We start from the raw sequence: 70885 nt of genomic DNA, 5'->3' as shown, positions 1-70885 counted from the left end.
TGGAGCCTGCTAGCACACATTGGGACAGAGCAGAGCTCCTGACCATTCTCCCAGAGCCTAGACTCTGGACAGCATCTTCAGGATGCAGAAAGTCGGGAAGGAGTGTGGCTGGCCAACAACTTGGAGGCTACTTGGCATAGCAGTGAATATGGCATACATCACTGGGTCCCAGGACAGACCCTATCCAGACCAGACCCATCCTATTTCCTTCTGCAGGAACGCAAGTCTAGGGCAAGGTCAATGACCTTTGGGATCCAGGCCTCCCCCACACCCAGGACAGAAGGTCTGCTGCCCCTGGGACTTGATGAGGGCAGCTCTCCCCCAGCTGGAACGCCTGCAATCCTTTTCCACCAAGGCTCACTGCCTCAGGCTCCAGCCAGACCTCTGGCTGCTGCTCCTCTCTGCTGGTGTGAGTCGGATACCCGCCCCTGGGCCCAGAGCCCACAGCTCAAGCCCTCTGTGCAGTGCTCCACTCTGGTGGCTGCTCTGGCCCACACACCTCTCCACCCTCCCCACCTTGACTCTCACCCCACCTTGGCACCAGCCCAAGTCATCTGAAGGCCTGGGCCTTGGCCTCACAGCTCCTGCCATGTGCCCTCCTCCCAGCGAATGTGGGAAGGAGAAGGTCAATAGGATCCCACCTTAGCCTGAGTAGTGGGGCTCCCCAGCACAGCAGGCAGGGAGGAGAGACACAGGCACAGCTATACCAATAGACAGAGATGCATATTGGGGTTCTCCTTGACCTTTTGTAGAAGTCCTGTTGTGGAATACTAATTTAAGATTTGTTTATGGTGTGGGATATTTGTTTAATAATTCAAGGGTGTGTTGCATTCTTTTATGTTGTATTTGTTTAACTCTGTAAAGCTGTGTTACTTTGCCTGCCTAAAACCCCTGATTAGTCTAATAAAGAGCTAAATGGTCAATAGCCAGGCAGGTGAGAAATAGGCAGGGCTCCCAGGCAAAGAGATTAGATAGGAGGAGAAATCTAGGGTCAAGAGAGAAGGTGGGGGGGACACCAGGGCCCAGCCACTAGCCACACAGCCACACAGCCACAAAGCTGCCCAGCCAGCCACAGAGTAAGAAGGAAAGAAAGATATAAAAATAAAGAAAGGTAAAAAGCCCAGAGGCAAACATAGTTAAAGAGAAAAAGGATAACAAGTTATAAAAGCTGCCTGAAAACCAGCCAAGCTCAGGCTGAGCATTCATAAGTAAGTGGGAACTGTGTGGCAGGCCCCCAAAGAGTAAAAAAACAAAACAAACAAGCAAAACAAAGCATCTCTTCTTAGTATTCCTGGGGAACACCCCATTCTCTTTTCTGATTGATCACCTGATCAGGAAGAACCTTTAAGTTCAAACCTCCCTGACCCTTTCCTAACTCTCAGGGAATGACCTTAAGGGGCTGGCTCAGCTCACACTTGTCTTCACACCAGGCTGGTATGAAGACAAGTGTGAGCTCAGTGCACATCACTCCTTCAGGGTGCAGTCTTAGTCTAGGCCTTCCTTGAGGTTCATCAGCAAGCAGGTGATTTTCATCTCTCTCCCTTCAGGGAGCCCTTGACATGGGCATCTACTACATGTAAAGTCTGTTTGCTTGGGGATGAAGTTGTCCAAGGAGTTCTGAGTGCCTCCACAGCCATGTGACCTCTCTGCAAATTGCCCTTCTCACTCTGGGTCCTGTCTGTAGAGTGGGCATAACAGAACCCCCCCAGGCTAAGAACACTCACTGGTGGGGTTATTCTTCTATTCCCAGGCACTCTCTTTTATGGGCTCATGGGCCACAGTAACAGCTGACTGGTCCTTACTTCTCATTCCTGTTTTGGAGCTAAGTAGGCTTTGGTGCCCTTTAGCCAAAAGAGAGAGGATACAAGGAGGCTTCAATGAAGTGGCAAGTGGCAGGGCACAGGGACCCTGGTTTATCACATCTCCTCAGGCCCCAGACCTCAATCTCCTTTCTAGGCCCTTGACTCTGGGTGAGGACAGCCGAAGCTGATGAGGGAGATGAAGAGCAGGGGAAGTGTGGGAGCTGCAATCCACACAGAACACCTTCCTGGGCCTCTTCTCTGATGGCCGCAACCAACAACCCAGGGTATCTAATTACTCACTTGCTTTACAACTAATTATAGGGGAAAGGTAGCTGCAGGCATACATAGGTGCATATGTATACTTTTGCATTCTCTCTGTGTCTCATACACACATGCATGCCACTTTGGACATAATGCTTCTCCCTGGAATTTGTGCATTCTCTTTGAAGTTCCTCTTATTTGGCCCAAGGGGGTTTATGAGATGGCTCAGAGGGTAAAGGTACTTGCCACCAAGCATGATGACACAAGTTCGATCCCCCACCTTACATGATGGAAGGAGAGACTGACACAGAGATGTGTCCTCTGACCTCCACAAGCATGTTGTGCCCAGATGTATACACACAGGCAATTAGTTAATTAAAAAACCTGTCTACTTCCTGTCCCTGGCCAGCCCCTCCTACTCTTCCTGTCCCCACTTCCACTTGTATGAGTATTTTTTCTTTGAATAAATAAGCAAGGAAAGTTCTCAAAGTTCAAAGCCCCTCTCCAAACTCCGTGATGTCTAAGCTATGGAAATAATATGAAGATAGAAAGTGACCTTTACTTTTACTCTATAGACCTTGATGACTACTGTCTTTTGTTTTCTCAAGAAAAATAAGGCTTTCTTCTTGGTTATTAAAAATCATATGTGTTTATGTAGAAGTATCCAGACAATGCAGAAGGCCTAGAGGTGACTTGGAACCTCTGAATTTTCACTATTGTGGTAACCAGTGTTCACATCCCAGGGAAGGGTCTTAAGACACACGCATGCACTCACACACACATACACACATGCAGGCAAGCATGCATGCACCCACGCACGAACACCACACCACCACAGATTTTTTTAAAAATAAAAATGAAAGAGTAGCTGAGGAAATGTCTGAGTACTTGTTCTGCAACCATGAGGATGAGTTTGCACCCCAGCCTAGTGGCCTAGTGTAGTGACATGGAAGCAGAAACAGGAGAATTTCTTGAGCTCTCTGGCCATCCGGCCAGCCTGGGCAGCCTCCAGGCCAGCGAGCGATCGAGAGAACCTATCTTTAAAAAACAACAGCAGCAAAAAGGTGGACAGTGCATGAGGAATGACATCTGAGGTTGTTCTCTGGCCTTGCACGCACACCCACCCATGTATAAACACACACGTGTGCACCTGCATACACATGAACACATTTACACACATGAATGAAGTGGTTATCAGCATGCTGTTTTCCAGCCAGCCACTCTCTCTCATTTCTATATTGTTGGATGCTTCTGACCAGCTGCAGAGAACACCACTGCATGGGAACTGCACTCTCAGCCCAGCCCCCATTCCTGTTCAACTCTACTCTCATCTCTCAGGTGAGAGTGAGCAGTGGCTCTGAGAGTGCAACCCTGCTCAGTGCAGCTGTCCAAATTGGGTGAGGCTCCTACGTGCAGACTCCATGCACCTGAGTTCCAGCTGGCCACAGGGTACCCCCCCCACCAGAGGAGCATGAAGACTATACCCATCACCAGCCATCTTTAGAAAAGACCTGAACAGCTGAAGAGTCCTGGCTATGATGGATTCAGGGACTTGGCATCTGAGGGAGTTGACCTCAGAGCAGAAAGCCACGCTGGGTGCTGTCAGGCTGTGTGCCCAGGAAAGATGGATCTGGGAGCTGGAGGTGTGAGGATTGGGCTGGAAGGAGGCCTCTGCCTGGGTCTGGGGTGACTTCAAGGAGAAATGTGTTGGCTTTTTCCTTGGATTTATTTTTACCCAGCCTCTTTCTAAAAAAGGTGTTAGTGGAGAGCTTTCAACAAAGGACATATGCAAAAAGGTCAGGATGCTAGAAAAGGAAAAGCAGAAGCAGGGGACAATTCCATCAGAGACAGAAGCTGGAGCCCAAGCCCCACAGGGAAGGACTCTGCTTCTCCAGGCGCCTGGGGATGAGCTGGTTAGCAAGATATGACAAACCCCAGGAGGGAACACAGAGCCGAGTATCTGGCTGAGGAGGAATGCCGTACTGAAAACCAAACTTCTGGATGTTTCTCCAGACCCTTCCCCTCCTGAATTTTATGATTTTTTTTTTTTTGTGGCTACCTCACCTTTCTGAACCTGGTTGCCCTCATCTACAGAACTAAAACAGTTGAGTCAACTGTGCAGCATGCTCCTCAGAACTGTGACATTCCCTCTAGGAGGGCTGGGGAGGCCCACGGAGTTCAGGAGGAAAGAAGGGCACATGTCTGGGAAAGCTGACACTTGCAAGATCCTCACCGGCTCCCCCCAGCTTTAGGGAAACAGCACACAATCTCAAGGGGAGAGAGACCACACAGCTGCTGCAGAGGAGAGCTGCCTGTAAGCTGTGCCCAGAGCTCTAGGGGTGCATCTTTCTTGAGTCATCCCCAGTTTGGGTGTGACCTCTTGGATGATGCAACTGCTTTTGAGTCATGCCTTCTCCCCTAAGTAACCTCTCACCCACTCTCCTGTTAGTAACCCCCAAAACAAAGAAAAACCTCACTGCTTCACCAAATTGCATTTTAGTACAATTGCTTCTTTGGTCTGTCAAGGGTCCCCTTTCTGAGGTGAACAGACGTGTGTATGTTGCTCCTCCCCAGAATCTCTCACTCAACAGTTAACATGAGCAAAAAGGACTATAGTAACCTCACCTACCCGGACCCTGGTATTGACACCTGCTGGCCAAGGTCAGCAGTAGGACTTTCATGGTGTACATACCACACAACGGTGACGGTGAAATGAATGGTCACTTTAGGAATGGTGGAAAAGGAAGGACTTATGAGACCTGCCGCCCCCTGTCTCTTTCAGTGGGTCTTTACCTACAAGCTCTCTAAAAATGGCAGCCCCCATGTTAGCCATGTTGTATGACTATGACACCTTCCTTCAGCCCTGTCGATTAGATCAGAGGTGTCACATGACAGCAGGCAGCTAGTCAACAGGTTGCTCAACTCTCTCTCTCTCTCTCTCTCTCTCTCTCTGTGTGTGTGTGTGTGTGTGTGTGTGTGTGTGTGTGTGTGTGTGTGTGTGTGTCTGGCCGCACAACAGCAGTCAGGCAGCAGCCACTTCTCCTGAGAGGCTGAGTCAGTAGTGCCTGCAGCTGCCACAGGAAGTCCGTGTGGGAGAAATGGAGCTGAGGTCCTGATAGCTGGTTGACTGACTGAAGCGCATGAGTCAGGAGAGGAACTGTGTGGGTGGGATACACTTAGTTGGGGGTGTGAAGGGGACGCAGATGACGAATCATATGGACCAGGTTAACGCTTGTGCTTGTAACAAATGAACTAGCCCCTACCTCAAGGGTGTCACGTTATGTCCCCTGATGAGCTGGTCAGAAATTCAGGCAGATGCATCTGGCGCTGCGTCCGCTGGAGTAATGGCTGCTCTGGAGTCCAAGATGGCTCCTCTCCCACATCTTCTGGTGCTTTGTTGTGAATGGTTGGCAAGCCAGGCCTAGCTTGCCTGGGGTGGTCAGGGAGGACTCCCTGCTTCCTGGTAGTCTCCGCAGAGTTGGGTGCGAGGTGGCTCAGGGACAGGACATTCCAAGATGCCTGAGCTGAAGCAGCTTTGAAAGTCACATTCAGTTGTATTTTTTTTTTTTTTTAAGATCACTAAGACCAGTGCAGACTGGAGGGGAAGGGAGTCAGACTCAGCCTCCACAGGAAGTGTAAGGAGGGATTTCCTACCATCTAGATCTCACAGCAGGAGCTAGGAGTTTCTAAAGAGGATGGCCTCAGCTCTCAGTTCTACCTTGAGCCCGGAATCCCCACATAGCCCAGGACACTATCTCTGTCACAATTCAACCCATGTTGGCATTTCAAAATCTGTCTCTCTTGTTGTGTGCGTGCATGGTGTGTTTGCACACACATGTGTGTGAATTGCTACAGAGTTTGATTCTTCTGTCTCTTTTTGAGCCAGTGTGCCCAAGCTATGAGTCTCCAGTCAGTGTGTCTGCATGAAGGCATCTATGATGAGCACAGATAATTTACAGAGAGGCAGAGAGTCCTCAGCTTGTTGTCTTGTGAAGCTTCAGTTTCCCTGTGTAAAAACATGCCTCTATCCACCTCAGTCATTACAGCCAGGTGACAAGACAGAGTCTTCCCACCACTTGCCTGGTCTCGTTACAGTCCCTATCATGACACCCATCCGGATGTGGACATTGTTCCTTGAGAACTCACAGGAATATGGTTTCCCTCGACACTGCCTGTCCTGTGACCCCAGCAAGCCCACTTCTCCAGAGGGGGACTGAGAAAGATGTTAAAGCAAGTGACGGTGACAGACCTCACAGCTCCGAATGAACAATCTGAGGCACCTGGACAATGGGAAAGGATGACCTGTGATGATTTGGGGCAAGTGCTTTACCACAGAGCTATACCTCCGAGTTAAAAACATTATTTTTAATCACAGTCACGTGTGGGTATATGTACATGTGAGTGAAGGTGCCTGCAGAGTCCAGAAGAGGGCGCCAGATCCCTTGGAGCTGGAGCTCAGGCAGTTATTAGCCACCCCATGTTTGGAAACTGAACCTGGGTCCTCAGCAAGAGCAGAGTGAGGCCTTACATCAGAACCTTCTCTCCACAACCCCACAACACATGCTACATGAACTCATTCTGATGTAGCCCAGGCTGGCCTCAAACTCAAGATCCTCCTGCTTCGGCTTCCCTTGTTCTGGGATAGCAAGCATACTCCACACTTAACTAAATGTCTCTTTTAAAAAGAAATGTCTTCCCCCAGGTCCTGAACCCAAATTCTCTTTGATAGCCAGTCCTCTGCTTCCACGATACACGTCTTCATGTCAGCCTTAGCTCCCTGTCTATCTCTCCCACTAGGCGAGGGACCGCACGGCATGACAGCAGTGTTTGTATCTGTGTAACAAATAAACAGAACGAAGATTCACTGTGGGCAGACAGGACACAGGTACCCTCTGTCTAAGTCACAGTGACAGATGGCAAAGAGAAGAAAGGCTGCCCCTGCCCAGCCCATCACCTTGCTCTCTCTCCCTGAAGCCCAACACACACAGGCTGGCCCCAAGTTCTAGAACACTGCATCTTTATTGATTGAAACAACCGCGGCCGCGACTAGAGGTTACATTTTGGGGTTTGTGGAAGAGAGAAAGATTGGTGATGAGGAACAGAGGCTGGATGGAGACAGAGCAAGGCAAAGGGGTGAGGCAGGGTCGTGAGACCGAAGGCGACCCCAAGGCATGTCACCCGTGAGAGGGGATCTCCTGTTGTGCTTTTACCTCAGGGGCAGGGTGGGGCGGGGCAGACATGAGGGCCTGGGCATATGGGGACAGTTTCCTCCCATCTATGAGGCCCCAGGACTCAAACAGTCCCTCTTTCCTGTCCCTATGGGCCAGAGATAAGGACCTGTGAGCAGGCTGCCCTGGGGCAGGGGATGCTGGTACCTGGGATGCCCTGGGACACTCCCCCTCCTGCCCAGCTGGGCTAAGATGGAGAGAAACAGGGTGTGTGGGTGAAGGGCAGGAAGGTGCTAGGAGGGAGAGCATTTCTAACAGGGCCCCTGGGCGATGAAGACAGGCCACACATGGAAGGGAGAAGGATGGGGATGGGCAGGTGCCATCTCTCTGAACCTCAGTTTCCCCACCTGTACAACGGGCACACTGAGTTAGATGACTCTAAGGTCCCTTCCAGTGCTAATGGTCAAGAGATCCCCAGAAAAGACTGGTCCTTCTGCCCATACACACACAGAGACACACAAACACATACACGCACCCACATAGACACACACGCAAGTACACACACATACACACAGAGCATTGACAGAACAGAATGAAGGCAGAATCTGAGTTCAGCCAGTGGCCTAGAGGAACTCCCCAGAACAATGTCTCTTGTCACACTCCTAGGACATTCCCTGGAAACCCACTCCCCACCCCCAGCCCCATGGAGCTGTCCAAGCAGAGGAAAACCCAAGGACATTGCACGTCCTCCATGGCCTTCCTGGTCCTGGGGAGGATGTCAGGGGGATGAGAACATGGGCATCTGTTAGCTTTGGTTCCCAGCCCAGCCTCCTGTGCACACAGCAGCGGGCAGTGGGAAAACAAAGTCTCCTCTGTCTAAAGTCTGGGGGAGGAGCAATGGCTACAGCCAGTGTTGACAGAGAATGATGGCTTCCATGTGGCACCCGTGCTGTCCACGGGGCTGGGAGTCACTGTGCTGTGGGAGAAGAGGCCAGAATAGGACAGGGAGATGGTTTCTCTCTCAAAAATAATCCCCATGACACCTGTCACATGTGTGACAGGCCCAGCAGCAGGGATGGCACCCAGAGAAGGGTCAGTTCCGCTCAGCTGCCTGTAACTATTCAGTCAGGTAAGAGGTTCCGGGAGCAGTGGCCAGAGACATGACACCCTCAGGGCTGTAGCACTGGCTTCCAAGGCTTGAGCCAGCCCTGCCTCTCTCCATTCCAGCTTCTGCATTTGATCCATGAAAGGCTGGCATGTCTGAGGCTCATCCTGGCTCTGCTAGCCTGGACAGGTGCTCCCACAGAACAGAGAAAGACAGTGGATGGGGAAGGAGGAACGATGGGAGGAATGTGCAGGGAGGAGCAGGCATGGATTTCTGATGAATGATGCATCCCCAGGAGCCTACCTCTGGTCCCCGGGGGCAGCACTGGCAAGCTGAGAATCTCCTTGTCCCAAAAGACACTAACCTGCAGGGGCCAGGGGTAAAAGCGCCCCAGAATCTTGTAAACTGACCCTGGGGCCCCTGTTTTAAGGCCATAATTTTCCTCTGTTCCCTCAACACAGAGAGTGAGGCTTCCACTGAAGAGATATGCTAGACCCCATCAGCCTGGTCTCCCGGGACTGCGATGGTCATGGTCACCTATCCCAACACTGACCCGCAAGACACATACAGGAATGCTGATTCACAGGCACCCATGGGCAAAAGCTCCTACCCTATAGCCACACTTAGGCTCTCAGCCCTGCATACACCTAATAGCTTCCAGCACAGACACATGTTTGACATCCCAGGTCCCGCACACCACGGGCTCACACAGACATTTACACCCCAGCCCCGATGATAGGCTTCTTAGCAGACAGGCTTTGCAATCTCAGGCCACACACCCTCAGGCTGCTCTCACCACTGGGAAGTTTCTGGAATATGGGGTCAACCCATACTGTGCACCTTTCCTGTGTCCGGCTCTGAGATATAGAGCTAAAAAGGAGAGAGGAGACCCCACAATAGAGTAGCCAGGACAATAGGCAGACGAGGAGAAGCAGGCTTAGGGTGGAGTGGGAACCCCATGGAGGAAGGCATGGAGCTATCTCTCCATCATGGCACTGGCCTAGAGACCCTGGATTTGAGAGGATCTACACTCCCCCTCTCAACTGTGCTAAGCTACCTCTCAATGTTTCTAATGCTAGGCTGCATCCTGCTACCATTAGATCACCTACCCCCAGGCCGAGGCCCAAGCATTTGTACTTTTAGAAGACCCCTGGAGGATTGGTTCTATAGCCAGGGCTAGGGACCACTGGCTTATAGAATTCATTCCACCTGGTTTCCACCCTAGTCTCCCTTATGCCAGCAGGAGTGGAGGAGGGGCTCAGAGGGAGAGAGACTCACAGTCTAGTTGGGGGCAACAGACTCCGCACAGATGGGACAATTAAGGAGCAATACCCAGCAGATGCCATGGAAGCGTGTTCTGGAAACCAGAGCAACTCTCTTTAGACAGAAGCCTCGAAGGGGCCAGGAAGGCAGGCATACTGGTTGGGTACCAGAAGGTCTAGGCCTGAGAATCCAGCAACCCATGATGATGATGATGATGATGATGACGACACAGGCCAGGTGGAGTTGGGGGCTGGGCAACAAAAGTCCTGATCCTCAGTGTGCCTCCTGGTACTGCTGGGGGTGGGGTAGTCCCAGCCTCTTCTCTGCAGCTGTCCCCCCAAATGCACAGGGGGGAGCCCTGTGCCACACCTCCAGCCAAGGGGCTAGCCTTCAAAGAGTCATCTGTAAGTTGTCATCCACAGGAGATGAAAGATTTAGGCTATGGCAGGCAGTCTGAGGCTGCAAATGGGGCCAGGACCCCCACAAACTTTTCATGTCATTAAGATGAAAAATGCACACTGACAGTCACAGAGAATGAGTTTGTACTTGGTCTCATTTTCCTGTATACGACCACCCAGAGATGTGCACAGTGGTACAGACACAGATGGGCACGCACACTCTTACACACAGAGACAGACACACCCAGACACAGACACACCACAGGCACATGTACATAGACTCATTCTAGAAGGGGCTAGAATTCTGCTCTCCCATGGAAGCTGGGGAGGGGGTAAAGGGGATCAAAGAGGAAAGTTCTAGACCCTATCCCATCAATTTCAAGCTCCAAGGACAAAGAGCTCTTCCCATCTCCCAGGGGACAAGGAGCCACAGCCACCTCTATCCATCACCCACAGTTGACTAGACAGTGTCTTATCCTCCTTGACCTCCTCCTTCCAGAACTCCCTATCAGATTAAATACCTAAGAAACAGGGGACCCACTCCACTCATGAACTAGCTCACTGTTCTCTGTGGGAACATGGAATCGCAGAGATGGGACTCTGTGTTCCTGTCAAAGCCTAGCCCCACCTGGGAAAATGGCATGGACACCACTCCTCACACACCATCAGCTTCTCCAGAAGTCCCAAGCTTGGATTATCTGGAGTGGGGCAGGATGCAGGGCAGTCCTCACACTGCACATACCCTAAGCCCTGTGCTGGGTCCCTTCCAATGGGGCACAGTGGGGAGGGGAATATGACATCTCAGGGACAGGGAAGGGGGTCTGAGTTGATCGGTGCCTCAACTATCCAGCCTGTCTCCACACTCTGGGGACAGTTGCCTGCAGCAGGTGCCTCTTCCTTCTCGGCCGCTGATCAAGGGACAGTCAGAGAGCTCACAGAGTCCCACCTGGCCTGCCTCTGATCCCTGTGACCTCCATCCAGACAGCACAAGTCTGATGTGTTTGCCCACACCTGGCTCCCTTCGGAAAGCCTCTGGGCTGGAGTTTGGCCTTGAGTCAGGGGACAGGGCAAGGTCAGAAACAGTGCAGTGCAGCTAAGAGGAGGCCAGTGTCACACCGAGGTCCTTGGAGGTGCCGGATGCCATTCGGGTAAGTCCCTTGTCTCCATAGTAAAGAAGGTGCTGGCAGGTTGGATAGAAACTTGTGCTTTAATATATCTGTGTGTGTGAGTGTAAGTGTGTGAGTGTGTGCGTGTGTTGAACAACCACCAGAGCCTGGCCTGGCCTCTGTCCATGTTCTCCGCTTATTCTTGCAACCAATGAAGGCCCCCTCCCTGGCGGGCCGGCCCCGCCCCTGGGCACCCCGGCTGGCAGGAGTCAGTCTTTGGTACGATGTGGACACTTTGGTGTGCCGGGGGCAGGGTGGGGTGTGGGGGCCACACAGCTCTCATCATCTCTGCAACGCCAAGAGGGAGATGGCCATGGATGTCCAAAGCTGCAGGCTGGGCAGGCGGGTGGCTCTGCTGCCTGGCATCACCACCACTGTGACACAAGATAGAGAAGAGTCAGGCCAGGGCTCTGGTTAGGTCCAGTATGTGTGGGGAGGGACAGAAAGATAGGCATGAGGCACCCCATGACTCTGCTTCTCTTCAGGGGGTGAAGCAATCCTGAAGGTGGGAATTTGTACAGTTATCACAGGAAGTTCACACTCTTGAGGGTTAACACAGCGTGCTGCTGTTCATGCTCACCAAGACACAGAGCAAAGGACTAGACCTCAGTTTCTTTACCTACAAAATGAGTCTAGTAGTATTTGGTACTCTAGGGAGATGCCAGGGGCATTAAGCAAAGCCTGCTATGCATTACACGGTCATTGCTCGGTCAACCCGAGCTCTCGGTATTGGAAACACTTGGGCTACAGGCACGTACTGCAGACATGTCAGCAAGCCGAGGGGAGGCAGGGCCCGTGGCCTCTTTCAGTCCTCCCTTTCCCTCACCGTCTGATCAGAGTGGTGCCCAAGTGGGTGCTCATTAACATTTCTCCGAGTCCATGCACCCTAAAGCCCTCCCTAGCAGCCCTCCTCCCACCCCATCCCCCAACCCACTTCAAGTCACATACCTTTGTTGGGATCCATCTGTCTCCGGGGACATTCTCCCTTCTTCAGTGTGACATCATCTATGGCAATATCCCCCAGGTAGCCCGAGCCTCGAACCCCCTCAAAAATAATCTGGGGTGGGGTCAGAGAGTGGGGGAAGGGTTGGGGAAGTTGGGCCTGGCACCAGAGTCTCCCCACCTTTTCACCTCAGGCTACCTGGAAGCCCCCCATCCCCAGCCTTACCCTCCCAGGAACCTGCACAGGACCTCCCTAAGAGCCTCTGGCCAGGACAGCCACCTGCCCTAGGAACAGCCTTCACCACCGACTCACCTGGAAGGGCCCACTGGGGTTGATGGGCACATGGGTCTGCTGCCACGCATTGCCCTTGTTGCCGCTGAGGGACCAGGCATGCGTATCTACAGTGCCTTTGTTCCTGGACCGCACCAGAAGATTGAGGGAGCCTTTGGCAGGAGAACAGAGGGTGTGGTGAGGTTGGTAGTGACACCCTGGCCTTCTTGCCTTCCATAGCCAGCCTCTCCCTCCCTCACCACTGCCCACAGCACTGCCCTGCTTAATGGGATCTGTTCCTGTCCCCAGATGGGCTTGCGGGCTTGCATCGTTCCTGCCTTTTTTCCTTTATTTTCTGTATAATCAATGAAGCAGGCCGTGCACACACACACACACACACACACATCCTGCCATCCCCATCCAGGAGGGAGACCATCCCAGAACAGGCACACCCCTCACCTCGGCTCAGACAGGATTCTCAGGGCGCAAGTGCACACGCAGATGGGAGGTACATGGTTACTGGGGTGCACAAAGGGACCTACCGTTTTAATTTATTTGTATAGTTTAAAAAATTATATATAGATACTTATTTTATTTGTGTGTGTGTGTGTGTAGGCCAGAGGTCAACATTAGGCATCTTCTTGTACACTGACCCTAGAGCTCACTGATTGACAGCTGGCTTGCTAGCAAGCCCCTGGAATTTGCCTGTCTTGGTCCCCATCTCCTCACCCCCATCAGTTACAGATATGCACTGCCACTCAGCTTTGCCATGAGTGCTGGGGATTTGAACTCAGGTTATGTTTGGGTGGCAAACACTTTACCCGCTAAGCCATCTCCCCAGCTCCTTATTTGGACATCTTATGCACTGGGTAAAGCTAGTCTTCTGAGCCATGCTCTCTCTAATACTGATGCTAAGACAAAGCTACAACAAAACAAAACAAAACAAAACAAAACAAAAAAAACTGCTGAAACATAGAATGAGTTTATTTAAGGACATACATCTGAGGGTTACATGGCTATGGTGAATACAATTAAGGTAAGATTTGAAGGACACTAGCCTAGGGGTGCTGAGGTGCAGCCTCAAGGATCTGGGATCCTAGGAGTGCTGGGGGGGGGGGGTTACTAGGAGAGCAGCAGGTTCAGCATACTGAAAGTCACACAGGTGCTATATCCCCTGGATGCGTCTTTCAGCCCCTCATGACCACTGCCATGGCACAAGAGACGTGGCTCTGCAGCAAAGGGAAATCCATTTTCAGAGGTGGCTGGTGGCTGGCATTTCCATGGTGTTGTCTACAGACAAAGCTGCACCATCTGTGATGCCAGATAGACAGACATTTCCCTCCCCCCACATGGAGGGAGAGTCACCAAATGTTACCTGCCTTGGATGAAAGGAGCTGGCTGGGACCAAGGAGAGCTGACGAGACACAAAGTTTAGGGACAGCTGGTGTCTAAAGCTGCCAGGCACAGCGCCTGTGTGTGTGTGTCGGGCGGGGGGGGGGGGTTTACATAGCAGAGCCAGGCTCAAGGCTGGCAAGGCCTCATCAGTCAGGGATGGGCCCCTAACAGGGTGGCTACTTGTCCCAGCAGAACAGGAAATGGCCACCTGGCTTCAATAGATCCCAGACCAGTTTTTTTCAGGTACTTACAAGCCCTCAACTACAAAACAATTTTGAGTTTAGTTTGGGCTACATAAGTTCCTGTCTCAAAAACAATCTTTTAAAAAGATTTATTCATTTTTTATATGTATGAATGTTGGCCTGCAAATATGTATGTGTACCACTCAGTGTGTCTGATGCCAACAGAGGTCAGAAGAGGGCATCAGATGCCCCCAAACAGGAGTTACAGGCTATTTTGAGCCTGTGGGTACAACAGGGTACTCAATCATGTGGGTATCAGAAATTGAACCCAGGTCCTCTTCAAGAACAGCAGATATTTTTTAAGTGTTGTCTCTTTAGTAGAATCAGTGAGCTCCAGGTTCAGTGAGAGACCCTTTCTCAAAAATTAAGGTTGGCACATACCTTTAATCTCAGTATACAGAAGGCAAGGAAGGTGAATCTCTGTGAGTATGAGGCCAGCCTGGACTACATAGTGAGCTCCAGGCCATCCAGAGCTACATAAAAAGACCCTGCCTCAAAACAAAAGCAAACAAGGTGGAACTTGACAGAGGAACAAAGCCAGATGATTGATCTCTGAACCCCACACGAAGGTGCACACACGCACAGACCTATATATATGCAAGCCCCATCTTCCACAGTCACACACTTGCAAGACAACAAGCAATTTGAGGAAAGGTAAAGACAGTCGTGTTGGATGGGCTCATGAAGGGTTGCCCCAGGAGACCTGAGTGAAGGAGGGAGTAGCATTCTGGGCCAGAGACAGTCTGAGCAAAGCCCTCAGAGTCAGGAATGTGCCTGGCAGGTTCAAACGAGGGATGGGGTATCAGCATCAGGTGATGTCAAACAAGGTCAGAGAGGGGTTAGAGCATGGGAGACATGAAGATGGTGACAGGTAGGGTCAAAGGGTCCTGGGCAGAAGAGCTGCATAATCCGGGATGGAGTCTACACAGCTGGATAGTTGTGTCCACAAGTGGGATGTCCTTTCACCTCTGGAATAGCCCACTGGTGACCCACAGGTCTGATGATGAAAGGTCCCCTTAGCAGGCCCAATGTTGCCCCAGCCCAAGCCAGTGTTTGGTCTGCCCCTGGGAAACCCAGAGCAAGGTCTGTGTGTCACAGAGCCTGCTCCCTCAGGCTTTCTGTCTCCCCAACCCCCCCCAGGCATATACCCTCTGTGTCCCCCTGACACTTGGATGCCCAGGACCACTCCAAGCTGATGGTGATCCACCACTAAGACTAGGGAGGACAGAATGAATCGACTGCTCTGAAACTAAACAGAAACATTTAGACAGCCAGGGTCACCATCTTTCCCACCACAGGTGAAACTTCTCCAGACCCAGGCACAGTGCTGGTCTCTGTAGATGGTTGGGGTGGGGCTCTATGAGTGCAGAATCTCCGATCTCACCTCATCCTTGGTTCATCCATTTGGCATGACCCTCCTCCATGTGGAAACTTCCCAGAGTGGACCTTAAAGTCCCTCCCTCAGCTGTGCAGGGCAAGGGGGGTGTGGGGAGAGCATACAAGGGCAGCGAGGAAGGTTTAGTGGACCGATAAGGAAGACTTGCCAGGATGATGGATGGCGCAGAGGGAAATGGTGAGTATAGAAACAGAGTATAAAACAGTGCGGGGAGAGAGGCACCATGCACTGCCTTCTATAGTGGTGGCGGGACCAGGAAGAGCAGGAGGAGCTGTGTACCACACTCTTACAACTTTCAGTCTCTGTAAAATACATTAGCTCTTCCCTAGGGTCTCACTGTCTAGTCCTGGCTGTCTTGGAACTGGCTATGTAGACCAGGCCTCAAACTGACCCCTGCCTCTCCTTCCTAAAACGTGTGAGATCCAAGGCATGCACGGCCACGCCCAGCATAAACCACACTTAAATAATCTTCATGTTCTCGGCAGTCTCCCAAGCCCAGCCTCCAGATGAACCCTGTCTCCCTTGTCATCTGCTGTCATGGTGCTGCCCTTCCACTACCACAGTGGTCACTAACTCCTATCAGATGCCATTAGCAGTCTGAAGGACAGGGACTTGTCCATTTATCTGCTGCATCAAAGAGATGGATGCTGGCTGGTGGGCTCATGGCTGGAAAGTGATGCTCCTACTTGACCTCTCTCCTCATCTGGAGGTCCTTAAGTCACTTCCCCTCACGGCTCAGGGAGACATACTCTTCCAATGCTGTGTTTTAAGATTCAGGGGAACCAGAACTGGGTGGCTGTGCTATGTGGTCTTGAGGAAATGCTGAACTCCTCTCAGTTATATGGATCCCAGTACCTTGCAAGCAGCTGACACACAACCAAAACAGCTAAATTGTACTCTCCATCCTCAGCACCACTTGCCCCTCCCCAACTCCAAGGTTAGCCCACTTGAGAAGCATCAGCCTCCTTGGCAAGTCCTGAGTTGTTCTGTGGCTCCCTCATCCTCCCCAAGCAGCTCACACCATCAGAATTGCAGTCTCCAACTCACCGATGTGTTTCCCATACATGTGGTAGAAGAAAGAGACACAGTAGAACTTGGCGCTGGCGTTGTACAGGGGACTCACCAACCTTGCACGGTCCCCCAGCTCCCGAGGTCTGGATGTCTCAATGAACATGTAATAGCCTGCAGTGTGGGGGGGGAGAGTAGTGGGGTACTAGCAGCCTCTCCTCAGCCACCCAGACTCTGTACAGCTGCTTTCCTCCCTGTTTGGTCTTCAGACCTAGAACAAGCTGCCGAAGCCCATCCCAACCAAGGCTCCTCACCCAGCCTTGCAGGGCTCTGCTCGGAGTTCAGAAGTGCTCAGTTCTATGGACAATTTTCTTCCTTTCTGATCTTCAATCAGGCCAGAGTTCTGTCTCCCTCACAGGGTCCCCTTCACTCTCAGACTGGGGGTCCATAGGCCTAGACCCCTCCCAGAGGCCACCCTCTACTCCTAACAAGAGGTCCTATCCTCACCTTCAGGGGTGCCGCTGATGTCAGTAGGGGGACCAGTATTGGGAGAGCGCTTAGGGTTCTGGGTAAGAGCATTCTGCCGAGTCCAGTCAAAGTTGTCTGTCAGATCCTGGGTGTACCCGCAGATCTTCTCGTCCTCGAAGTGACAGGTGTTGTCTTCGTGAAGGGTACAGGGGGTGGGACAAACAGTCTCAGCCTCAGCCCCCTTTGTCTATCCTTGCCCTCCTCCTATCATCCCTAAGTCAACTTTAAATAATCTAAATCTGGGCCCAGGGCTTCAGGGCCAGAGATACCAGGCAGTGGGGTCCGGGACAGATTTATTCAGGAACAGGACTGCATGCATTCTGGTTTAAGACTTCCTTCCACAATAATGATTGTAGACACATACAATAAAATACACAAGGACTTCAAAGGAAATCAATTATATTGAAATACAGTTGTCAAAATATTCTTGTAATCTTTTATATAATAACAGGGCCTCTTTATTATATAATTAAATCAGAAGATCTAGAGTTAGGTCTAATAACTACTGTGGCTCTGAAATACTAATGAATAAAAATGACATTTACAGATGTCTGCAACAACTGTAAGGCGATGGGAAAACATTGGGTATCTGCAGATGACAAAGTAACAGGTACTGATTATTCTGCTGTGGCTTGTTGTCTATGCTCATCATTAAAGAGCCTGTTAAATTTCTGTCAGAAGCTGGGAAAATAAATAAGTAATGCTGCACCTCTTCAGATTCAGACCCCCCCCCCCTTGCAGGAGCCCAGCAGCGCAGACTAGCCTCCTGCTTCCTGTCTTCCCTAAGTTGCTTTTAATTTAGGGAATTTTATTGCAGAAACAGATGAAATCTGGGCATCCCAACTTGTCCATTACTGGTGGACAGTGCCCTCCACCAACATGCAGTCTTTAAGCCCCAGAACAAACTCCAGCAAAGCATCTCCAGTCCCATCCTCTGTTGCTGGCCCTTCTCCATGGAAACACCGGAAGAATTTATTTCTCTCTCTGAGAATATCTTAAGGTCCCTATGTCCCATCAGGAGAGTCTCTGTGTCCCTAGTGGGTAGGGGAAGTTAAGGACTGGGGTCTCACCTGATAGGTTGGGCGAGTTGATGGCTGAAAAAGCAAGCAAGGAAACCAAACCAAGTTAGTACTGAGGTGTATGGCTATGCAAAGTGTACCCAGGCTGGGGGTGGGGTGAGGGAAGAGTCTTCATATCCACCGACTAGAGGCCAGCAGGCCTGGCCTGCAATACCAGGGTAAGCGTGCACAATGGGGTGCTCCAAGGTCAAGGACTGTCTAGGAGGGATGTATTCAATGGGCCCACCCCTCCTGCTACCACCAGAGCCGCCACCACCACCATCACCTACGCTCTGTGTAGTGGATGATTCGGGAAGCCATGTCACCAGCCCCAAAGGTGGTGTAGGGTGTGAGGCGGATCTCATAGCTGTGGGGCACACGAAGATCAGTCAGGATGTACTCCAGCAGCTGCCCCTTCTCCACACGCCGCACGGGGATGGCCTTGACCATGGCATTGTGCTGGTTCAACTGTGGATACAGGGGAGTTCCCAGATGCCCAGCAGGCCATAGCCTCCCCTGGAGGGGCAGGGGAAGGGAGGGGCAGGCCCTGGAATGCTTCAGGGGAGAAGAAAGAGCAAAAGTCTGGAACATCTGGCCCTCAGCTTCCCCATCTTTGAGATGGGACAATTTGATGTTTCAGGCCCCTTTCCAGTGCTGTCACTATACCACCAAGGATATATAATGGTACTATAAAGTGCTTAGGCATCATAACTCATCTAATTAATACTCAAAACAACAGTCCTCTGAGATGAAATAGTAACATTGCCCCTCTTCACAGATAAGCAAATGAGGGCCAAAAGAGCCTCTGCCCTCCCCAGGTCTTGTCCCCAAGGGCCACAGTCTTCCCCTCCCACGACTGCCTCATGGGCATAGATTGGACCAGGCAGGCATGAGAAAGCTCACAGACTCGGGCTCTGTCTCACAGAGCCCCTGCTGTCATCCCTGAAGACCAGGGTAAATGCTCATTCTTTTTCTTTTATACCCTCCCCCCCCCCTTTGGTTTTTCAAGACAGGGTTTCTCTGTGGTTTTGGAGACTGTCCTGGATCTAGTCCTTGTAGACCAGGCTGATCTCGAACTCAAAGAGATCCTCCTGCCTCTGCCTCCCAAGTGCTGGGACTAAAGACCTGAGCCACCACCGCCCGGTTGTAAATGCTACCCAGCCGTCTTGCGTCTGGTTCTCAGCTGTGCCTAGGGACAGTTCGGAGGGCACAGTGCTCCACAAAGGCTCCCAGCTCTGGCTGCTACATCCAGACTCTTCTGTGGAGGAGGGGCTGTGTCCGGTAACTCCTCCCCTTCCCTATTTCCAGGACCCACCACCACACCACGCCCCCTTGGCCACACCTAACCACCCCCACGACTCCCAGCCCACCTGGCGGATACTGAGTCTGTAGTTGAGCACAGGATCCACAGCGTCTGGCTCCCTCTGCGTCCACTGTAGCACATAGGAGTAGTTCTTGGACACCTTGTGGCTGCGGGTGGGGTTGGGGGTGTCGAAGTAAAACTCCGGGCTGTAGGCTTTGGCTGAGAGGGCAGGGAGGGGGGCATGGGGCCGTGGAGGGTGGAGGTGGGAGAGACAGGGAGAGAGGAGCCATGGGAGGGGGAGGGTCAGAGATGGGAGCAACAAAGAGAAAGGGGTGTTGTGAGGAGAGTTGGCGTTGAGAGGAGAGGGGTTGGGGAGGATGCAGGTGAGGTAAGGGATGGGGTAGAAAGGAGTGGTGGGGGGAGGTTGTAAGTCCAAGAGGCGATGATGGTGAGAATAGCGAGGAAAGGCCAAGGAAGAAACAGAGAAAGATTGGTAAAGACGAGGGCCAGGCATATAGAGGAAAGAAAGAAGAAATGAAGGGTGGAGGTCAAAAGTGGGGAGACAGGGAAAGTAGGGGAACCGGGAAAGGGAAGGAGGTGGGAAATGTCACAGGGGCCTCTGGCTGGCAAAGTTGAGTGGGTGGAGCTCTAGCTGTGCTATTCAGGCGATCAAGTGGTATAGGAGTTGACGGGGACACCCGGTGCCCTGGAGGGGCCATTGAGAAATCTGAGGGTGCCAGGCAACAGGGAAACAGGTCTCCCAGGCTCACTGTCACCAGATCTGGCAGGCAGGCGGCTCTCAAAAAGGAAAGACGAAGTGAAAGGCCACTGGCCACCCAGGCAGCCTGTATTTGGCCTTGGCCCTCTCAGCCTTTCTGCCCCCCCCCCCACATCCTGGCCCATCAGCAGCCCTCTGGGCTCATGGACAGGGAGAGGCCTGATGCAAAAGAGAGGTTGAGAAGGATGTCTGAACATCCAACAGCTTGCATTTCTAGGGTATCAAGGGGGGAGGGCTAGGGGGGATTGTGTTTTGGCTAGCCCAGCCTGGCCCCAACATTCCCCAGTTTTTTTAGGAGCATCTTCTATTCTCCAAGCTATATGCAGGGTACTCAATGGTTTTCCCCATCCGAAGCCTCTGAGACTAAGGACCGCGGGGCCAGGAATCATGGAGAGAGAAGTTATGGTACTGGGTCCAAGTATTGAGTGTGAGCGGGGTTGGAGGGACAGGAGCGAACACAGGGCTGGAAGAGGCTGAAGGCTTCTAAATCTACTATGGTCCTTTGCAGAGATTGGATTTGAAAGGAGCGTGGCTGTAGGAGGCCAAAGAAAGAGACTGACCAGTCACCAGCAGGATCCTTAAGGAGAAAGCCTAGCACAGGGGTGGAAGGGGCGTGATCTTGAGGGGACAGGCCTCAAGCCCTCAAGCCTCTTGAGAGGAGATCAAGGATTGGATCTAGGCTCCACGGGGCGGGGTCTACACCTGGCATGGGCCGGTCTTGGAAGGAGAAAAGCCTAAGGCTTGCAGAAGCCTGACTGCAGATGCTCAGCCAGGTGTGACTGGGCCGGGTGGGCGTGGGCAGGAAAGCGGGAGTGGGGCAGACCAGACACTCACCGGAGACCTGGAAGAGGCAGGTGGCTGAGCCCACGTCGTTGGAGACGCTGCACTCGTAGCTGCCGCTGCTGTCACGGGTCAGGGCATCCAAGCGCAGCTCAGCGTGATCGGTGGCCTCGGTAGCGGCAGGGACAACAGGTGAAGGGGGAAGCAGCTGTCCTTTGAAGCGCCACACGGCCGAGGCAATGCGCTGAGGGCTGCCGCGCAGGAGCGAGCATCGCAGGAGCACGGGACGACCCAGAGCCTGGCGCACGTCCTGGGAACTGGGCTCCACCTCTGGCGGGACTGGGGACCAGGGCTGCCGTCAGTAGGACAATGGAGGAGGAGGCTCATTTGTACCCCCAGTCCCGTGACCCTGACCTGGGAGGCTCTTAGGGCCGATACACACTCACAACTCATTCACACAATAGCCAAGCTCAGACTGCCCTTCAACCATGCTTCCCAGACTGGGCCTCTGGTTGTACCTTAGTGGGTCCCTCGACCAACACGTAACTGAAGACCTCAAAGCCACAGCGCTTGGAGCAATGTCCCTAGACCTAGTTCAAATCCAAGCCTTGCTGTGCAAACCGAGTCAAATTACTTAAATTCTCTGTGCCTCGGTGGAAGGGTCATCAAGAAGTTTTTAGGTGTGCAAACAGTAGGTGGAGGGGTGGGGTTGGCCTAGGCTGGGTGTCTGGGGAGGGGACTCACAATGCACTGTCAGCTGCACTTGAGCCTCCCGGGGTCGTACATTGAAGCCATTGTAACGAGCTGTCTGACAGCGGTAGGTGCCACTCATGTCTCGGCTCACGCGTTCCAGCCGCAGCTTCCCGTCTGGAGTCTCTTCCAAGGCCAGCCCAGAGGGCAGCAGGGCGGCCTCCTTGTCCACCCGAGACCACAACACGGGTGGCCGGGGCTTGCCCCGCACTTCGCACTGGAGCTCGGCAGAAGAGCCCTCCCGCACAATCACCACTGCACGGCCCTTGGGCACACTGATGGTGGGAGGCACTGAAGGAGGGTGGAGAAAAGTGGACGGAGTTAGGGACCCCTGGTCTCTGACGAGGGGTTCTGCCTTTGCCCCTTATCCAGCACGTGGGCCCCACAGCCCCTTGGAATGTCCAAAGCACAGTGCAGTGGCCTTCTCCAGGCCTCTCCACTCCCTACATCTCCACCTCAGGCTCCCCCAACTCAGAAAGAGCCCCGAAGTCAGCCTAACCATTCCACTTCCTAACATCCACACAAGAGTGTCCTGCTTTTTCTTCTTGACGTGCAAGAGGTGAGAAAAGAGCTCCTGAAGGCTACACAAGCTGACCTTGAACTTACTACGTAGCCGAGGCTAGCTTTGAACTCATCCTCCTGCTTCAGACTCTCTCAAGTATTTTAAACCTCTCCCTTCCCAGACCTTCTACTTCTGGCCCTTCAGTGTTACATAGAGATTTATCTTTCTATGTATTTGTGTGTATATGCATGTGTATACACACATGTATGCATTGTCTAAGGAGGTCAGAAGAGGGCACCAGGTCCTTGGAAACTAGAGTCACAAAAGGTTATAAGCTCCCTGGATTTCCAAAGCTGATGCTGGGAACTAAACTCCTGTCCTCTGCCCTTAACAACTGAGCCATCTCTCCAGCGTTTCTTGACTTCGATATCAGCACACCACATTGAGTCTCTTTCCTGACATCCTGTATCACTTCTTCCAAAGTAATAAGGACACTTGGTTTCAGAAGGGCACACCACACAGAATAAAGACTACATTTCCCAGCATGCTGCTGGGAATGGGATATTAAAGAAAATAAATGTCTTCCTGCGGATCAAAGTAGATCACTGGCTGCAGGTGGAACTTCCATCATGAAGGAGGTGACAACAAGCAGTGCTTCTGGAGTCCTGAGACTTTCAGAGACCAGTCGCTACCCTAAACCAGTTGGCTCACCAGCCTTCCATATGATGAGGCAACACACATCTAGTCTGTGTGCTTTGTGCATGGACCCCGCACCTGAAACATGCTAAGTCAGCAGCATTGCAGCTGAGCCACACCCTGTGCTTAAATCACTATTAATTAGAGTTCTGTTATTCACAGCTGAACCCACTCCACCCCAACACACTGCCAAATGGAGGGTTTTGAGAAGACCTCCCTGGGTCTTAACCCACATCAAATGTTTTATCATTAAACGTCAAGTATTGAACATTAAATATAATTAAATATAAAGCAATTATTTGTAAATAACTGTATAAACCAGGCGAAGGTCCAGATATCTAGTTTATATAAATTGTGCCCTGCCAATATTTGTGCATCTATTGGCTTTCCTTTCATGGCTTTCTCTTTGTATTTTGGAGCCAGTTCATTCATGTCCCCCCCACTCCCCATCCACCTACCCTCTGGGTTTAAATTGTTCCCAGAGGTGATTACAAGGCTTCTCTGCTCCAGGTATCAGTCCTGTGAGGCAAATGCAGAAGCCACCTCCCTGAGTCAGACACCTCCAGACCCCCCAGGATGAAGAGCTGCCTCCCACCATGTGCCCTCGGGTTAAGGCTCTGTACTAGGCTCTGAGGAAAAGTCCCTCAGACTCTGCCCTCCATAAACCACAGCCTCAACTCCCATCTGTGACCTGGTATCCCACTCCCGTCTGTGTCCCAGCTGCATGACACCTTTGTGAGGAATCCACTCACCTACCCTGAGACACACCTAGTCTCCTACACTGTGGGTTCCCTGAGTTCTTTCTTCGTGTTGTACCCCTCACCTGGCAGAGCCCACAGCACCCTCTAAGACTCACATGGAACACACCTCCTAGAGAAAGCCTTCTCTGACTTCCTAGGCAGCCCGGCTTTCCTTCACTAGTGTCCCCTTTACAGACTCCTAGGCAAGAGTTCCAGCATTTTCCCTGCCCTCTCCCTTCTCCCAACAGCCCTAGCTCCCTTGCCCAGACAGTGAGTTCTGAGGAAGGGGCTGGGGGTGCTGGAGTATGGGTTCTTAGCTTCCCACAGTTTTGCACAAAGCTGCAAAATGAGTGTGTGCTCTTTGCAGAGTTCCCATCCACTCTGAGGTCCTACTCGAGCCTGGCTCCCTTTAGAAGCCTTTTCTGCAATCTCCAGCCTCACTGGGCTTCCCTGTGTGCAGATGTGGGGGTGGGAGCCTCCTCTGAGGCTACTCGGTCTAATTGCCCATCGAGAGAAATTGAGGCCAGAGCTTAAGTGCCAAAGGAGGAAATACTCATAACTGTTAGAGCTGTCGCTGTGATGGTCACGTGACTCACCAGCCATGATCAGATGGCTTCCCAGTAGAAGGTCCTGGAGCCCTCTTCCAAAGATCACCCTCCTCCCCCGGCCTCATGCCATCCTCCTACAGTGCCAAGCACAGATCCTTGCCTGGGCTCTCAAGCTCAAGTTTCTAAGGGATGATTCTTCTGCAGCAAAATGAGAAGATAAATTGCTACCCCTGACAGGTCTGTGAGATACTCCATGGTTAAAGGCACTTGCAACAAACCTGACCACCTGGGTTTGATCCCTGGGACCCACATGGTAAAAGGAGAGAACAAACTTCATCAAGTTGTCCTCTGGATTTCACATATGTACACGGTACATGTCCACACATGCATATCCACACAAAATAAATGAGTAAAGTAATAGGAAAAAAAACTCTGCCACCATAAGTCACAGAGGTGAATAAAGAAATCATACTCTCATAGGAATACATAGTGAACACTCAGTTTCCTATTATCAACTCATCATATTATAATAATTATTATAAGAATAAAGACCTGACTCATTTCACCATGGCCCATCATAGGATACATTCCATCCCCTCAAAATCCATATGTTGCCATCCTAAAGCCAGTGTCTGAAAAAAATGTGACTTTATTTGAGGCAGGACTTTTTTGAGGCTGAAGCCAATGGGATCTCCCCCAACCTGGTCTAGGACATAGACATGAACAGGGAGACTATGCCACTGGCCAGCCAGGGAGCCCAACCCTGCTGGCACCTTGACCTCAGACCTCCAGCCTCATGGCTGAGAGGTCCCCAGGGTAGCCTCTCTGAGTTTGTATCATTCCACTCTCCTAGACACTGTTCCTCTCCCCCCTTGGTGACTTTTCATATGCTGGTTCTGAGGCCCCAGTGGCTCTCTTTGCTTAGCAAACTTTAGCTCCTCCCTCAGACCTCATTCAAATTACAGTGTGCAGTGATACGTTTATTCATGACCTGTCTGAAATAGGTCTGTCTTCCTGCCAAGTTCAAGAAATGCAGCATCTACTGTTCCCATAACTCTACCCCAAGGCCTGTCATGGTGCCTGGCTATGACAGGGACCCAATCTGTGTGGCATGAACAAATGGTGCCCTCCTCCCTCTAGACACCCATATGTAAATTGTTGTGTCCCCTTCCCCCCCATAACACATACCACTTTGGGTCTCCCTGGCTTCCCCACAGCTCCTGATGCCCCCACCTGTCTCAGAGGAGATGTTGACCTCAATGCTGAGGTCAGGCACTGGAGATCCCGGGAAGGAGGCCATGCATAAATATGTGCCATAGTCGCTGAAGTGCAGGTCAATGAGCTCCAGGCTGCTGGTGATGGCGGGTAACTCGGGGTCATTTCGGGTTACCAGCAGCCGCTTGGACATGCGTGCTGGCTTGCCATTTTTGAACCACTGGTAGGTCACCTTCTCCTGGGGCACCGCATCTACATGGCAGGATAGCTTCAGGTCCTGGCCGAGTTGAATGTTCTCGCTCTCTTTGATCATGTCAGGGGTGATCTGGAACGTGGCATTCTTCAAGGCTGTAGGGAGTGAAGAAGGGCTGGGGTTTACCCAAGGACAGGCATCCATGTCCCACCCCAGCTGCTCCTCTCAAATTGGTTGCATCCCAACCCTGTATACATACACACACACACACACACACACACACACACACACACACACACACACACACACTTCAGTCTGGAAATGGCTCCAATGGTTCAGGGTTTTTCAATAGCTTTAAAGAGCTCAATGCAGAAAAGTGAGATTGGTGCTGGCTCCAGGCATTATTAATCAGCACACTCCATCAGTGAGAGGTGCTGGCCCAGGCATCATTCATGGATTAGTGCATCTAACCTGTCCTGCTGTCTCTGGAGGAAACTGGGGCTCAGTCAGTCTATCACATGCTCCCAAATCATTCTTGCCCATATACTGCTTTATTTTCAACCTTGTGTATACAAAGTACCGATATAAAAGGGAATATGAGACTCAATAGCTGCTCTATCTAGCATGGACCCAAAGGAAACTGAAGAGCAATTAATTGCACTTCTCCCCCTTTTACTGTCTGAGTCTTTAGAGCAAGCCTGCATGATTTTTTTTTTATGATAAAAAGCCAATGTGATGCTCTTGCATGTAATTGCATGACATCACATGGTTTAAAAAACTTAGGGTCCAGATGCTTTTTTAAATGTGGGTCTTGTTTGAAGTCAGTTCAAGCCTTTAATGGGTGGGGTGCTAACTTGACAGAACACTGGAACAGTGGCTTGCAGATCAGGACTGGGCTGGACAAGGCAGGCTGCAGAGCCACCCTGAGAGGTGACCACAACTATAGATGTCCAGAAAGATCTCTCTACCTCAGGTTTTCAAGGTCAAGTGGGATCAGATGGAGACAACTTATCTTTGATGAGGAATATGCTGTGGAAGAGAAAGCGGTGGCCAGAGAGCTCCAATCTTGTTAATTTATTTCTCAAGCCAAGCCAGGTACACAAGAGCTGGCTTCTTGCTGGAGTAGACCCGGAAAGAGACTGTCTGGTCATTGAGAGGCAAACACAGAAGCCAGTCTGAAGAGGCTCAGTTCCGTTTGTCAGCACCTGCACTTGACTTTCAAGGCTAAAGGACTGGGAACATGCCTGGATCTTTTCTTTTTTGACTTGTTATTTTAAAAAATGTTTTAAATGTGTATGAGTGTTTATCTATGTGTATGTATTGCACCACATGTGTGCACAGAGCCCATGGAGACCAGCAGAGGGTTTTTTCCCTTGGAACTGGAATTATGGGTGGTTGTAAGGCACAGTGTGGGTGCTTGGAACTGAATTTGGGTCCTGTGTCAGAGCAGCAAGTGCTCTTAACTGCTGAGCCATCTTTCCGGTCCATGGTTTTGTTTTGTTTTGTTTTTTTGAGACTGAGTGTCAGGCAGCCCAGGCTAGCCTAACTTCCTACGTAGACAAGGATGACCTTGACTCCTGATCTTTCTGCCTCTACCTCTCAAGTGCTGGAATGACAGGTGTGGGCCATCAGGACCGAAAGTTTGGGTCTTAAAAAAAAAAAAAAAAAAAAAAAAAAAAAAAAACACCTACCACTGCACAAGCAAAAAAGAAGGAGGAGGAGAAGCAGTAAACTCCAGATTGATTACAACAAGCGGCTAAAATGAAAGCAACCAAGGCTGAGGGTTGGTGAGGAACACATCTGCACTTCTTTAGACCTTCAAGTTTGATATTGTTTTACACTTAGTAAATGGTCTTCATATTCAATGACATTCTGTGATACTGAAGACTTGTACATACACACCTTTAATCCCAGCACTCAGGAGGCAGAAGTAGGTGAATCTCTGTGAGTGGAGGAAAGCCTGCTCTACATAGTGAATCTCAGGCCAGCCAGAGTTATATAGTGAGACACTGTCTCAAAAAAAAAAAATTTAATACATATATGGTCTATAGAAATGTGTGTTATTGCCACTTAAATGTGGCCAAACTGCAGCTAAAAAGAAAGCCAGGACATTTCCCTTGAAGCCTACATTACACACATTTATTTTTGGGTTTTTTGTTTTGTTTTGTTTTGTTTTCAGCCTCCATTTACCAGTCTAAAAGTAACTTTCGTCAGTACCAGCCCTTCTTCTGAATTACAAATTGCAGCTTTCCTACCCCTAGTGGTAGACTGCTGAATTGCAAGGGAAGCAGTGTGCCTAGAATATGGCACCCTGATGCACCTCATCCGCTGTGAAAACCAGATGGTTCCCTCTCCCAGTTCACCTGCAGTCCCTGAAGGACAGAGACCCTGTTCACCTCACAACTTCCCACCAACCCCTCCAGGTCACTTACATCGCACCAGCAGGTTGACCGTCTTCTTGGCTGGGTTGCCTACATTGTTGGTAGCTGTGCAGTTGTAGTAACCCGAGTCCCGGGCCTGTACTGAAGGGATGCTGAGGGTGCCACCCTGAGCCAGAGCACCCAGGGGCAGTGGGCCAGGTCCGTGGGACCAGTGCAGCTGGGGGAGGGGATCGCCGCCTGTCAGTAGACACTGCACTGTCACATTCTCCCCAGGGTTCACCACCAGAGTTTCGTTCACAGACAGCTTCAAGGCTGGAGGTGCTAAAGGGACAAGGAGGTTGGGTCTCAGGAGACTTCCAGTGCTAAATGAGAGGGAGATGAGGGCAATAGAGAAACCTGGGTAGGAAGAGAGGCCAGGGACACTCGGCAGGGATGAGGGAAACCCAGGGATGCTGGAGAGGAAGATCTGGGCGTTAGGGTAGGGAGTGGGTCCAAGTGGGTGTGGCTGGGATAGTCTTGAACCTGTGGTATTGGTGAGCCGGAAGGTGATAGCCTTATCTGGGATGCCACACACATTTCGCACGGACACCTGGCAGGTGTAGCTGGCATAGTCTTGGGGTCGCAGGTTCTTCAGCTTCAAGACCTTTGTCTCCCCCTGGATGGCAGTAGATCATTGGAGTGAGAACCTGGTTGGGTCTCTTGGGGTCACCCACATTCATTTTTCTAACCCGAACCACAGACTGTAGGCAATTCCTGTGCTAGTTCTCATCTCCTCAAGCCCTACCCTACCATCTTCCCTGGAAGATGCTCCCATGGGCTTCTCTGGGGCAGAAGCAGCCCCAGAGATTAGGTCCAGGATTGGGGCCTCAGTGTCCCTTTCTGGGAAGAGGAGGAGTGACTTGTGGCTTGTAACCCACATAACATGGGACAGGTCCACAGGCCACGTAAGGATCTGACGGTCCCTTCTGAAAGCCCTCCCTGGCAGAATGGCTTTGTCACCATCTCCTGGAACTGTGGGGAAACATGGACTGAGGGAGACCTTTCCACCGAAACTCCTATAGAATCTGCCCATGGATCCCCATCTCAGCCACAGGAGCAGGCACAGATGGTTTGCTTGTCCTTTGGATGTTTTTTTCCTATCCAGCCATGCTCTGGGAGAACATGTTGCCTTCAAGACTCTGCTGTCTGGGACTCACCGTGCCCTCTGACCTCTCTATTCTTTGACTTTTCACCCCAGGCTGTGTGAACTCTAGTACAGTTGCCTCCCACCAAGGCGCTGAATTGTTGAGCTCAGGCCAGTGTCCAACAGTCCAGGTCACCAGGCCTCAGCCCCTTATGGGCTATCCTTGAGGGGTACAAGAGTGTGGGAAGCCAGCTGCTCATCCTGACCTGAGTGTAGAGAGGCTCGTAGATGTCAACCCCATTGTCCTGGCTGTGGGACAGTGTGTCAGAGCCCCTCTTCCAGATAAAGCGGGCGGGTGGGTTGGAGCTGACAGTGCAGCGTAGAAATACCGTCTTCTCCTGGTAGAAGTTGCCTCGGACGTCACTCACAGTCTGGTGTACTGTCAGCACGGGCTCATCCAAGTCTGCAAGGACACCAGACCCAAATCAAAATGAGGTGACCCCAGAGCAGGGGGCTCAGGCTCCTTGAAGCCCTTGGGGAGAGCAGAGCCACTCTGAAAGAACATGGGAAGCTGATGCCTGCCTTTTGTTCTGCAAGGTTAACCAAGTTGCTAGAGGCAGGGGACTGAATCTAATGTCTTCCGGGGCTCCCTACAAGGGACCTATGTGGAGCCTCAAGCTCAGTACCTTTCACAGGCTGGAATGGGCAGCCATAGACTGGAAACAAGTTGAAAGTTAAGTTCAACTCCCTCATTGGCTGTGATTTTGTAGTGTGACCTGCCTATGTTTCTGGGCTTCAATTTCCTCATTGTCCACTCAGACGAGATGGGTAGCATTCAGTTCTGTTTAATGGACACAGAGATTTTCTTTATGCTGTAGCTTTTTTGAGTTTTGTTTTTGTTTTTGAGACAGGGTCTCACCTATCCCAGGCTGACCTGGAACTCACCATGCAAACGGAGGCTGACCTTGGACTTCTAATACTCCTGCCTCTGGGACCCAAGCTTGGGTCTTACAGGCATGTACCACCATGCTCAACTTATGCAGTGTGTGTGGGGGGGGGCGGGGGGAATCACGCCCAGGGCCTCTGCATGCTCAGCAAGTACTCTTGATACCCATTGAGCTACATCTCAGCCTGAAATTTCTTTTTAGCACTGATGCCTAGAATGCCCAAAGGGTGATGATCACCTATGGGGTGCTATTGACTTGAAGGGGTATAAGGGAATTGCCTAGCAGGCATGTCCAACATTTTGACAGTGGGACATGATGCTTTCATCTAGAAAGCTCATGGCTGAGCTTTCTCAGGACAAAAGAAAGAGAAAAATGAGCCTAATAATGTTGTAAGTGAGTTTTGTGCCAGGCTCTATTTACAGCCATCAATGGGTGCATGTCATCTCCAGACCACAGGTTGGACCAGCCCTAGTCTAGATCCTAGTCAGAACACACTACATCTGGAAACCAATGGCGCTTACACTTGTGCAAATATAAACAATTACTGAACTGGTGTCTTAAGAGCATCCTTGATATCAGGCCACATTCCCTGTCACTCCCATAAGAACTTCTAGAAGTTGAAGTTGAGCCCAGGGATCAGCAGGATTTTTGTTTGTTGGTTTTAGTTTTTTTGAGACAGGGTTTCTTTGTGTAGCCCTGACTGTCCTGGAACTCGCTTTGTAGACCAGGCTGACCTTGAAATTACAAGAGATCCACCTGCTTCTCCCTCTGGAGTTCTGGGATTAAAGGTGTGTACCACCACCACACCTGGCTAAAGGATCAGCAGTTTTTAAAAGATTCCTGAGGATAGGAGAGATGGCTCAGAAGGTAAAAGAACCTCCCACAGAGCCTGATGATGGAAGTTTGATTCCCCAATGCTAGGAGAACAAACTCCTGTAAGCTGTCCTGTGCCCCTGTCCCCACTACAAACATAAATAAAATCTTAAGCTTTCCTCAGAGAGTGTATCGTACAGCCAGGGCTGTGATGGGGGCCCACAATTGCACAGGGTGGTAGAGAGGAAATCCCGGAATTGTCCCTGTCCTCAACTCACATAGGAAGCTATCCTGCTCTGGTGCCTTGCTTTTCCTCCTGTGGAAGAACTATAATCCTGTCCACTTTAAAGGGCTGCATCAGAGTCCGTGGGAGGTGGGCGACATGGGAATGAAGGACAGGTTTGGAAGAAACAGCTGTCCATTCCCAAAGAGAGGGATGTCTCTTTGGGGTCTTCCACCATGATGCCACTTCTCAATCCTACCCCTTCCCCAGCCCTGGAAGCCGTCGTCTGCAGGGACACGGACTGGCAGGGTACAGGGCCGCATGGGGCCTCGACTCACACTGCACATCCACACGGATGGACTTGATGGCCGGCACGCCCACTCCATTCTCTGCCTTGCAGTAGTAGCGGCCGCCCTGCGTGCGGGCGATGCGCTCGATCCGCAGCGTCTCGTTGAACACCGAGGTCTCCTGGAACTTGTCCGATGCGCTGCCGGCAGTCTTGGTCCACCGCACCTGGGTGGGCAGTCATCGCACTGAGGGCCCTACACAAGCCCTGTCTGCCCCATGCTCTCCAGGGCACAGGAGAGAGTGGACCCAGGCCTGACCCAAACAGGCGGCAGGAAGGCACAGGTGACCACCTCAGGACACCATAGTGAAAAGAACTGCTGGGTAGAAGTCAAGGTCAGAGGGAAGAAGCTCTGCCCAACTAAGGTTCCTGCCCAACTAAGTTGCCTAGCGTTAGCGGAGGATTGGGTGAGTATATACTTAGTGCTGGGAAGACTAAACAAACTGTGTGTGTGTTAACCCACTTCTGAGCTTAGTGACCTCATAGGTTACTCAACCTTCAGTCTCACTCCTGGATGTAAAGAGCTCTACCAGAAGTCAGTCTCCAAAGGTGGGCTTCTGGGCTCCCCTCTCCTCTGTGTGCCTGCCCACTCACTGTTCTGAAGCTAATAGGCTTCAGCAGAAGAGAAACTAGGATAGGGTGTGTAACTAATTTCCACCATGGCTTTGATCTGCTCCTCAGCCAGCTCTTCTGCCCTGAGTATTCCGGTGGAGGGGAGCCTAGGCGGCTACCCTCTTTCCTCTGCAGAGTCCTCCAGCCTCAGTCATGTGCATTGACTGACATCCAGCCTTGTGAGAGACCCTGTGTCAGACTCAACGGATGCTGGATTCCTGCCACTGGCGCTGGGAGGCAGGAAGGGTTCCAGGACCCAAGCCCCTGCATTTTGAAGTATTTGCCAGTCAACAATAACTAATATAGCGTAATGCCTACTTTGTAAGTTATGAGGCTTAGGAAGTGAAGCACTTAAAGGTAGTGCTATTATTAATAGTCTCTCGGTTAATCGCTGATGCTCTATGGTTTTACCTTAATTTGTCATGTGGATTTTAACATACTATTCAAAATTTGGATTTTGGTTTGGGTAAGGTCTTTTGTTTTGTTTTGTCTCATTTATTTCTGTATACAATGTGCCTCCTTTGGAGGCCAGAAAAGGATGGGGAACCCACTGGAACTGGAGTTACAGATGCTATTCTTTTTTATTTTTTTTTCCTTATCTCAGGTTGGGTTCGAACGCTAAATAACTGACAGATAATTTTAAAGTCCTGATTCTTCTGCCTCCACCTCCACAGTGACTGGAATCACACGAGTGTAGCACCATGTCTGTCAATGTACTGCTGGGGTCAAACCCTGGGCTTCACCTGTGCTAGGCACGCTACTGATTGAACTACAACCTCAAACCTCTCTTTCTTCATTTCTATTGCTTCCCCAGAGTTGTGGTTAACAGCCTCAGATCTGTCACCCAATTTCCTAATTTCATCTTTAGCTATCTCTGGTGTATTAAGGCCATTCTTTAAGAAAGACTACTGCTTTTATTTCTGTGATTTCTGATTGCCTTTCCCTATATCAAACTGACCAAGACAAAGAGCAGGGTTCTGCCTCCTCTAAGTGCTATGCCCTGTTGTGACTCTGGGGACAAACTTCTGGTCCCCTTCATAGGTAGAAGCTCTTGCTGGGGATCCACTTCAGCTTAGTCCCAGATGGACCTGTAGCCTTGCTGTGGTTTGGACATGCATGTCCCCAGAAGGTTTGTGTGTTCAAGGCTTTGTTGCTAGCCAGTGGGCCTTGGGGAGGTGTATTATCGATGGGTTCAGATTTAATTACCTTGAGCTTGTGGGAACTGGGACATGTGGACTAGTCTGAAGAAGTTTGTCACAGTAGGGGCATGCTTTGGGACCCTGAGATAAAAAGTTTACTTTCTCAGGCATCTTGTCACAGGAATGGAAACACTGCCGCCTGTGGGCCGCCTCAGGTCTACTCACCCTGTGTGTATGAACACACCTCCTCCTGAGGTGTGTGCCAACCCAGGCTCCTCAGCTTCCGTTCATTGCCACCGGCACTGGGAGGAGGGTCCTTTTAAAAACCCCTCTGGACCCATTTGTTCTTAGGTGACTAAAATCCCACTAATTTGGGAGGTCACATCACTGGGCCACATACAGTGAGTCCCATTAGCTTTCTAGTAGATGACACCTAATGGCTTTAAAACTGCCTACCCCCAGCAAATGTTCTTCAGCTGCTTTCTCTATTTCTCCCATATTCTGGGGGAAAGTGGCTTTTCACTCATTCCCTGTTTCCAGAGGAGGCTTTTGTATCGTAGTAATTAGCTATGGGATTAATTATTTCTTGGAAAGCAAGCCCCAAGCACAAAGAACAGAAATCTTTCTCGTCCATAGCATTTCTGTAGACTTAAAGAGCCCAGATTATTCCAGGAGCCCATAGAGAAGAGAACCCAAAGTCTGTGACCACCCTGAGGACCCAAACTACTTGGTCCCATCTGTTCCACACCTTCCCCCACAGCTCCCTACATAAGCCAGGCACCCCCCACCTGGAGACAGCCTCTTTTCATTTTTTGAAACAGGGTCTCAGGTATATCCCAGGCAGCCTTGAACTTGGTATATACTTGATATATGACTTTGAATGCCAGATCCTCCGGACTCTGCCTCCCAAGCTCTGGGATTACCCATGTGCACTACCACCACACCTTATTTTGCAGTACTGGGGATGGGACCCAGAGCACATGCCTGGCTGAGCTACATCCATTTGCTGAGCCAAATTCCTCCATCGTTTGCAGCTTGATGGCTCTCTAAACCATTCTTTTCCCGGACCAACAACTTGTCCTCAAGTAACTGGTTGCTTGAGCGACAATAAAAGTCCTTGGGTTTGCGGCTTCCCCTCTCTCATAGATTCCCTCTGAGTTGCAGACCCTAGCATGCCCATGCTCTTGCTTCTTCTTTGAATGGATGAACTCTGTCTGGTCACTCCTCCATCCTGACCTTGGTTGGCAAGGGCCTCAATGCTCCTCCCCCTTTGCTTCCCTTTGGATAGGTGCCCTAGCTGCATCCTTGACACACATCCACCGTGTTTGGAACATGATAGATGCTCAATGTCACTGTAAGGAAGCAAGCAGGACAAATGGGGGCATACCTGGAGGACGATGGGTGGTCCATATAGCTGGGACACAGGCAGGTAGGGGCAATAGGAGCCAGGATACAAAAAGTATCCAGTTGTACCCCAGAGATTTGAGCAAAGCTGGCAAACAATGGGGAGCCACCACTGGTTATTGCTAAGTTGTGGGGGAGACAGGTAATGGAGCAGATTTGGGGTGTTCGTTGCAATGGAACAAAGGTAGGGGAGAAGCAAAGAGCCTCTTTGAAGTAGTAGAATTTCAGTTTACTATAGTGTTCCAGGGACAGGACTGAAGAGCTGAGCTGCAAGAGTGATAAAGAGGACACCCATGTAAGACATGAAGAGCCAGAGTCTGGCCAGCTGTTGGGGAGACAGGGCAAAGCCAAGTATGCGAGCTTGTATGACAGGGCAAGCAATGAAGCCATCAATGGAAACAGGGAGACAGGGGGTGCTTGCCTAGCATGTTCAGCATGCAGCAAAGCCTGGGTTCTGTCCCCAGCCTTGCACAAACTGGGTGTGGCAACTCGGGTCAGTAATAACTGCAAGACATAAGTGCAAGCAGGAAGGTCAGAAGTTCAAAGTTACCCTTCCTGACCCTGTCGCCCAGCCATGGCCACTAGTGGTCACGTATGGATCACATGCACAGATGGTCAGCATAGCCTGGCAGCTTCCTCACTGGCCGCACCAGCCGCATCCCTGCTGTAGTCATCACACGTGACACAAGATCCACAGAAATGCAGCTGCACGTTGTCAATGCCAGTGCTTCGAGCAGGAGCGAGCTGTGACGGTGGCTTTATATGGAAGAAATCTTCAGGGGTTTCCTTGCACATCTGCTTATCTCAAGCCAGAGCTATGAAAGCCGTCTCCATTCCCCCCCCCCAAATTATCAGGGAAAAAAAATAAAAAAAGGATTCTGTATTTCAATGTCCTCCCTAGAATCCAACTGCCACCTTTGTTGCTGCTATTCAAGTATTAAAGGTCACAGCAGCTTGCCAGGCAGCCAGTTCTTCTAGCCCTCCTCCCTACCTGCCTCCTCCATCAGTCAGCAATAGCCAGCTACCACCTCCTGCAGGAACCTGAGTGCTTGATCTATGACAAAACTCATCTGGCATTTCCAGACACTTGTCTTCTGTCCCCTTCTAATTGCTTTGCGTCTTTGAACCTCCAGAGTTTGCTCTGGCTTGCCAAAAGCCTGAAGTGTTGCCCATATCGTCCCTGCAGCTCCTAACCCAATGAGGAGGGCAGTGTGCCAAGCCACAGAGGGTATGGCTTCTAGACTCAAATTCTGCTTCTGTTTTCAGAAGTGCTGTGGGACCTTGGGAGTTTGCCCAGCTTCTCAGGGCCTCGCTTTCTCTTAGCTGTAAAATGGGGCCTTTGGAGGAGCCAGAGAGAGAGAGAGAAAACACTGGGAAGGGGCCTTCTTGGCATGCGGTCTACCTGCCCGCATTTCTTGATGGTGTGTGTAAAGAAGTGTGTGTTCCACAGAGGACGAGTGGAAAGGAACAACTGGCATTCCATTTTCCTCTCAGCTGTCAGTGTTTGGGGTGACGGTACCCAGAGCATCCAGCATCCAAAAAGAGTTAAGCTCCACAGCCCAGCGGTGGTGATGTATGCCTTTAGTCCCAGCCCAGCACTTGGGAGGCAGAGGCAGGTGGATCTCTGTGAGTTTGAAGCCAGCCTTGTCTATAAAAACTAGTTCCAGGATAGGCTCCAAAGCTACAGAGAAATCCTGCCTCGAAAAAGAAAAAGAGAGAGAGAGAGTTAAACTCCAGGCTAGTCTTGCCCCTGTCTTTCTTGTCCTGACATGTTGCTTGCCTGGAAAGTGTATGTAGCTCCTCACCTCCTGCTCCTTTTTAAACCCTGATCACAGGCCACAGAGTGTGAGCAGGATAGGAGCCCAGCAAGGCCAAGGCCCAACTTACCTGGGGCCGAGGGTGCCCAGTGACCAGGCACTGCAGCACCAGGGTGTCGCTCTCCCGGATGGTGTAGACTCTCTCGCTAATATTATCCTCCTTCACCACACAGGCCTGTCCTGCGTGCACGATCTGAGCTTGGGCTGGGGCTGTGGAGAAAGGACAGAAGGAATAGGAAAGACTCACAGAGCTCAGGGGCTAGGGCTGCTTCTCAGTGTGTCTGGTGAGGGGCCATACTTCACCAACACTGGGCCAGGATCAGGAGACCTCAGGATTTGGGAAAGAGGTGTTGCCAAATTTGCTTTTCAGTGAGGGACAAATACAGTGGTGTGGGATGGCTGCTGTAACAGGCATGGCAGAAATAAAGACTTCTAAAGAGACTCTGTATCTCCTGATCTATCCTTTCAGACTATTGAAACGAAGGACCCAGAAGAATGGAAGGTTTCCCCAGGGATACCATGGGAGGAGGAAAAGGGCCAGACAGAAGAGGAATTTGTCTCTAGCAAGAGATTTCACAGTTCCAACAATGCATCAGACCACCTTATAGGAAGACACCGAAGTCCAGAGGATGATGGGTCAATGGTGGGCGGGGCCACACCTTCACAGCAACAGCTCAGATGTGCATGCCATTGATCTCATTTCAGGACCCCCAAAGATGGACTTTGGGGTTCTCTGGACCTCCGTCCCTTTTCCTAATGTAGCCACATTGAGCAAATCTTTCTCTGCATCCTACACTATTGTCTCTTTTAACTGGTTTATTGAAGACAGTGGCCAGACATGACTTGGGTACAGATTGTGGCCCCCAAGTTCCATAACACTGCAGGCTGTGTAGCCAATTGCTCTGGCTTCACTGTCTTCGTGGCTCCAAGTCTTGGGTGTTTTAGTGCTATACCCAGCTCTACAATATGACAGGTGTGTCCGTCCCCCTCTGCAACTAATGGCAGACAGCACTCAGGTGACCCAAATGCCCCAACATCCATGCACACTCTTGAGAGCACACACATGCATGAGCTCACACAAACACACACACTCAGAGGGAGGGGTGATCGTGGCTGCTCAGGTTCTCAGGATCCCCCTAGGGACAGGCTGAGGCTAAACTTCCTAAACCTCATCTTTGCTTGGCTGCCCATCTCAGTTCCTCTTGAGAGCACACACATGCCTAGCAAATCACATGCCTACACACCACCCGCCCCGATCCTTTCAAGCTTCTGCCTTTTCAGTTTCATTTTGCCTATGTATGTATGTGTGGTGTTTGTGCGTGTGAGTACACATGTGAATGTGTGTGCACACATGCGTGTGGAGGATTGAAGTTGATGGTAGGAATCTTCCTTGGTCACTCTCCATCTTACTCATAGAGTCAGGGGCTCTCAAGTGAATCCAGATCTTTCTCAGATGGCTAACTAGATAGCCAGCTTGCTCTGGGGAGTCCCCTCTTCCACCGTTCAGCAAGGATTAGGAATAATAGCATGCTGCATGCCCACCTCGTAGTTACACCTGTGGCTCTGAATTCCAGTCCCACACATTAAAACAAGTGCTTTCTCCTCTACCCCAGCCCCTTCAGCCTCAGCTTTTAGAGACAGCGACTCAGTGACTCAGTAATTGAGCACCGCTCCATTCCAACACAGATCATTTGTTCATGTTGTCCCCAAGCTGCAGCAGCTTCTCCTACAAGGGACAGAAGTTTTACCGGGAGGTTAGAAGCCCCCAAAGACGGTGGATCCCTTCTACCCAGTGTCCACTGGGTAGACTGGGGTGCGGCTAGAGGAGCACAGGGTGAAAAGAACCGAAGTCTAGTCCCATTCGCCTAACACAAACCCCGCCAGTGTCTGGGCTCTGGAAAGCAGGGAAGGTCCCAGCTTCGCACCTGCTTGCTGAAGACTGAGAGGATGGGGCTTAGGGGAGCAGATGCAATACAAAGGACCCATGGGGAGCATCCCCTCTGGAGGCCTTCCAGCATCCTGTATCCAGAGTGCACACATATCAGACTGTCTGTCAGGCTCAGGATAGTGGTCCTTAGGCCTCAGATTGGTTCCTACTCAAGGCCCCATGTTGAGGAGTGAATTCACAAGGATGCCTGGGGAGAGAAGGGTGGTCCCAGGAGGAGAACACAGTAGCAGCTGCAGGGGGAATCCTGGGAGGCTCCGTGGGAGAGCAGCACTTGCCCTTCAAAGAGCAAAGAAGACCCAGAGCTGAGTCCCACATTGCATGTCACCCAGCAGAGGTGTCTGGGCCTTACTTTACCTGCTTGTGAAATGGGGATACAGACAACTCATGATGAATGAAAAGCAGAATTGCCATGTGTTCCAAAGGATAGACTGTCATCAATACTGCTGGGGTAAACATGCTCTAACCAGAGCACTGTCCCAAAAGGTGGCCAGCCAGAAGCTGAAGAAATAGTTTGAAACAAGGCCTTCCAGTGTGCTTGGTGGCAAGGATGAACACAAGCCATCAACCCCAGATAGGCTGGAAACCCTATGGTACAGCCACTCGGCATGACACTGGCCACACCAAGTCCAACTTCTACAAACTATGTCCAGGTGGCCACCCTGAGTACCTGTCTGTCACAGAGGAATGAGCCTGGGTTGAGCAGTTAAAAGAGAAGCTGTGTGCCTTCACACAATTTGAGCCACCACTCTGAGCCTGTTTCCCCAGCTGAAGGAGGAAAGCAGATTGATGATCTCTGAGATCTTTTCAACTAGCTATTGATTTTGTAATCAGCGCACAGTGTCTGTATAAAATGCACACCACACTCCAGGGACTGGGCCTGTCACTGTCACCATGCCATAAAAATTCACAAACGTCACCATACACAGAAGAGATAGGCATCTTTGGCCTGGGTCCCAGGGAAACCTCATCAAAAACTACCAAGAGATGTCATGCATGCTGGTTGCTGATAAGACCAGAAGGCTGCATGGGTATCTGCAGGAAGCCTGGGGTGCCTCTTGACAAGGAAGACATCGGTTGAACAGGCTTCAATGGAAGATAAGCTATAATCTTGGATGCTGTGGCTTGCCCACAGCAAGGCAGTGTTGTAATGACAGAAACTTTGGTGACTGATAAGGAATGATGGGAAAGAACTACAAAGCTGCACAGGCTTAGGACACAGCAAGCCTGAGCCCTGAGCAGGGCAGGGGAGGGGGAGGGGAAGGTTGGCCAACAAACACAGGTAGGGCCTGTAGCTTCTTCACTGGAGATTGGCAAGGAACGGCCATCATGGATGACATCATTAAGATTGCCCACCTCTCTCTGCTGGTATTAGCTAATAAGATGATCCTACCCTAACATGGTCGAGTACACTGGAAGATATCTGAGCCATATCTATGAATGTTAAACATGCATGTGCCCTGTGATGCCATGGTTCCTCTTTTGGGGATAAATACAACAGAAATGAGCACCATGACCATCACGTGACAGGTCTGAGAATCCTCCAAGGGGCTGGAGAGACTGCTCAGTGGTTAAAAACATGGACTATTCTTTCAGAGGACCCGAGTCCAGTTCCCAGCACACAAATGCACACACCTGCCCCCTATACACACATACACATAATCACAAAATAAATCTTTAAAAAAAGAGAGAGAGAGACCCTTCAGAGTGGCTTTTCCTTCCAATAACGAAAACTCCGAAGCAACCCATGAGCCTGTCAGGAGTGGCAAAGGTGAGCCTAGTGTGGTAACATGTGCTCGTATACAGTGATGGAGAGGCAGAGCTTTGTGAGTTCAAGGCCAGCCTGATCTACATAGCAAGTTCTATGCCAGCGAGGGCTATACAAGAACACTCTGTCTTAAGACAAAAACAAAAACAACAAAACAAGCAAAAGTCAGGGTGGTTCTGCTACACGCTGCAGACTTGCTGGCCATGGAGCTTCTGGTACCTCTCCCATTCCTACTTCCGATCTCTCAGTTGGGGTGTGTTGGTAATACAGCCGCTTCTGTTACTGAGCCCAATTTCTCCATGGGCTCTAAGGATTCCACTCAAGTCGTCATGCTTTCATGGCACGTGTTTTAACTCACTGAGCCATCTCCCCAGTCCCCGCTAGTGTCTTTACACAGTGCGGCATCAGACTAAGTGAAGGAAATGAGCGATAGCCAGGCCAACACCACCGAACCTCCCAGGCACAATTTGACAGAACCTAGACGCAAAAGTGTCTATAATGCATGATTTCATTTGTTCAAAATTCAGAACTGCAAACGCTAACCTTGTAGTGACAGAGGCTTGGCAGTGACTGCCTTGAGTAGACAGGGTATTAATAACTGGGAAGGGAATACCAGAATGTCCCAGGGACAGACAAATCTCCATCTGAGTGCTGGTTCAATGGTGGCAATGTCCATATGCCCAGGAATCTGGATGTCACCCTGTCTGGCATAGTGTGTATATGACATGGCCCTTCCCACAAGGTCCCAGCTGCGGTAATAGCTGATTGAATCATGAGGGTACTATTTTAATCAATCAAAGGCCTTTGATAAAGAGGGTTCGGTCTGTAGCTCAATTTGTAAGGTGCTTGCTTAGCCTACATGTAACCCTCTATTTGATCCCAGCCACTGCATAAAACCAGGCACGATGGCACACGTCCTTAATCCCAGCATTTATGAAGCTGAAGCAGGAGGATCACTTCAAGGTCATTCTTGACTCCATACTTTGAAGCTAGCCTGGGCTACATGAGATCTGTCTCAAAGGGAGCTGGTTATGGCTGAGTACATACATCAGTCGTAGAGTGCTTGACTTTACTCCAGATTTGAGTTTAATCTAAAGAACTCATGGGGATACAGCAGTATGCATTTGTAATAACCATGAATTAAATCAAACCTTTCTTCAACTCTTAGGTTGAGTTTCCCAGGTGTTTTGTCACAGTGACCAACACACTAAGCTATCCTTCAATTTAAGAAACAATTAAAAAGAAAGAAAGAAAGAAAGAAAAGAAAAAAAGAAACAAGACACCCATTTGCCTGTCTCCACTGGCAGTAATCCCAGAGCACCCAGAAGCATCACCCCAACCCCTACATCGGAGATGGTCATGTAGCCATTTCCAGGGAACTGAAACAGCTCTTCCCTGATGGAAGAAAAGAGGCTCCTGCAGATTACCAGGCAATTCAGGGGTCACAGGGCTCCTGGGCAAGGTCATACATACAGGCAGGAGCTCTGCTAGAGAGAGGACTCTTTGGCGCAGCTGCCTGAAAGTTGTACAAAGAGCTTCCAAGATGTGCCTGCCAGAGTCATGGAGTCTTCTGTAAGTAAACACCATAACCTCGGCTTCACGAGGTACCTTATGTGTGTGAACAGATGCTCACACGCTTTTCCACAGGAAGGAGCCATGTGTTAAGAGTGATTTGGGGTGGGTGGCACATGCTTGCCTTTAATTCCAGCACTCTGGAGACAGAGGCAGGAGGATCTCTGTGAGTTTGAGGCCATCTCAATCTATAGAGTGAGTTCCAGGATAGTCAGGGCTACACAGAGAAACCCTGTCTCAAATGAACAAACAAACAAGAGTTGACTTGGCACTAGCCTTACATTTTCCTGGTGTCACATACTTCGTGTCTGCTGGCCTTGGCATGCCAATTTGGACAGTGTTCTGCGCAGGTCACAACCACAGACTCTGCTCTCTTCATGTTCAATGTCCCCTGACTGTACTTCTCCTCAGCCCCCAGCTCTGCATGTCCTGGGAAGCTTGGAGGAGCAAGGAGGAGAGGCATCTGCTTCTAAAGGCCACCAAGCCAGGGCCTGTCATAATCCCTTCTTCCATCTGGCCAATAACAAAGCTCAGGGACAGCGGCACCCTGCTGGGTGCTGGGGGAGACTGTCACCAGAAATAAATAGGACTCATCCTCAAAGAGCATGATCAAGCAGGGAAGCCAAGAGGATCAAGATGGCTTCAGGGAGTGAGTACAACCAAAGCTCCACGAAGGGGTGTGACAAAGAACCACAGGGACAGGCTAGAGGAAGGAGAAGACTTCTGAAGTCACCCGTCTAGGACTAACGTCCAGGTCTTTTACACACCTGCTAGGAGACACTGTTCAAGTTTCTCAAGCTTTCTGAGCCGTAGCCTCTTGCCTTGTAAATGAGACTGGTGATGTCTCTCGGAGCCAGCATGAACAGTCAAAGCAATGTATATAAAATGCCGGCCCAAATAACAGGAGCTCTCAGGATGAATGACAGCGCCCAGGAGGATGGAACAGGAGCAAGAGGAGGGACAGGAGACTGCCACTGTGGTCGTCTCCCATCCCAGGTGAAAACATGCAAAGCACACATGACACTACACCACAAATTCACACTGGGTGCCGTGTGTGGAGTACAGTGCCCCTCAAGCCTCACGAGCCTTAGACTTCTTGCTTAAAGAAAAATGCAGTGATTGTGAGGAATGAGCAAGAAACCCACGTGACCATTTAAAATACCTGGGGAGGTGGCTCAGAGCGCAAGAGTGCTTGCTGCTTAAGCGTGAGGATCTGAGTTCAAATCCTCAGCACCCATCTAATAGCCTAGGGCCTGACCTCAGTATTGGTGAGGTGGGGGTGAGGGACACAAGGGGATTGCTAGCTGCCAGCCTAGCTCCAAGCTTAGAGACTCCTGAATCAATAAGGTGGAGAATAACACAACAGAACACCTCACATACCTTCCTCTGGCTCCCACAAACATATATACAGGAACAGACATACACATGTGCAGATGTCACACACACACACACCATGCTCGTACACACAGATATAAACATGCATGCACATGCTAAATAAATAAAATTAAATGGCGTCTGACACACAGCAAGCCACCTAAGCCATCGGCCACCTAAGCCATCGGCCACCACACTGAGGCTAACGCAAACACAAGATCTCAGGCACTCCCTCTCTGTGAGGTGGTACACATTTGAAGACCCTACCACTCCTGTCACACGTGCTGAGTAGTGGCGTGGTCCCCATGTGCCCTGTATATGTCCAAGCTCCTTATCTCTGTTCCAAGACAGAAAAGGCAAGATGATGTTTAGTCTCCTTCTCAGAGGGAGAAACTGAGGCACACAGAAGAAAACACTTTGGTTGGGTCACTGACTGAGACCATAGCAGATCCAGGACCCGAACCCAGGCTTTGTACCTTGCAACTCCATTCACTGTCCTGTGGTATTCCCTCTACTTTGTTTCCCCAGGAGGCCACCAACTGTGACTGAAGGCCTGCTGAGATCTTCCCACACCCTCAACACAATAGCAGACTAAGAAACACATTTATTCTGCAGTATTCTACAGAGCATGCCATCTCAGATATCCTGTGCGTTGCTTTAATGAGCCTATCATTGTTCCCATTTTTCAGATAGGAAAGATGAGGCTTTACAAGGTTACATAAGTGCTGCAAACCGCTCTGGAACCCATTGCACTTCCTGAATTTCAACTGCTGGGTTCCCAGTACAGTGCTAAGGACTGGGCAGAGGACACAGCCTCTGCTCAGGTCATGTGGGCAGCATCCTTCACCCCCATACTCCCTCCCCGAGACTGCTCTCATCCTCTCATCTCTGGGTACGAACATGTTCATTGATCCTTTTATGCATGTAATGCAAACAGACACTTAATAACGTAGCACAGTTAACAGTGCTGAAATATTAACAAGCTTTCCCCTTAATTAGCTGCTCGGAGAACAGTGGCTGATGACCTGGGAGAAGGCTTCCTGGGCAGGTGACAGCCGGCCCTCCCCAACCATCTTACACCAGGATTGACTCTCTGAGCCCCTCCTGTGGCCCATGGATTATCTGATGTGGGTCTCCTGTCCTCCATGCTCTCTGAAATAGGGCTGGTCTAACCTTTGTGTGGCCCAGATATCTACATGCTGCCAGAAGCCTGTCCTATGTGCACTGCCAGCCAGAGATGACCCAGACTTTCTGGGAACCTGACTGGACTAGAGGTACCTCCAATCTCGATCTATCCAGGTGGATGGCTTCTGAGGAACAGCCCCCAAAGTTGACCTCGGACCTCCACACACATGTGTCTGCATATACGTTTGCAGTTATATGCACATGCTAATAATAAAATAATGAATAGTAAATAATAAAAGACCAACCACACACACAGCCCTTCCTCGACAAGGGTCCCTCACCACTATTTGCCACCAAGCAAAGCACGGGTCCAGAGCTAAGGATGCTGTCCCAGCACCACCACTGAGCCCAGGAACAAGCTACTTTTACATCAGCAGAGATGCACAGACTTTTGACAGAGCCGGAAGCTTCTGGAAGAGGCTGGTCCTCTTATGAACCCATCTTTCTGACGGTGGTGATGGCTAGCTTGTCCGTACCCACCCCCAAGTCCCTGGGAGTGTCTGGCACCTCTCACCACATCTGTACCTCATCAGTGGGAGGTCAGGTGAAGCTCAGATTGGAGGCTGTGTGTCTGGAAAGCCTCCCTAACCCACTGGGGAAGACCTGTAAATGAGAACCTGCAGGTTTCTGTGGGTGCAGGGACACCAGTCCACACTTGAGGAGGACAAAGAGCAGCAGCAGCCAGCACAGAGCAGTCTCTCGGGGAAGAGAAAGCAGGAAGGCCTGAACCTCAGGCAGGAGCCTGCTAGACTGAGGCTGTGAGTCCTGGGCTGCGTAAGGTGGGTCTGGGGGACAAAGGCAGGACTCCACGGACATGAGACCTCGAGCAAGTTAGTAAACCTCTGAGCCTCAATTTCTTCGTCTGGAAGATGGGGAAGCACTGCTCGTCATACTCCACCACTCAACTTCCGCTTGAGGATTGAGTGTTGGGCACCAAGCTCAGGGACTGGTGCCTGGCAGGCACTCATTTCTGTTCCATTTCTAGTTGGTAAGTGAGCCCAGGATCCTCTGGAAAACAGTCCTAAAGTTGACAAGAGGAGTCAACAAACTCAATGTGGGACACTTTAGCAGGATACAAAAACCAGAGCAGCAAAGGAGGCTGAGCTTGGTCACCAGTGAAAGTGCTCCCCCTGCTGGTGGGGGACTGAGGCTGCCACCTACTGGCCTGGCTCAGGGATTTGGGGCTGTGTTCACTGGTACACTCCTTCAGTATCCTAACTTGGGTCCTCATTATTTAGCTTCAGCATGCTCTCCATTCTCACAGTTGTTTCGGCTCTAGTCTCTGCCAGTAGTCCTGGATTATAATCCAGGCCCCTGCCTTTACACATATAAAGGGACAGGCTTCCTGTCTCGTCTGTGACAATATTTGCTGTGACAATAATTGAGGTAAATCATCATACTCTCATTTGAAACCTCAGTTTTCTGACTATAAAATGGGCTGGCCATAAATAGTGAGTGTTAAACATGTAAGGAAGGGATGCCCCAGGGTCAGCACTGACACCTGACAGGCGAGAGAGGGCACAATAACCCAGACTCGCACTTCAGGTCTGACAGTTCCAGTGTGGATCCTTACATCCCCCTGGGTGTTGCTGTCCCTATACTTTGGGACATAGGTCCTTGGAACCAGGACTGTACCACATCCAGATCCCCATCCTAGAAGGAGGAGCCTGGGTCAGGCCCTGGCCAGGAACAGGCAAAGCAGTACTGTGCTAAAGCCAGGGGTCCCTGAAGACTTTGACCCCAAAGCCCAGGAATATGAAGGGTTAATGGGGCTCCATCTGAGTGAAGGCTCCATGCCAGCTCTTCACTTGACTAAACCCCCACAAAGTGATATTAGGCTCACAGTGTCTTGCTAAGTGCAACATCTAACAAAGTGCCGTGTAAACTGCAAAACCCAGTGCATATCTACTCTTGCTATGATCATCAGGTGCTGAGAGATCCAAACACGGCCTCGGGGTGTGAAAAGTCAGAAATTAAAAGCATGAGACCATACATCTATGAAACCAGGGCAGACAAACACACGGAAATGATCAGATCGGTGTAGCCAGGCCATGCAATGAGGAAACCGTTGGACTGTCTCTGTGCCAGAAGCTACAAGGTAATCTCACTTTGGGGGAGAGGTCTCTGAAGAATTGCAAAGGGAAAAAAAACACTCACATAAGGATATCCATGATGGCAATATTCAAGAGAAAGGCAAATTGACATCTGCCCAGGATCTGGTTACAGAGAAATGGTGACCCAACCCAGCCCATCAATGCAGAGGGTGCTACCACCTGCCCATTAAAGTGGCAGGTCTGAGGGCTCTGTCAATAGCAAGAGACATGTGTGGGAGATAAAGTCGGCAGAGAATGGGGAAGGGAAGACTGTTTTCCGCTATGTAAAAATGTATCGACAGGTATGGGCAGAGAGCTCGAATGAGCGGTTAATGTTTGATGGGCACAGGGGCCGGCTGCTTCCTGTGAAGTTGTTTAAGTGGATGATAATAACAATAACAACACTGAAAGCAAAATCAATCTTGCAGCCTGGGAGCTGGCAGGGCCCCAACTCCTAGGATGGAAGAGAGAGAGAAAAATAAGTGAGGACTCGGGCCCGGGAACTCCTTTCCCCTAGCTCAGGTTGCTGTGCGTTCCCAGAGGAGTTCCCACTCTTAGGACACTCTGAGCCACGCTTTCAGAACCTCCCAAAGACTGTTTACTGTAGAGTCACCAGTGTGATCCTGAAGGCAAGGATGTCACCCAGGCCCCATGGGTGGGTTCACTCCAAGGTTACACTGACTCCTGTACCACTCCGGCCACTGGCCTCTAGAGCCCTCACCCTACATGAGTGGGATACACTGTCTCCTGATGATCACAGGAAGCCGGGAAACACCTGAGACTCTCCTCCCGTATCCCACACACAGCCCACAGTGAGGCTCGCCCGCTGTCTTCTGGAGCTTGCCTCCTGTATGTCACACTGTTCTTGGTCCCTATCACCAGCTCCTGCCTGGATGGTTAAAGTGGCCTCCTGACAGGTCTGCACAGCCTCTTCCCTCGCCCACTAGCCTGCACCAAAGCAGCAGAAGCAGCCTTTAACAACACCCCGTTTTCCTCTGCTCGCCCCATGTTCCTGTGTCACTTAAACCGGAACAAGACCTTCAACAACTGGCTGTAGTGTTTCTTTCCTCCCAGCTGTGACCAATTAAAGGAAGGCTTTATTCTGGCTCACAGTCCTTTTCCATGGGGGTGGGGGTGGGGAGGTATGACAGTGGGAGCATGCTCTCTTTGACAAGCACGGTGGGAGCAGAGAGAGGCGCATCTCTACCTGTTGGTATTGCTTATCTTCAGGCTGGATCCTCCCTCCTCAGTTAACCCTTACTGGAAATACCTTCACTGCTGCACCCAAGAGCTGTGTCTCCTAGGTGATCTGATGTCAGCTGACACGGAAGATCAGCCACCCTGCCTGCCCGTCTGTCACCCTTTCCCTTCCCGCTCACCCCGAATTCTACTGCCCTTCTCCTGAGCCCAGCCACACAGTTCCTCAAGCACGCCAAGCCACTCTAATCTCAGCCTCTGGTGTGTCATTGCTCTGCTTGGGTAGGCACCCCAACTCTCCAGAGCTCTCTCCAGCACTTCCTTCCAAGAGATTTTCCCTGGGCACACCCCACTTACAGCCCTATCTCTGCACTGACTTTGTGAGGTTTTTAAAATACATATATATATGGCTCATCAGGGCCTGGGAGATGGCTCAGCAGCTAAAAGCACTGGCTGCTCTTACAGAGGACCCAAGTTCAATTCCCAGCACCCACATCAGGTGGCTCACAGGATCTGACGCCTCCTGGCCTCTGTGGAAACCTACCCTCGCAAATATACACATGTAGACACAAACACATAATAATTTAAAGAGAAATAAAGTCCATCCACACCCAGCCATTTTTTTTGTTTTTGTTCTCTCTCTCTCTCTCCTCTCTCTCTCTCTCTCTGTATCCCTTCAAAGCAAACACTCCAGGGAAGGAAACATATGTTAAATATCTAAAAGGACGTGCTATCTTCATCCAAGAGACAATTCAAAAAGCCTGAAGCATGGGAATGCTCTCTCTTCAGCATCCAGTATATTTATAAATCAGGAAACAATACCTGCCCTCCTCTTAAGCATGCTCTTATTATTAGTTCTTGTTGGTTTTTTTTCTCCATCACTGAAAGGTTTCTCTTCCCCTTTTTTTTTTTTTTTTTTTTTTTTTTTTTTTTTTTTTTGGCTGTAAATGGCACAAACCGTGGGATCTGATTATAATGCTATGCTTCCAAACAACCTGTAAATGACTGGGTGGGCGAGGGGTGAAGGATTTTCTCCTGAGGGCTGAGGGCTCCACAGGGGAAGGCTGTGGGTATGACATGGGAGGGAGCTAGCTTTCAGGAAGGCACTTCGAGTGAGTGACACAGAGATGGCTGGTGGGTCTGGGTGAAGCAGAGGGATGAGAACGTTGCAGGCTGTGTTTAGACCTTGGGCCTTTCTCCCTTCCAGGGTCACAGCCCTAACCTTGTCCTCTCCCTCCTTAATCACCTGCCTGTACATAGAGCATGCTATGCCACTACTCTGGTGGCACTGTGTGGGATGCAGTGGCTGCTTTCTGGGCTCTCAACATCTCTGTCATTAAACCTCCCTGGGCCAGGCACTGAGCTGAGGACAGCTTAGTGCACATGGATTCTCCTCCAAGTGGTGGGTGGGGAAACTGAGGCACAGGGAGAAATAAAATCCTGCCCAAGTTTTCCCATGGCTAAGGCAAGACTGGAACCCAGGATTCATTCCAGAAAGTCCTGCAGCTTCCCTTTAGCCCACACTGACTCACCCACCCCCCTACTCCCGAGCAAGAGAGACATCGTTTACTTGCTGTGGTATATTTAGTTACTGGATACTGAAATTAGACCACAGTGGTGTCACCTGAGCCTGATAAGTCATGTGCAACAGCTGACCTCAGAGCTGCGAGCCGATGACACCTCAGTGTGAAGATTTTCTCCCACTGTGCCCTGCCTGGGGCTCTGAAAGAGGGAGGGGGCCTCGGAGCCTGCCCCCCCTCAACTCTTCCCAGAAGCCTCCATTTTGGTTGCCATGGCGCCACTCCTCAGAGGCCTAGGTCTGATAGGGGCCTCTGCATGGTGTTCCTGGAGAAGGGGCTGCCATGGCCCCAGTCCCAAGGCTGCAGTCGTCAGGGTCTCCTCGTTCAGAAGAAAGATGCTGCTCTCGAGGGCCGTGGAGGCTGTGAAAAGGACCAGGTGAACAGCTGAGGGGACATGGTGTACACAAGAGAAAAATGACAACAGGGAGAAACCGAGGTAGATGGGGGGAAGTGGGAATTTGCTTTCTCTGCCCTGTGACCAGAAAACAGTGGGCACTTAACAGAAGTTGGGGGAAGGAGTCTTTTTTCTCTGGAGGTAAGGTTTCAGGTAGCCCAGCTGGCCTTGAACTCACTATGGAGCCAAGATGACTGAACTCCTGAATCTCCTGCTTCTGCCTCCCAAGTGGTGAAATCACACCCCCAGTCTGTGCCATATCCCGGAGCTAACTCGATACTCATGCATGTTAGGCAAGCATTACACCAACTACCCTACATCCCCAGTTCTGGAAGTGGGATGATAGTTCTGGATTATAGAAAGAGGTTGAAAAAGATTCCCTGCCTAGGCCACCAGCAAAACTTTTATTCTGACGGGGCCCAGAGTAGGAGCCTGAGTCAGGAGTTAGGCACACAGCAGCCCCAAAAGGATGGCTCCTCTTTGAGCCATGGCTATTCCCAACCAGTTGGCCATGAGCTTCATAAGGCAACCCCTCTCCCTGCCCTGAATCTCCTGCTGTGCCCAGCTGGGGGCACTGTGGTCCTGTACCAGCCCAGCCTCCTCCCTGGCAAGGGTGTCCTGGGTGAGCGCACCGCATGCCTGGCACAGGGCCCGGTGCCTGGGAATGAGGCTCTGGCGGGTGGCTTTGTGTTTTGTGAAAACCAAACCCACAACCAAGCCCGGCAGCCAAGCAAAGCCTGCCGGGAAGGCTGGCCGGCCTCCCTCCCAGTCCCCCCCCAGAGCCCCCCCCAGAACTATGGGTGGCACCAGCTGCCACCCTGACTGGCACAGGAGACCCAGTGGACAAGGCCTGAGTCCAGCTCTGGCCTCCCAGCCTGACCCCCTTCTCCCTGGAATAAATTGGAATAAAAATGAGAGGGAATCGCTCTCCTCTGTTTGAACAAATTGCTATGGATCCCTCCCTGTCTCAGGTCAGGGCTCGCGATGGGGATATTTTCACTTGCCGACTGCTAATAGACTCAGGAGAAACTGCTGGATCGATTGTGGCCGGGAAAATTAGCCATGAGCTCCGGGCCAGCCTCGGCCTGCCCCTGCTCCCCACTCCAGGCCTTTGGGGGGGGAGAAGAGGAGGCCTGTGCATAGCCGGGACCAAAGCCAGGGACAGACAGATTGAACCCAGGGTGCTGGGGCTCAGCCTGGCGGCTGCCAGGAACCACAGTCTATCAGAGGGCTGGGGACAAAGGTAGCTGTTCAGAATCCCTGAGGAGGTCCCCAGGGCACACCCAGTGCACACACACGCATTCATTGTGTGCAGCACCAGTATGTGCCCATGCACCTACTCACGCATGCCCGCCAGATTTCCATGTGCATGAGAGATAAGAGACTTTGGTGTGAGGTGGCAACTGCTGTCAGGGTCCACACTGAGAAACATTTGCCAATCTCATGTGGGTCTCCAACAGAATAGGGGAGGGAGATGGCCAGCTCCTGTCCTGGCTCCCAGTGAGCTCTCTACCTGCTCCTCCCAAAGTGAAAGGAAAGAAATGAGACACACGGGGGAAGCCAGAACCTCCTGGCCTCACCACGAGGCTAGTGCCAGGGACCACATTGCCTGGGTACAGCTCACTGTAGCCTCTGGATGTCCTAAGAGTGGGGTGGTTTGAAAAGCCACTCACTGCTGCCTATCCTGCTGTGTCAAGCAAGCACACACACACATGCACACATATACTCACACACACTAACATGCATGCGAGTTCACACACAGCCATCACATCTCAGTTAGCTCTGGTCCCGCTGATGAGACACAAGGCTGCCTGCTGGCTTTCACCTGGCCACCAGTTTCTGCTTCTGAAGGATGGAGTTAACAGACCAGCTTACCTCTCAACCTCTAACCTCTGTGGATTTGAGCTGGGTCTAGCACTTGCTGTGTGTCACCCAGTGGGTGCTCACTAAATGCTAAATTCATCTCAGGTCCCAGCTGTAAGCACCCCCAAAAGGCCAGAGGCTATGTGGTCCCTGGAAAAGCTCCATTTGTTCTGAACTGCAGGGCAGCAAACTCTTCAGGGGCATGGACAGAATTCTGTAGACCTCAAAATTCTGCCTGCAGGGCAAGGTGTTGACCTTGGAATTCTTCAGAGCTGGCATCCACTTACAGCATTGCCCAAAGTACCCTGGAGATCCCTGCTTGTCCTCACTACTCTCTTACCCTGCCCCCTTCAGGGACAAGCCCTGCCCGCACATTCCAAAAAGATCTAGGGCAGTAGTTCTCAACCTATGTGTCTTGACCCCTTTGGGCCAACAGTTCTTTCACCTGCATATCAGATATTCACATTTATGATTCATAACAGTAGCAAATTTTCAGTTATGAAGCAGCAATGAAAATAATTTTATGGTTGGGGGTCAGCACAACATGAGGAACCATATCAAGGGGTTGCAGCATCACTGGTCTAGGGGAACTGGTCTAGAATCACTGGTCTAGGGGAAATCCACACACTGAGATCTAGTGAGTAACTTGTTCTCCAAATCACATTGTCTCAATCCACAAAGGGTGATAGCATGGTACCTGCTATTAGTCCCCCATGTCCCTCTAACCATTTCAGTGGCCATCCATCTAGCTCCTAACTGCTAGCACTTGCCATCTTGTGCAGTCTGACACCACCCTGCCCACTACAGCCAATGTTCCTATGTGCCCAGAGGGCAGATTTTAACAAGTCCTACCATGGGGGAAGGCTTGGCCAATGGAAGCAGCAGGGGGTGTGTCCCCACCCCAGGAGCAGAGGCAAATATGTACCAGCTCTCTAAAAAGACTCAGGGCAACTGGTTTAATCAGGCTCCTCAAGGGGGAGGGGGCCCCTAGTTTTCCTAGCTTATTTCTCTGCTTCTCAACCCAGGCCACCTAAACCCACAGCTCCAAGGGAGTTTTGATGATCTATGGTGTATGTAGGTGGTCTATTCCCCGCCCCCACTCATGTCATGTCTGGGTCATCCCCCCCCCAGGCACCATGACCTTAACCTAGAGTTCACACCCTGCCTAACCACTCCCTCCCTTACCCCAAACATTGTCCCTGGATACCCTCATGCCTGAACCCCCCACCCATTAGACCTGAGCCTAAAAGGTGTGGCCTTCACAAACTACTTGTCATCTCTGGTCCCAAGTCTCTTCCTACTCAGAGACCTCTAAGGGCTGGGTCACATGAGGTCACGGTGGGGTGACTGAGGCCTGCCACACCCTCTGGTGCTTCTTGTAGGGATCCAGGCCTCAGTGTGCAGGAAGCTAACCCCACCCTCCCCAGGGTCCCCTGCATTTTATTGGTGCATTAGAGCCAGACTCAAGGGATCAGGCCACTGGAGTTCAGTTCCCTCCCCGTCTGCCCTGCTGGGGTTCCACTCAGAGAGACAAGCCACTGTGAAAGCAAGAGGAGGCTCAGGGCCAAGGACAGAGTCAAGTTCAGCTCAGCGGACTCAGCTCCAGGTCTTTCTGAGGTCAGTTGACATGAGGTCAGACAGAGAGAAGAACTTCTCCAAATGAAGGCCCAAAGAAAGATGCAGCGAATTGTAGCGGGGTTTCATGATCTCACAAGAGAGGGGGCTCCCCCAGAAGTTGGCAAACAAACTTGGTCACCTCAGAAGAACTTTCCAGCCCACAGCCTTCAGTGCCTGAAAGCCAGGAGCTGCTATTCCTCAGGTCACAGAGTTGAGGCTGAAAAGAGACTCTCCCTAGTGCTAGAGGAGGTAGACTCCCTGGAGAGCCTCTCAGCCAGAAGAGCGGCGGGGCTAGGAGGAAAGGGACCAGAGCCTCAGGCAGCAGGAGACCAGGCAAGACTCTCACAGGAGTGTCTGGTTGACTCTGGTCTATCTTCTCCCAGCCACGCCCCGCCACACCGATGCCACACCCCCAGAAGGTTGGCAGAGAGGGTGAAAGAGGGCCCAGTGTGGCCATTCACACCATTCCGACCTCCTCAGTCAGGAAGGGGCAGGTGAGGAAAGAAGATGGTTCAACAGGTGAGGTGTTTGAGGACCTTGCCTTCTCAGAGACCTCCATCTGGGTCACATGAGGCCACAGGGGAATGGCTGAGTTCTGCCCTGCCACATTCTCTTAGGACCCCCTGTCCTATTTGAAAAAGCCAGGTTTGGGTGGGAAAGAGGGTTCAATGGTTAAGAGTACTGGCTGCCCTAGCAGAGGACCCACGTTCAGTTCCCAGCACCTGCATCGGCAGCTCACAACCACCTATAATTCCAACTCCTGGGCATGTGGTGTCCCTATTCCATCTTCTAAAGGTGCCTGTACATGTGTGTGTGTGTGTACATACACACATACATAGTCAAAAATAAAATAACTATTTTAAAAACAAAAAGATAAAGACAGACATGCCTCTGTGGGGAGGCAGAGACAGGCAGGTCCTTGGGGGCTTGCTGGCCATCCAATCTAGCCAGTTAGTGTGCCCCAGGTCCAGAAGAAATCCTGTCTCAAAAGTTAAGGTGGAGGGCAGCTGAGAAGGGCACTTGACCTCAGCCTCCGGTCTCTAATCTACACGAACCCAAAATTAGGTCAGGCACCTAGGTGGAAATTAATGTCTAGCTCATCACCTATCCATCTCCACTCCTGTCTTTTAAATTTTTAATTGTGTGTGTATACATGTATTCCAAGGTGAGTTTGTGGAGGCCAAAGTGTAACTTTCTGGAGTTAGTTTTCTCCTTCCATCACTTGGGACCTACCAATTAAACTCAAGTCCTCAGGCTTGGTGGCAAGTGCTTTTCCCCATCTCATTGGCCAATGGGGAATGCCTGTATTCTGTAGGCAAGAATGTGCCCACCTCAGCCTCCCTGACAGTTAAAATGGCCAAGGAACTCAAGGCTGCCCAATGTAAACAGAAGCTGCCCAGGGGCTTCTGAGAAGTCTCTTTAAAGGAAGAAGGGTTGGACCAAAATGTCAGAAGTGATGATTTCACTGTGCATGATGCAATGTGGGCACCAGGAATTGTGGAAGTGTCCTGGGTTATCTTAGGTTCAGCCTAATCTGAGGACCACGGCTTAAGTAGAGCCCGAGGTGGGAGGAGCCTGGGGGAGCTCCAGAATTGAGGAGCCAGAGCCTCAGTGTTTCATAGCCAAATGTGGTCTCTGGAGGACTGGAGGGCTCCTCATGCTTCAAGAATCAACCACTGTACCCTAAGAAAAACTAGGGAACAAACCAGGTAGCCACTGCTTGAGTAGCCTCACTGGGGTAGTACGGGCAGGCATGAAGTTTGTCATCATTGAGTGGCTTTGAGTTCAAATCCCAACTCTACCATCTACCTGCCAACTGTGGGACCTCTGTATGTCACTTAGCCTGACCATAAACCTTTGCACTTGGAAAATGAGGGCTGTGGAAAGATCCTTAGGGACATCCAGCACCCATCAACCTTCCAGCCCTTAGTTGGTTTGGGATGAGGAGGCCCTGTGGTTAAAAGCAGGGATAAATTGCTATCTCTATCCTGGCCTGAGCCTTCTGTGAGAATCATGCAAGCAGGAAGGATCCAGCTGGTGGCTTCGAGGGCAATAAGTGGCCTGCAGTATAGCCCCCAGGATCCAGCAGAGCTTGGCTGAACCTCAGCTTGGGCATCAGCCTGGAAGCCTAGACAATGCGCTGGAGACATCCCAGGGAGAAGATGCAGTTTGGCCTGACTTATTCTAATGTGTCTGTACCCACCATGTTGATCCAGCTAGCCTGTGTCAAAGCACCAATTCCAGGGCCTGCAGCCACAGTGTCCATTTGCAGAGCTCCTGCAGCAGAGGGTCCAGGCAGAGCGAGGCCTGCACTGTGGATAAGCTCCTAGATGGTGGTAACATGCCACCTCACAGTTTCCAACCCACCAGATAATCCTAGCATCTTGGCTGGATCTGGGACTGGAAGGGAACCAAAGGGAGCTTGGGGTAGCCTCTCCCAAGCCACAAAGTCACCCATCCCAAAGTCCCAATTTCTTCTACAAGATACAAACAAGTTGGGCTCAGGTTAGAGTCACAGCCACTTTGGGCCTCCGAGGTCTTCCAGATTTCTCAGCCAACACTGCTTCCATGCAGCACACACACAGAGATTTCCCTCAGTCTGCTGCCACCGCCTCTGCTCCTGCAAGTCCCTACAAGTCACCTCAGAGCTGGCAAAATCCTGGCATTGCATTGAGGCTTCCCCATGACCCCAGCACCTTCCAGACAGAGAAACTGAGGCTCTCCTGCCCTCCTGCTTATTGCCCTTGTTATGCCACCAGTGTTTCTGTCACCATCATGAGGGCCCAGCTAGAAACACAGCCTGGATCTGCATTTCCCCCAAGAACCTCCCTCAGTGGGCCCCGAAGCACCTCCTCCTCTCCCTCACACAGTGCCCCCTAGCTTTGTCCCTGGCTTTCAGGTCCTTATCCCTTCTCAAGTATCTCTGACATCCCCACCCTAATGACATCTACTTTGTCCCCCCTCTGTCCTCTCTCTAGACATGGGATCCTGGCCTCATCCCAGTGCCCCCACAGACACATACCTTCCCTGGGGAAGTCTATTTTGTTTTGTGGACATAAACCAAGGTACATAGTAACCTCTTCTGAGTTGTGCTCTCCTCACAGCAGCCTCCCTGCCACACAGCCTACACACAACCCCGACCTCAAAACCACACTCGATGGCTAGGAAGGCCGCTCAGTCGGTAGAGTCCACGCCTACCTTGCACAAAGCTCTGAGTGCAGTCCCCAGAAAAAAAATGGGCATGACGTAATATGACTGTAACCCCAGCTCTTGGAAGGTGAAGATAGGAAAAGCAGTTCAAGGTCATTCCTGGCTACATAGCCAGCCTGATGCAAAATAAACTGCCCCCACCGCCCCAGTCATTAAAGCTATTTGTCAAGGCCTTTGTCTGTCTGTCTGCTCTAACAGACAGCTGGCCCAGGGCAGTGCCTCTTCTCGGGCTTCATTCTGGGGGCAGGATCAAGCAGCAATTGAGAATCCCGGGGCCCTTACCCTCTTCCCTCTCCTGCCCCAAATCTGTCTAATCAACAGCTTTGTATTCTTCCTCTTCCCACTGTGAGCCCGTTCCCCAGCTGCCAACTGCAGGCCATTGTCAACTCCTGTCCCCACGGGATCTCTTTCCCAGCCCCATGCTGGGGTTCTGCAGTATCTCTAACTCACCCACTCCCCTCCTTCTAGGGACTCTGTTAGAAACCTGCCCACTGTGCTCCCGCCACACCCAACCCACGCAAACTCAGAAGTCCTTACACGGCCTTCAATACTTCAGACACCTGTCCTTACTGATTGTCACACCCCGTCCATCTGCCACCCTCCTCCTCTGGGTCATTCTCTTCCCCACAATGGACTCCCCAACTTCTGTTCTAAGAAGCCAGGCCTCCTGTCCTTACCCTAGGGCCAATACACTGGCTGTTCCCCTGCCTGGAGTACTCCCCACAGTTACCCATGAGGCCTCTGTTTTAGGGGCACCGCCACAGGGAAGGCCCCCAACTCCAGCCACCATGATTGAACTTGACCCACAGATTCCTTACTCAGTCCCCTTGTCTACACGACACTCCTGTTGGTAAGATGCATTGCATTCATGTTCTTATGCTTGCGGTCAGTCTCCCTCATAGACATGTAAACCTTAGGAGAAACAAGGATTGACACCACCCCGTCCTACTACATAGTCAACTCCCCCTGTCCCTTCTCCCAGCCACTGAGCCAGGCCAAACCTCATGACGGCTCTGCATCCTGCAAAGGCTCCAGAAAGTCTCTCCACACCACTCCCTCAAAGACCAAGCCCCCAGGCAAGACCCTCCTACCAGCTTCCCCAAGCCCATCATTCCAGCATGCCCTCCATCACAGACTTTGTAGTCCACATCGCAGGAACCCATCCAAGGGCTGCAACTTTATCTCCCTGAACCTCAAAGGTGAGATGGGCTGCAGAGTCTATCTCACTAGGAGGCTTGGTGCAAACTAGAGACAGCAATACAATTCATATTCATATACATTATTATTACTCCTTGGTGTTGCCAATCTTCACAACCTTGATTTCCTTTCAACCAACACCTGACCCACAGGGCAACCCTCCCCAAGTCCAGGGTCTTCAGGTCTACATGCCCTCTGCCAGAGACAGCCTCCCCAGGCCTGGCCATTGATGGCCAAAGCTGGCCCAATCTATGTCCTCCACGAGCCCTGCATGCCTAATGTTGTCTTTGCCACAAGGGATTTATCAAATATTTGGGGAACTACTCCCTCCTTCCCTTGACTCATGTCAACCAGTCCCATGGTGTCCAGAACCAGTTTTACCAGAGGTAAGACTCAGTAGACACCAAAGAAAATCACCTCTCATTGTCCTTACTCCCTACCCAGAAGACTATGGGACCAACGCTAGGGCTCCACCCCTTTTTACCAACTATGCCACACGGAGCAGGTCACCCATATCCTTGGAACCTCAGTTCAGTGATGAACACAGGCACCTCCATGGACTGCCTTCTCAGAATACATGGGAAATAAAGGCCACAGTCAGGCCAAGACTTGGCAGGGCATGGGGAACCACCATGCTTGGGAAGGACTCTCAACTTCACCAAGGGTTCTCCCTGAAAGGGGTCATGTTCCTATATACTAAAAGATACAGGAAGGGCCATAGCTAACGACTGGAGGCTGGGTCTTTCTTTCTTACACTTTCGTGTATGCTTTGGTTGATTTTCATCTGTTATCTAGTCTTAGGAAAAAGGAAGAGTCCATTGGAAAGGAAGGAAGGAAAGAAGGAAGGAAAAGAAAAAGAAAATAAGAGAGAGAGAGAGAGAAGAAAGGAAGGAAGAGAAAGGAAGGATTGATTCATTCCACTGGGCTAAACGTGGCTCTTACCGGCCTCCAGCATCAGCTATTAAATGCCACATGGACCCTTAGTCTTGTGACAGTGGAAAAGGAGATGCTGGCCAGGGGCTGTACCTAGGTTTGCAAAGATGTAATTGTGAAGGGGAATCAGACCCCTCCTCACACACAGCCTTCTAGAGTCAGAGCCTACCAGCTCAGCTGAGTGCCCACAAAGTTCTCAGTGGGCCTAGAGAAGAATTGAGCCATCTTGAAAATGCAGAAAGTGTGGCTTTATCCATGGTGGGTGCCCTTGGATTCTGAGGCAGGTATGTGGGAGTTGAAGAGAAGCCCCTTCCACCTCAGACTGGAGAATCAGAACAAGAAGTCCCCCTCCTCTGTGATGGGGGCGAGGAGGTCAGCAAAGGGAAGCAGCGATGTAGTGGCCAAGCCCGCCCCCTGCTGGCAATGTCTGGAAGAACAGCACCAGCTTTATACTGCAGGGCCCAAAGGGATTACACCCGACCTCTCTGACACATAGGCATCAGGGACCTACTCAGATAGAGGTGTCTGGGCAGGGAGGAGTGGAGCTCCTGCTAGGCTGAGAGACCCAAGATTCCATCTCTAGTTTCCCAAACTTTCCTGGGTGGAGTTCCTTCTGGTGCAATCTTCCTGAACCTAGTCACCGAAAGGTTGCTGCAGGGAACAGGTTGAGAGAGAGGGATCCTCCACATCCTACCTGGATCTTACTACTCCAAGGTCCCTCCATGCCTCCTGGGCAACCAGGGGAAGCCAGTCCTGCTACCATGGCCTGATTTCCACTCCCACCCCAGGTATCGATCTTCCACATCATTCATTTGCCAGGCCTTGGCGGCTGTGATTAGCTCTCTCCACCTCCCCACGGAGCTCCCCGCCCATCCCTCCATGTTCCAGCAAAGCAAAGCTAATATGGGGCTCTAAATGAGGCTTTACCACCCAGCCACAGCAGCTCAGAGCCAGACCTAGCCAATTACATGTAGGCCCCTCAGATAGTCCCAGCCTGCCCCTCAAGGGTGTTTTCCTTGGCTCATACAATCCTTTACAGTCTAGCTTCCAGACCCTAGAACTTGACCTATGTATGATGTTCGGATGCCCAGCCTGCAGGATAGGAGGGGACATCTGCCTGAAGTGGGGTGGAGGCACCCCAGGAAGAACTCTCTAGAAAGGCCCTGTGGGAAGCCCTCAGGCAGGCTTGGGGGGTTGTCAAAGGCAGCACAGCTAAAATACCCTGGATTTGTAGACACAAAACAATCTTTCCCTTGGACAATGTCTGTAACAGAGAATGAAAAGGGGGAAAGGAAGGGAAGTAGGCGGAGATCTTGGGGTTTTAGGGAGACCTAAGCCTGTGGCTGATTCTAGGGGCAACTTGCTTCCAGAGGGATGTGGAATCCAGAGGGGAAAGTCCCAAGCACCCCCACTCCCATCAATACTTAGAAGCCCCACACTGGGAAACTCACTTCCCGAAATTCCTTCCCCACACTCCCCCGAGGAAGTATGGGGGGGCTGACTTGGTGATAATTCTGTAAGCGATGCTCTCTTGTCAAATTATTCAACATCTGTCTTCATGTTCCCACAAAAATTAGCATAGGATAGTAGTTTCTGATGACACCTTTGGTGAAATATTTTGACTTCCCCCAGTACGTTGCAAACAACCTGTCTTAAGGATAATGTCACTTCCCACTCCTGCATATTAAATAATCCAGGGGTTTGTTGTGTTTTTGTAAGCAGCTGAATCCCGCTCACAGGTCCCTGCCTGGAAGTCTGACTGCATTGAGAGGGGAACAAGAAGCTGGGACAGAGGATGGGAGGCCTCTAACTCTGCCTTCATAGAGCATGCCACCCCTCCTTTGCCTGCCTACTGCATTTGTCACAGAACTAGACCTTGGGGCCAGCCTCAGCCACACACACACACACACACACACACACACACACACACACACACACACAGAGGCCAGGCTGAAAGCAGATTACAGGATCCACCCTGTAAACAACAAACTGGGCTAGAGATTGAGAATTGGGGAAGGAGGAGGCCCTGCTCCAAATGGACCATCTGGTCCCACACCCGGCTGCTGTAGCATTTGTAGCCCCAAAGGAGAGCAAAGCCACCTGGCCAGACTGGGAGGGCCTCCCCAGTCCTGCTGCTGATGTCAGGGTTAGAGTTGGAGGGCAGACCTTACAGGATGCAGGGCCTAGGGCTCTGAGCAGCTGTCTCCCACTAGGATGGATGGACCGTCACCCACACCAAAGGCCCCATCCTTTCCCTCCTGCCTCCCTTGCCTTCACCCTCCTAATGAGCCTACCCTTTCATCAGCAGCACAGGCCTGGGGCAGAATGACAGCAGCAGCTGAAGTCCATCCCCAGCACATGCTAAGTACTGTCTCCCTCCTGAATGCCAGTGAAACCCAGCACTTTAGTCTCTTGTCTTTTAGGGCTGTAAGCCTAGGCAGGGCCTTGTGGCTTTTCTCTGAGAAGAGACCTTCATCTAAAGCCCTCTGTCTTGGTGAGCGACAAGCTTTGGAGATACCTGAGAATTTCATGAAGCGTTTTCAACCTGCAGCTCTTCATCTACTCAACAAACCTCATCAGGGTTCCCACAGGGTGCCCAGTAGCATGCTGGGCCTGGATGCTGTGGTGGATGGCCAGGGTGGACAGCTCCATTCCTGTCTAGTATCACACTCTCGCTCGTTTGTTTCACCTGCTTTGGGGTACAGAGGAGTGGGAGGGGCAGAACAAACCCTAGCTCGCCACCCTACTTTTTAGGCCAGTCCCAACCTCCCTGAGGCGTCACTGGTGCTTGTAACATCACAAGGGGCAGTGTCCCCCAGCTCCTCTTTCTTTTGTTTCCCATCCACCTCCAAGAAGACTTCCCATGCAGCAATCTCCCTGCAGCCCAGCCTTCCCTGGAGCCAAGCTCTCCAAGAACAGGTTCAAAGAATGCCAGTGGAGAGCCAAGGGTGGGCCCACTGGACCACTCTTCTTTGATTGGTAACAAGAGCAGCTGGGACCTGGGCATGTAAGAGATGGGAGAAAATCAAGAAAAGGGAAGGGGGGCAGAGACACAGAGGGACAGAGGGCCTACAGAGACAATGGCTCTTGTCCCCTAACCTCTGTCCGCATTGTTGGGGTTCTGACGTAGGCCCAGAGAGCTTTCCTTAAGTGCTCCTTGGGCCACACCGATGAAGAAAGACTGGAGAAACCCAAACCAGACAGCCATGAGATAGGTCATCATCCTAGTCCAAGAGCCCCGGAGGAAGGTGCTGATAGTAGACTGAGACCTCTGGAGGGTGTGTGAGCAGGGTGTTTGGGGGGTACTGGAGAAAGCCTCTGGTATGTTCCTGTCCTAGAGAGGGAAGACTTGTTTCATACTCCCCCACCCATACATATAACCCAGTCTCTTGCAGCATCCCTCCTGCCTGCCTGGTTTGGCCTATGCCAGGGGCCAGGCAGCAAGACACACACAAACTAATTAAGAAAAGGAGTTTGGCTGGATGCCTGGGCTGGCCTCACCAGGGAATTAAGCCCAAGCCAGCTAGCTGTTGGAGCCCAGGGGTATATACTTTTCAGATCCTGGCTCCCCAGAAAACTCCTTTCTCTTGACAGGCATAGGCAGAGAACCAGGAGCTAAAGCTAGTAGTCAGGGACATGGGCTCTGTCACCCATACCGTTACAGGTCCAACTCCCTCCACTCTCAAAGAGAATAATTAGATTACTGGCCCCAGAGAAAGAGGGCGAACCTTGCCCACCCCAGCCACACTTCGTTAGAAAGTAACTACAAAGCCCACCCTACGGTCAGGAGAAGGCAAAGTCAGGGCCATAGGCTCTGGGGACTGATTCTCTGTGTTGTGTATGTCGGGAGAGTAGTATTGAACCAAGAAGCTTTCACTGAGAAAACCCGCGGCATGAAGTGGAGAAAATGTGGCCAGAATACTCCTTGGCGCGACGGAGCATGGCTTGGAGATGCGGGAGCAGAGCTGCGAGGCAGGAGGCAGAGTTTAGACACGTAGCCGGATGGGTGCGAGCGGTGATTGCGTTTCCTGAGGACGGTGGCTGAACGTGTCTGTGTGTGCAAGCAGGCAGAAGGAAGCTGGGGCTGGGGTTCTGAGGGTGGGAACCAGGGACAGGAGGAGCTGGCTCGGGAAAGGTCTGAAAAGGGATGCGGCGAACGGCAGGCGCCTGGACTAGGGGATGTCCAGCATCGACTCAGACCGATATGAATCGAGAAGAGGCGGCTGAGCGGTGGCTACTACCGGGAATGCGAGCCAGCCGCCCGATCGCGGTGCTGGCGAGCATCTCTCCCGCCCGCCAGCCGCGCACAACTCCGGATCGCATCGCTTGCTTTCCCTCGGGAGGCTGAGCCAGAGCTTGGGCTCTCCCTGGGTCTCCTGAGCCACAGGATTTTCCCAAGACTTCCAGATCACTCCAACCCCTGGCAAGATTTTGGAAAACCGAAACCTTGCCCCGGCACCCCCAGCTTCATGATATACTCTAGGACCGTTTCCTAGGCTCTGGAGCAGCCTACTGGGTCTCCTGGCGCCTGGGTGAGGGCGGAGACGCGGTCATCCACTCCAGAGTGCAAACCCCGGGCTCCACCAAGGCCCGGCAAGCGCGCACTTTGAGTAAGATCTTGCAAAGTTTCCGCGCGGCTCCGCCAGGGTGGAGCTGGACGCCGGCTCTTACCATAGACTCCTTGTCCCCGACAGTGGAAGGGGATCAGCGCCAGAAGTAGAAGGCAGGTCACCTCCATCTTCACGGCCAGTGCTTCATCCCCGCGAGGCGGCGCAGCCTGAGAGGCGGCGGGGGGCGCATCCACCAGGGCACCGCGATGCCCTCTGCCTTCCCTCCTTTTTCCTGAGACGCGACAGAGAGCGTAGCGACCGAGAGCAGGAGTCTGAGCAGGCGGCGACTCGGCTCTGTCCTCTTCCCACAGGGCGGCTACCCGAGTGGGGACGCAGGGGGCGCTGGCCCAGACCCTGGTGCCTCTGCGCACCGGGCGCAGCAGCCAGATCCCTGGCCCAGAGAGCTCGGCCACCTAGCAGCCCCGGGTCCCCAGGGCTGTCTGCCGAGGGTGCTGAGCGCGGGGGACCTCTCGGTTGCGGCGGCCGAGCTCCGATCCAACAGGCCACCGATGCTTGACAAACTTGTCGTTCCCCGTGAAGGGGATGCCCCTCGGTAGAGCCAGGCAGAGAGGTTAATCCGCTAGCTCCAGTCCTGCAGTGGGTGGGAAGGGCTCGGCAGCCCGACCCAAGGGAGCAGGGCTAGGCGCCCTTCCTGGAGGCGAGGGCGCCCCGGGTCCCGGTCCTGTCGACCGTAGGAACAGCGAGGACTAGATTCGGCCGCAAGGCGAGCGCTCCGGATCCCCGGGTCCACGAAGTTGGCCGAGCTGTCGCCGAGGAATCCGGGGGAGGCGATCGCGTCCCAGCGCCCCCGCGGGAATCCGGAGAACGATTTCAAAGCAAGAGGGACTGCAGCCAGCCAGCAAGGGAAGGAGGAAAGTTTGAGTCCTTTGAAAATAATTCGCGCTCTTGCCGAGGCCGGGGCAGCAGCTCGGGAGCCGCCGGCCGCCTCCTGTCTCCACGCTCCTCTCCCGCCGTCTGGCCGCGGCCGTGGCGCTCCCTGGCTCCGCGATCTCGGGAGAACGGGGCTGCGCCGCGCCCCAAGTTGGGCGTCCCCGCCCCCCTCCTGGAGGCCTGGGCCCCAGGGGGTCCCAGCGGGCGGGGCCAGGCCGGGCTCCCCGGCACCGAGGCCACTCCGGCTTCAGGGCCGCGGGAGCGCTCCGCTCGGTCGGCAACTTGGGCTTCGCTGTGCTGCTTTCTGGTCCCTCCGAGCTTTTCATTCCGCGCTTCCTCCACCTCCCCACCACCACCACCCCGCCTCCCTCTCTCCCGCCTCCCTCTCTCCCTCCTCCCATCTCCGAGATCGGTCTCTCGCTCTCCCACCCTTTGTCGCTCGCTCTCCTGTTTGATTCCCCTCCAGTTAAAAAAAGGAGCCAATTAAAGGCGGCCCAGCTCGCCCGGCCCAGCCTCTGTCCAATTTCTTTGCTTCCCCCAGGACCAATTAGAGAAAACAAAACAGGACTGGGGGGGAAGCAGCCCTCTCTCTCTCTCTCTCTCTCTCTCTCTCTCTCTCTCTCTCTCTCTCTCTCTCTCTCTCTCCTTCTCTCCTTCTCTCCTTCCCCCCCCCAATCCTCTCGCTATCTCCGCCTCCCCCACCAGCCCCCTGGCAGAAAAATGTCAGAAAGCAGCAATGGATCCATCTATCCCGAGGACAGTAGAGGGAACGTGGGTTCGGCGCGGGCTCTGCAGCCGCGCACTCGCACACGCTCTCCGCCCGCCCTTCCACAGCCCAGGCTGGCAAAGCCCGGGCCGGGTGCAAACGGTCGCTGCATGCTCGCGGGCCAAGTACGGGTGCCTCGCTGCGGGGACCTAAGTCTGCAGGGCACTGGACACTTATGAATGTTTTGTACTTTGGAGAAGGCGGGACTGGAGCCTAGGATCAGAGGGAAAGGCCAAGACGTCTGCTTCTTCTAGACCAATGCTGGCGCGAGAGCCGGCTGCCTGCTGTCGCTCTGCAGGGATGTTGGCTCTGCTTGGGAATCCCGCCGCCTCTACCATCACCCGCCCCTGGCCGAGCCCCGGCCCCCTTCCAAGCCGCCTCGGCCTCTCCCGGGTCGGGCGCCAAGCCACTGCCAGAGCCGCTGAGGAGGACACGCTTGCAGCTCGCGTCCTAGCCCCGGCCCACAGGTTGCCAACAGGTTTGCCAGCAAGACCCCAGTGCCAGAGCTCCATAGGGGCACTAAGTGTTCACTTCAGCCTGCTTCTCCGGCACCCTGCCTCCCCGCGAGACCTCAGGCGTGGCCAAGTGTCCTAGAGGTGCACGCCCTTCCCGCAGCCAAGCCGGGGCCTGAATCCAGCACCCCAGGTCTCCCCATCACCTCAACCTGGCCCTCCCCGAAGCCGCGACCAAGACAGAGTTCCTTCCAGATGCCCTTGGGGAGGGGCGTGGGCTGGGGAGCGAGGTGCGCGACCTCCCCGGCGCCTCCGATAGCGTCTCCCCACCCGGGTCCTGCTAATCTCACCTGCTCCACCTGTCGCCGCTATTTATCTCGGTGTGAGCATAGGGAATGAACTAGAGCGGCCCGTGGGAGCGCGGACAGCCACCTCAGCTAACAAGCTTGGAGACTGGATCCTATTCCGGATCTGCTGCGATAGTGGCTCCATGACTCCAGACCAAACTCAAAGACCTGTTCACCCAAAGAGTTGATTCTCTTACATGTAAATTCACACATAAATTAAAAATATTAGTAACAAACCCCTCCTTCTCCAAATCCATTTCCCACCGTGATCCTCCTCTGACCCTCCTGGGCAGACCTAACCCGCTAAGGAGTGGAGAGCATGACAGGCCTGGTAGGTGGGGAGGGGTACCATCAGCCTACCCTTTCTTAGCTTCCTTTTGATCCATCCAGGCCTTCAGCACTTGTTCCCGCCCTCCTCATTTCTTCCCTCCTTTTACCGTGGAGGCCCAAGGCTCAGTTGAGGCTGTCGAAGCCCAGCTCAGCAACTGGAGATTTGTTAACTGAATGAAAGAATGGATAAAGGAATGATGCCCATCACGGGCCAGAACCCGCAGCAGCCCAAGGCAACCTTCAATGTGCCATCATCTTTACTCACAGCCTCCTGTCAACCCAAAGGGAAAGTGCATGATTTGCTCCATAGATATCCAACGTCTTCCCACTCACCTCTCCCACCCAGTCTGAAAGGGAAGTGGCACCAACTGAGGGGGTAATGGTGAGTAGCTGGGTTTACAGTGCTGTTGCCATTATTGGAAAGCTTCCAGAATCCCCCAGGAAGCTCCCAGGGAGTCATCCCGATGACTCAGGCTCTCCCTGGCTTTGCCTATTCTGGGAAGCTGTTGTCTTCTTTTCCAGTTAGCCTCCCCAGCCCCAAACAGCATCAAACTGCTCCTCTTTGGCACAGCAGAAAGGATGGGGATATTGTTTCAACACACACTGGTGTATAGAAGAAAGAGGCCTTGGGAGGGAGAAGGGTTGGGGAGGAGGGGAGCAGAAGTCCAGAGCCTGGCAGGCTGGGATTGAACATTTGCTGTGCTAATCCACTTGCGAATACTCGCTGTGTGTAGTGTAAACACCTCGACAGCCTGTTCATGTGTGCCTGTCAACTCAGTCATTTCCTCCCACAGTGTTCCAGACCTGCAGTCTGGGACAGAGCCCCAGAACTGACAATGGCAGGCAACCTCAGGGAAAGCAAAAGTTCCAGCCCTTATCTCTCTGGGCCTCATTTTCCCTAGATGTCAAGTAGGTGGGATCCCTACCTACCAGAGTGGTTGAGAGAACTGGGTGCCTGCTGTAGGAGCAGAGGCTTCCGGTCAGCAGTCTCACAGAGCAGGGAAATGGTCAGCTGTTAGTCACCAGGCCGAACCGAACGGCCTAGCTCTTTCCTCCTGAGCTACCTATGCTGATGCCGGTATGCAAGTTCAGAGGTGACTAGATACATCTTCATGAGAAGCATATCATGTTCTATACACGCACCAGAACAGTGTTCTGGACCCTACATGGGGCTGCTCAGAGTGTGACAGCATGAGAGCTAGACCCCAAGGTCTTTGGGAGCCCCTGATCAGACTGTGGCAGGCTACCTGGGGCCACCATCACTCCTCATTGAAGAAAACCCTCTTTGCTTTGTCTCGGAGAAAGCACAGCACTTGGGCCTCAGCAAGTACCCAGAACTAGCTGACACTGGTTGTGTGACTAAGATGGGCCAGGGAAGCAGGGTCCCAGGGCAGGGCTCAGCCAAGGAAGCTAGCTGCAGACTCTAATGACATCACTGTCACTAGGACACTCTCCATCTCATTCAGCTTCTTGTTCTCCTCCTGTGAATCAGAGCTTGGAAGGGAACAGAGGGAGAATGGAGAGAGACTCGGCCTGGCCCCGATGGTGTCGTCGCCTTGTGAGGTAGATTGCGTCTGAAAATCATACAGTGGCAGGTATTGATTGAATCGCACAGCAGGCTGGGTTCTGGTCAAAGGGAGGATGCTGGCTGGGAGGGGTTGAGGGCTGGTGAAAGTTATGACCCAGCTGAAAGACCAGTTTATTAGTTCCAGCTCTAACAAATAGCCAATTAATGGTTCCAGCTGCTAATTAGTAAGCAGTTAACTTCTGTTATAAACTGTACAGCTCAAGACTAAGGATAAGGCAATCTTTCCTTATCCTTGGGAGAGTAAGAATCTACCAAATTTTGTCACCAAGGCTGTAGCCCCTGCCACCCCCTCTCTCCTCCATGCCCAGGTAGGCTCCGCTGACAGAATGCAGGCTTCATATGTGGACACTCATCTTTATGTGGACCATCCATTGATCGCTCCAGGTGCTAGGGACTCAATACAAAATCCAAATCCCTTCTGGGGCCAGTGAGATGGCTCAGTAGGTAAAGGTGCTTGCTGTCAAGCCTGAAGACTTGAATGCATCCCCAGGACTCAAGTGATGGAAGGAGAGAACTGACTCCAAAAGCTGCTCTCTGCCCATAGGCATGCTGTATCAAACACACACACACACACACACACACACACACACACACACACACACACACCATAACCTCATGTAAAAATTATTATTAGTATCATTATTATTTATTTAGGTTTTTCAACACAGGGTCTCTCTGTGTAGCCCTGGCTGTCCTGGAACTCGATCTGTCCATCAGGCTGGCCTCAAACTCACAGAGATCTGCCTGTGCTCCCACTGCCCAGCTTGTGGGTTTTTGTTTGTTTGTTTTAAGACAAAGCACCTGGGAAATAAAGAAAAAATATCTAATGTTTAGATAATATAGAGAATGCCAAAGCTAGAGGCATGGGAGGCATGAGGGATGGACAACCAGAGAAGAATCTAGACTCTTACTAACACTGGAGTCATGACAGTCAAGAGGTCTTGAATCACACAAATATCTAGCAAGAAGAGTCCTGCCAGGATGAGGAAGCAAGTGCAAAGGCCCTGTGGTGGTGAGGGAGCTTTGAAAACAACTGAGCAGCCAAGGGAGCAGGAGCGGCTGAGATAGAGCCAGAATGTCTCCTATGGGATTTGAATAATTGGCTCCTAGTTGGTGACACTGTTTGGGAAGATTTAGGAGAGGTGGCCTTGCTGGAGGGGGTGTGTCAGTGGAGGAGGGTTTTGAGATTAAAAGCTTCAGCTTCTGCCAGTTCACTCAGAGCTCTCAGCTCCCTGCCCAGGCCACTGGGCCACTGTCACCATGCTGCTGCCTGCTGCTGCTGCTGTTGCCTGCTGCTGCTGCCTGCTGCTGCTGCTGCTGTTGCTGCTGCCTGCTGCTGCTTTTGCTGCTGCTGCTGTTGCCTGCTGCTGCTTTTGCCTGCTGTTGCTGCTGCCTGCTGCTGCTTTTGCTGCTGCTGCTGCTGCCGCCTGCTGCTGCTTTTGCCTGCTGTTGCCTGCTGCTGCTGCTGCTGCTGCTGCTGCTGCAGCACCTTCTCTATCATGATAGACTCCTACCCCCTCTGGAGTATGAGCCAGTAAGCAGTACTCCTCCAGGGCCTCTGCTTTAGTTCCTGCCTCCAGGAGTCTGCCTTAACTTCCCGCCCACCTCCCTTCATATGATGGAGAAGTGCATTAACCCTTTCTTCCCCAGTTGCTTTTGGCCATCGTGTTTTATCATAGCACTAGGAATCCTAAGACAGCTAGCTCACATCTGAACTTCCTCGTCGCCTTGTGAGGTAAGACAAGTGGCCAGTCATTTTACAGATGTGAAAAACGAAGCCATGAGCTTCTCCCTGACTGGCTAACCACTGTGCCTCACTGTGTGACCCTCCTCTCTTGGGCTCCAGAATTTTTGGCTACATATCAACGTTGCCAGCTGGGCTACCATTTGAAATTCCTCACAGCATCAGACTCGAGGCTTGTGAGCTGTGACCCAGGCCTGGCATCTGAACACACCATTTCCCACCGGAGAGTCGCCTCGGCTGTCCCAGCCTCCCTCTGCTCACACTCTTGTTAGAACAGGGAAGGTTTTGTTTAACCTCTTGAAACTGAAGCCTCGGCAGATCATAAGTAATTTTGTTTTAACACTAACTTTAAAAAAAAAAATGGTCTCTGTACTCTGAGCAGGCATAAGGGACAGTGGAACCCCAGGCTGTGTCCCCACTGAACAGGTCAAGGAAGACAGCAAGCAGAACTGAACACTTAATTTACTCAAGTTTCATACCAACACAGAGTTGATAGCCCATTGTTTAGCAGATACCAGCACGTGAAGACCTGGCCAGTCCCCAGAGAGGCCCAGACTGAGGGGGGCAAAACCTGTCCTTAGGGAGCCCCATCTGAGGAGACACAGCCTGTACGCAGGAAGCTTGGGTCTGAAGAAAGAGGCACAGCCTGAGGCTCTGTCTCTTGCTGGAGAGGGGAGATGGTTTCCAATCCTGGTATAGAAATGGGTTCAAACACACATTTAGGGATGGACTCTAATAGTAAAGAGAAAGGCCCTGGGTTGGTGTCTGACTCTATGCTCTTAATGCAAGATTGCTTCTTGCCCCCTCTGCCTGGCTGGCTGCAGCTTCCCAGTTTTAGTACCCCAGGAAAGCAGCCTGGCGTGTTATTTGGGCACTTTCTCTCAATGTAAATGTCTCTCTTGGCTCCTGGGAACGGGGCCTGTTTGATGGTGAAGTCTTTGACGCTGGCAGCTGGCAAACACACACAGGGAAGAAACCCGCCCTCACCACAGTGCCAGGCTCCACTCAGGCAAGAAGCATCCAATAGCCTTTCTGGAGCCCCTGGGACTGCCTGGCATCTGAGGATCAGCCACTTCTGGAACCCCAGCTGCCACTCAGTCTTGGATGTCACCCATGTCCCAGGCCTAGAAGAGGCATCGGTGTCTCCAGATGTATACTTCTATGTGTCCTGCTCATGTAGGGGCTACTCACAGCACCCAGGCAGGGCTGAACAACAGTAGTCACCTGTGTGCTTGTGAGCCCAGCTGACCACACTGAATCAACAAAAATTGGCTTTGGATGAGGCCTGAACCACCAGGTCGATAGTTGGATTAGGATCAAATGCAAATGCCTAGGTTTCTGAAGCTATATCTGAGTCACATGCAGCCTGGGGGAGCTGATGCTTGGAGAAAGGAAGCAACCAGGTGAGGAGCAGGTGGCCACAGGAAGTCCCTGTATAAGCAGGTTGTAGACAGTGTCCCCATTTCCTCCCACTTCTGAGATGTGGCTGGGCCAGAGGTCAGGCCAGGTGTTCTTCCTGCAAGAATCGGCTGAGAGGGCTTGTCCTCTGGCTTCTGGGGCCCCAGTGGAAGTATCCTGTTCCGCTGAGCTGGCTTTTCTCACTCCCCCAGCAGGCTCTGCCAGAAGCAGGATCAAATGTTACCCAGCTTGAAAAAATGACCCAGGAAGGGGACTGGTGAAGCTGAGGTCATAGCCTGGGAGCTCAAGAACAGGCCCTGAGTTCTACTTGTTAATTTCTGTTTAATCTTCTACTGAATTGTTTTCTTTAGTCATCAATCACACCCTCCCAAACACAACACACACGTATACACTACTGAACTGAACAAACGCCAGGGTCTTACTCACACTGGGCAAGCAGTCTCCTGCTTAGCTATGCTCAGGTCCTTTTTTTCTTTATTACAAGACAGGATCTTACA

General features: G+C 51.7%; 1 protein-coding gene across 1 annotated transcript; it reads right to left on the bottom strand.

Annotated features, from left to right (window-relative positions):
- Positions 1-11185: 11185 nt before the first annotated feature.
- On the bottom strand, positions 11186-62564 carry Mdga1 (MAM domain containing glycosylphosphatidylinositol anchor 1). Its single transcript, XM_051186588.1, has 21 exons — positions 62442-62564; positions 62018-62206; positions 61341-61422; positions 44747-44942; positions 41373-41442; positions 36384-36572; positions 31334-31508; positions 29279-29475; positions 28412-28544; positions 27941-28210; positions 25334-25663; positions 21609-21905; positions 20919-21203; positions 19374-19525; positions 18294-18471; positions 18016-18039; positions 16925-17077; positions 16457-16591; positions 12419-12549; positions 12112-12220; positions 11186-11537 (listed from the first exon to the last, which is right to left on the bottom strand). The coding sequence occupies exons 1-21, from the start codon at positions 62562-62564 to the stop codon at positions 11446-11448; spliced, it is 3510 nt and encodes a 1169-aa protein (XP_051042545.1). The 3' UTR covers positions 11186-11445.
- Between the last annotated feature and the right edge of the window lie 8321 nt (positions 62565-70885).

Source organism: Phodopus roborovskii, unplaced genomic scaffold, assembly GCF_943737965.1.
Source record: "Phodopus roborovskii unplaced genomic scaffold, PHOROB, whole genome shotgun sequence".
NCBI classification, from domain to species: Eukaryota; Metazoa; Chordata; class Mammalia; order Rodentia; family Cricetidae; genus Phodopus; species Phodopus roborovskii.
This window is presented reverse-complemented; position numbering and strand designations above follow the sequence as displayed.

Excerpts from the sequence above, each read along its gene's own strand:
- Mdga1 (XM_051186588.1), bottom strand. The coding sequence starts at position 62,564 with ATGCGATCCGGAGTTGTGCGCGGCTGGCGGGCGGGAGAGATGCTCGCC. Across the intron at positions 41,443-44,746 it reads TTACAGGTCTTCCCCAGTGG|GAGCCTCTTTTCTTCCATCA; the intron begins GTTAGGGAGGCT and ends GGTAATCTGCAG. Across the intron at positions 21,204-21,608 it reads AGTGCAGCTGACAGTGCATT|TCCCGCCAGAGGTGGAGCCC; the intron begins GTGAGTCCCCTC and ends CCTGGTCCCCAG.